This window comes from Thamnophis elegans, chromosome 6 (assembly GCF_009769535.1).
Source record: "Thamnophis elegans isolate rThaEle1 chromosome 6, rThaEle1.pri, whole genome shotgun sequence".
Classification (NCBI taxonomy): Eukaryota; Metazoa; Chordata; class Lepidosauria; order Squamata; family Colubridae; genus Thamnophis; species Thamnophis elegans.
In genome coordinates, this window is record NC_045546.1 from 54,376,821 (window position 1) to 54,448,909 (window position 72,089).

General features: G+C 38.6%; 3 protein-coding genes across 3 annotated transcripts in view; all 3 read right to left on the reverse strand.

Annotated features, from left to right (window-relative positions):
- Positions 1-8,161: 8,161 nt before the first annotated feature.
- LOC116510720 (lebercilin-like protein) lies at positions 8,162-16,028 on the reverse strand. Its single transcript, XM_032220370.1, has 5 exons — positions 15,611-16,028; positions 13,391-13,896; positions 10,176-10,313; positions 9,534-9,627; positions 8,162-8,397 (listed from the first exon to the last, which is right to left on the reverse strand). Exons 1-5 carry the CDS (start codon positions 16,026-16,028, stop codon positions 8,162-8,164), a joined length of 1,392 nt encoding a protein of 463 aa, XP_032076261.1.
- A 25,102-nt stretch (positions 16,029-41,130) lies between these two features.
- LOC116510721 (lebercilin-like protein) lies at positions 41,131-55,025 on the reverse strand. The gene is made up of 7 exons (XM_032220372.1): positions 54,593-55,025; positions 53,230-53,747; positions 46,930-47,067; positions 45,969-46,062; positions 44,896-44,993; positions 42,422-42,545; positions 41,131-41,735 (listed from the first exon to the last, which is right to left on the reverse strand). The coding sequence occupies exons 1-7, from the start codon at positions 55,023-55,025 to the stop codon at positions 41,131-41,133; spliced, it is 2,010 nt and encodes a 669-aa protein (XP_032076263.1).
- A 13,262-nt stretch (positions 55,026-68,287) lies between these two features.
- Positions 68,288-72,089, reverse strand: part of LOC116510722 (lebercilin-like protein) — a 13,164-nt gene continuing 9,362 nt past the window's right edge. Inside the window, exon 5 of the mRNA XM_032220373.1 lies at positions 68,288-68,535. Coding sequence (XP_032076264.1) covers positions 68,288-68,535 — 248 coding nt within the window. The remainder of the gene's footprint in view (positions 68,536-72,089) is intronic.

Sequence of the window (72,089 nt, forward strand, 5' to 3'; positions counted from 1 at the left end):
ACTTTTAACTTTCCCCATTTTAAGTCCCTGCTGTTCTCCTTGTCGCCCACATATACCATAAGTTCCAGCTAAGATAATGTTCCGTTTCTCCTTTGTCCCTCAGCCAACCCGTCATTCTGTCCATTTGTGCACATTCATAGATCTTTTTAATTATAGCATCTTCCGACGGTATGGTAGTGGATTTCCAAAATTGTGCATAAGTTATTCTTGCGGCCACAATTATATGTAGGCTCAAATGCCATATTGAACTGCTTATGTTTTCTGGTTTAATGCTTAGTAGAAGGTTCTCGGGTCTCCATTCCATGTTTGCCCCGGTAACCTCTTTTAGCCATTTTTTAATCCTTTTCCAATAGAGAGAAATATTATATTTTGAGCAAGGAAATATCTATCCTATCAGGCAAGCCAAAAAAACCACAACTATGTAAAGATATGCATGCCTATGTTAGTGACGGTTAATATAATGAAATTTGTTCTGTGGTAAATTTCTGAAAGATATAAATTTATACAGGATAGAAAGAATAGTAAAATATAGGAACAGCTTTAATTGGACAATCTATGATCAAAAATAGTTTTTTATGGTTTTCAGAATTTTTAATCTGGCAAGGTGATAAATTACGAGAAGACAGGATTTTTGATTGAATACATTATCAATTTTCAGCAACCACAGAGATAGATTTTCTTCATGATTATCTGTTTGTAATCTGCTCCTTCAGGTCCTCCAAACTCTTCACTCCTGCAACCGAATCTATCCACGTTTCTGCTGGTCGCACTCTTCTTTTCCCTTCCACATTTCCTTGCACTAGAACCTTCTCCAGAGAGCTTGGACTTTGCATAATGTGTCCCAAGTGGGGTAATTTGAGTCTGATCATTGGTGCCTTGAGTGAGAACTGTGAGTTGATTTGTTTGGTGATTTGCTTTCTTGGCTGACTGGTGTTTCCGCTTTTAAACCTGCATTTTTGACCTTCAGGCGTCAAACAAAAAATCAGAACAGGCTGAATAGTACAGTTTTAAATTGCAGTAGCACTTTTCCAAACAGGGCATTTTAAACAAGGAACAGAAAAGTCTCCCATTTCCATCCAGTTTTTAAGAAAAACACAACCCTGTGGACAAAAACAAGTATAAAAACTAAAGGGTTTTTATGTGAATGATGTTACAGAAAAGAAAAGAAAAGACAGATTCTACAAATTGCAAGAGATATTCGACTGCACTATTTCTGGAAGGATACAGGATGATGAAATGAAATGTCACAATAAAATTTAGTTAAATGTAGTTAAACTTTGAGTACTATGTATAACATAAAGTTCAGTTTAGATAAATGGTACAAGAAACATGCCAAATTCTGTATTTCTTTTGAAAAATAGACATTATTCACAATAACACAGATGGACTCTGTTTAAAGTTCATTTTTTGTATTTGTGTTACATAACTCTTCTAGCTCTATGTTGGTTTTCAGTTCCTAATAGATCACAGAAAAAAAACATCCAAGTTAGAAAAACATAAATAAATAAGAGCTTTGTTTTATTTACTTATTAGATTTCTCCCCACAGAACAGGTCAATCTAAACTGACAAGCAGGGAAAGTCCCTCGCAACAGATGCTTTCACAAACCAATCATCTGTTGGTTTATTTGTTCTAGAAATCCCCAGAGCCAATGAACTGGGGTGGGGGAGAAGGAAGAGGTAATTGTTGAACTTAGAGAACTTACTCAGAGATGTATCTGCCTTGAAAATAGCCACCTTGAACTGTAAAGCACGATCAAATGAACTTGCAACAATAACTGTAGAAACTACTGTAAAATTTCTCCTCAATCTAACACCTGCTATCTAATAAATCTAACCATTATGTAAACTTTCAATGGCTTCTGAAAATGCATAGTTTTTTACATTTATATGATGTTCTATGTCTTTGTATTACTCTTGTTAATTTGTCACAGCTTCTTTTACCTCTTTATCTTCCTTATTTTCTTTTTTTTTTCAACTGCAGCATCTTTCAAATTGTTTTCTTTTGGCTTAACATGATGCATAAGAAGAAATGATGGTTCTCTCTTTAATTTATGAAACCCTTCTTTCAATAAGTCCAACCCTTCCCTTTCTCTCTTGTTTTTCTATTTTTTCTGTCTTTCTATTTTTTTATACATGTTATTTTTTCCTACCTTTGGGCAGACCTGTTCATTTTGTAATCCTGCAAAAAATGTTATTTCAACAGTAACTATAGGAATATACATTTTTAGTTCAGTTCTTTAGTCTAGTTCAGTGGTGGGTTTCAAAAATTGTTCGAACCTACTCTGTGGGTGTGGCCTCCTTTGTGGGAGTGGCTTGCCACCCATGTGAGCGGATATGAAGATACCGACGACACTTGTAAGAAACACCTTAAATTACCTCACACACTGGCATGCATAAGAATATGATGTAAACTTGTTTTTTCAAAGGCATCTTTGGTTTGCGTTAAAACAACTTCAACACACGCAATGTTCTGATTGCACCACAAATGCAGTAGTCATCCTTGCCTTTCACAGAGGCACTGAGTTTTATAAATAGGAGCATGATAGTGTAGAATAATCATATCCAAGGAACAGTGGTGGGTTTCAAAAAATTTTTGGAACCTCTTCTGTAGGTGTGGCCTGCTTTCCGGGTCCACTGGTGGAATCTCTTCTAACCGGTTCGGTAGATTTGACGAACCGGTTCTACCGAATAGGTGCGAACTGGTAGGAACCCACCTCTGATCTAATTTATAAATTATTTAAACTGTCATGTTCAGTTTAGATAAATGGTCCAAGAAACATGCCAAATTTCCTTTGAAAAATAGACATTATTCACAGTAACAAAGAGTAGTTATAAAATAAAGCATTATACCACTATGTTTGAAAGGTATGTTTGGTGATTTTTATGGTTCAATTTTTTTAGTCATTTTTGTTTTTTTCCCCATGAATGTCCTTTTTGAAATGTTGTACACTGCTGGTTTTTAAGGCAGATGAACTTTTGTTTAAAGTTCAATTTGTGTATTTGTGTTACATAACTCTTTTAGCTCTAGGTTAGTTTTCAGTTCCTAAAAGATCACAGAAAAAACATATAAGTGCATGTTGCCATTTATGTATGTGAGTGTCCTTAAATCTCCACTAATAGCCTCCCTTCCACCTCAATTACAGACTTCTCTTTTTTCATTTTACTCTAATTATCTAAATTCTCCAAATATTGCATTAACATAGACTTAAATTATAATCCAAGTTAGAAAAACATAAATAAATAAGGGCTTTGTTTTATTTATTTATTAGATTTATATCTCACGTTTTCTCCAGGACTTCCATATTTCCTCCAATATTTCTTTACAATAGAAACTCCATATTATTTGATTGATAGTCACTAAAGCAATGTTGCCTAAGACATTGCAGATGTAAAATGGACTTGAACCTAGAACTCCTTGTTCTAGTCAGCTTTTTAATAAATATCAGAGAACCTACGACCCATTTGGTCATTGTTTCAGAGATATCATCTTAGCACATTCCTCAATGCCTTCAACAATAACAGAGCTCCTAATGTACTGTCTTCCCTAGAAATGTTCTTAAAAACTCAGGAAGATATTCAGAGATGTATCTGCCTTGAAAATAGTCATGTTGAACTGTCTATCATGGTGAAACACAGACAACTGATACTGAGTTGATTTCTGGCAAAAAAAATGGCCATAAGAATGCATTGACTTCCTTAACAACCACAGTCTTTGGTTAATGATCTTTTTAATCTTAATATTAATGATCGTTTGCTTTACAACTGAGGTGTTCATTTAACAAACACCACAAAAAAGTTTGTAATATAAAGTTGGTCATGTGGTATTATATATTCCATGGGACAAGGCAATGATGAACAACTCCTGTATTTCATTCAAAAATACAGAGGTGCACAAAGGATGAGAACCACACACACCTTATTAAGTCAAACCTATATGTTGAATGCATACGAGAGAGGTGGGACTAGAAAAAAATGAGTGTGGCTTTAAATTTGGAGGACGAAACAGCCATAATGTGATCTTCATCTTGTATGGCTCTAGTGGGATTTGCAACTATATTACATACATTTGACAAATAGATATATAAACAAATATGACTGATATTAGCACATTTTGCTTCAACATACAAAATACCCTTAAGGAAATGATTCCCCTCCTCCTCCAGTTGAGCACCCTTTTCTCCCCTCACAACCGGTCAATCTAAAGTGCCAAGCAGGTGAAATTGCTCACAACAGATACTCCCACAAACCTATCGTCCCTTGGTTCCCCAGAGCCAATGAACTGGGGTAGAGGAAGGAGGAGGGGCCAGCTGAACTTAACAGAAGTGGAGATCTCCTGGCAATTCTCTCTGCTTGCCAAGATGCTGTAGGGTCGCTAACACTTTGCTTTTTTATGTACATTGGACACTGCGAACACACTGGTTCTCTCTAGTGCCATTGTCAAAATGGTGATTAAAGTGTTTGTGGAAACGTCCTCAGGGTTGATGGTGGTAAGTTATGCACCATAACTTATGCTTCTCCATAGAAGAGTCTTCCAAAGCTACTTACTCGCTGTTCAAGAAAGGAGTGTGATGCTGCTCCAATTATCTCTCTTTCCTTCCTTCCCTCCCTCCCTCCCTTCTTCCCTCTCTTCCCTCCCAACTTTGAAATTCTCTAATCCTCTTTAATCCATTTCTGTACAAAATTAATGTCCTGAGTATTAAAGAAATATTTTATTTCTAGCTTGTCAATTCTTATATTGCAAATTAGTCAATTCATCACGTAGCAAAAATATGAAATATTTATTTCATAAAGATAGAAAATGCAAGGCATGTTAGTGTTTTATTTTCGCCAACCTTGGTGAGGAATGGTTAAGGTATGCCAGTTACATGTTTGGAAGAGAATAACAGTCTCGATTCATTACATTAGTGGAGAAAACACTTTCACTTAATAGAAATATGCAGGGGATATATTAGGGGTTCCTTTCAACAGCTATATATCTATTGCCTCCAACGTGGTTGTCCCAGTGGGCCTGGGGAACCCAGAGCAGGATGGAGCCCATTAAATGGTTTGTATATGTGTTGTCGCTCGGGTGAGGGGTTATCATTTTAATGCTTTATTATGTTGTTGTTAGTTGTGAAGTTTTGTCTGACGCATCACGTTGACACATGGACAACGTTCCTCCAGGCCTTCCTCTACCATCACTTGGAGTCCATTTAAGTTGACTGCTTCAGTGACGCCATCCAGCCACCTCATTCTCTGTCGTCCCCTTCTTCTTTTGCTCTCAATTGTTCCCAGCATTAGGCTCTTCTCCTGTGAGTCCTTCCTTCTCATTAGGTGGGCAATGCATTTGAGTTTCATCTTCAGGATCTGGCCTTCTAAAGAGTAGTCAGGTTTAATGTCCTCTAGGACTGACCGGTTTGATTGCCTTGCAATCCAAGCTCCAAGGGAGTCCCAGGAGTCTTTCCTGCATCATAGTTCAAAGGTCTCAATTCTTTGGCGCTCAGCCTTCCTCATGGTTCAACTTTGACAGCCATACATTGCAACTGGGAAAACCAGAGAATAGACTATATGCGATTTTGTTGGCAGGTTGATGTCTTTGCTTTTTAGTATGCTGTCTATATTTGCCATAGCTTTCCTCCCCTTCTTGGCTATAGTCCTCAGCTGCAGTGATCTTGGAGCCCAGGAAAATAAAATCTGTCACTGCCTCATTTTCTTGCCCATCTGTTTGTCAGGAATTGAGAGGGTCAGATGCCATGATATTAGTTTTCTTAATGTTGAATTTCAAGCCAACTTTTGCACCCTCCTCCTTCACCTGCATCAAGGGGCTCTTTAGTTCCTCTTTACTTTCTGTCATTAGTGAGGTATCATCTGCATATCTGAGGTTGTTGATATTTCTCCCAGCAATCTTAATTCCAACTTGTGATTCATCTAGTCTAACATTTCTCATGATGTGCTCTGCATATAAGTTAAATAGGCAGGGCAACAATATACAGCCTTGCCAAACTCCTTTCTCAATTTTGAATCAATCAGTGGCTCCGTGTCCAGTTCTTACTGTTGCTTATTGACCCGCATATAGGTTTCTCAAGAGACAAATAAGATGGTCTGGTACTTCCATCTCTTCAAGAACTTGCCACAGTTTCTTGTGAGCCATACAATCAATGGCTTTAGAACATTCAATGAAGCAGAAGTAGATGTTTTTCTGGAAGTCTCTAGCTTTCTCCATGATCCAGCATATGTTGGCAATTTGATCTGTAGTTCCTCTGCCTTTTCAAAATCCTGCCTGTACTTCTGGTAGTTCTTGGTCCACATACTGCTGGAGCCTAGCTTGTAGGATTTTGAGCATAAGTTTGTTAGCATGTGAAATGAGTGCAATGGTGTGGTAGTTTGAACATTCTTTGGCATTGCCTTTCTTGGGAATTGCAATGTAAACTGACCTTTTCCAATCCTGTGGCCACTGTTGAGTTTTCCAAATTTACTGGCAAATTGAGTGCAGCACTTTTACTGCATCGTCTTTTAAGATTTTGAATAGCTCAGCTGGAATACTGTCATCTCCACTAGCTTTGTTGTTGCTTTGTTGCTCCTAAGGCCCATTTGATTTCACATTCCAGGATGTCTGGCTTGAGGTCAGTAACCACATCATTGTTCTTGTATAGTTCTTCTGTGTAATTTTGCCACCTTCTTAATCTTTTCTGCCTCTGTTAGGTCCCTGCCATTTTGGTCCTTTATCACGCCCATCTTTGCATGAAACGTTTCTTTCATATCTCCAATTTTCTTGAAGAGATCTCTGGTCCTCCTTATCCTTTTTGTTTTCTTCTGTTTCTTTGCACTGCTCATTTAAGAAGCCATTCTTATCTCTTCTAGCTATTCTTTGGAATGCTGTATTCAATTAGGGGTATCCTTCTCTTTCTCCCTTGCCTTTTGCTTCTTCTTTCCTCAGATATTTGCAAAGCTTCCTCAGACAGCCATTTTGCTTTCTTGCATTTCTTTTTCTTTGGGATGATTTTAGTTGCTACCTCTTGTACAATGTTGCTAACCTCCGTCCATAGTCCTTCAGGCACTTTGTATATCAGATCTAATTTCTTAAATCAATTTGTCACCTCTACTTGCCCTCAACAATCTGGATCCTCATTTTACTGACCTCGGAATGATGGAAGTCTGAGTCAACCTTGAGGGCCTTCAGGATTGAACTCCTGGCTGTGGGCAGAGTCAGTCTGCATAATACTGCATTCTAACCACTGTGCCCCCCAGGGTACATTTATCCAAACAAGCTCTTGAAGATTCAGCTTTACTTGATAATCTTATTTCAATTGTATCAATTCGTTTGTGTAACCATTGTCCAAAAACATAACTAAAATTTAAAATTTAAGAGTCTATAACATTAATTCCACAAGGTCTAGTAAATATAACTATATTCCTGACAAGTTAAAAGATGACAGTCTTTGGCTCTCTCATATGGTGAAACATGTCAGGATATAAGCTGCAAAGAAATATTCTCCTTTCTTCGTTTCAAATAGGAGAGAAAGAGGCTTCAAGGAAATCTTATTTAGAGGTAGAAATTGATAAGCATAAGTCATAAAACATCCTTTTCAACATTCCTTTTATATTTATGTTTGATAAAAATGTTCAAAAAGTTCACAAAATAGAGTTTTTTGTGATGCTTATTTCAATAGTAATTACAGAAACTACTATCTCCTAGTTCTAATAGTAATATTTACTATCTAACATCACTTAGTTCTAATACTAATATCTACTATCTAATATTGCTTAGTTGTAATACTATCTATTGTCTACGATCTAATATATCCTACTTCTAATACTAATATCTAATATATCCTACTTCTAATACTAATATTTACTATCACTTAGTTCTAATACTAATAGCTACTATCTAATATCGCTTAGTTGTAATACTATTTAATATCTACGATCTAATATATCCTACTTCTAATATTAATATCAAATATATCCTACTTCTAATAGTAATATTTACTATCTAACATCACTTATTTCTAATGCAATATCTACTATCTAATATCGCTTAGTTGTAATACTATCTAATATCTACGATCTAATATATTCTATTTCTAATACTAATACTATCTAATATATCCAATTCTACCTGATATCTATTAGTTCTATGAGGTTGACTGGAATCACATAATGCCAGCCATCATTTGGTATTTAAGATGCAGTTTGGACCAAACTGTTTTTCCAAAAGAAGCCTTTTTTTTCAGATGGTATCTTGCGATTGTTTTCTTCACTGGGTGTTGAAGAGGTGTCCTTTTGTCTTTCCTTTGGAAATCTGGCAAATGATGGCTCATAATTGGTGACAGAATCTCCCATAATGTCGGCTATTTCACCCTGTTGCCTGTTCCTTGGTCTTCTATTGCATGTCATCTTTGGGTTGAGTAAGGAACCTGTTGAAGGATAAGCTTGATGTAAATTTTCTCACATATTTCTCCTATATAGTCTCACATATTCCTCACTTAACCAACAGTTGCTTTCCATTCAGACTTCTGATGCTCTTCCCAAATCATTCATGACCCAGTTCCAGAGTTCTGATGCCATTCCCTCCCCCTGCCCTGTCACATGACTCTCTTTGTGGCGAATTGCTGCATTTTGTTGCTTGTAACTAGCCTTTTGAGCCAGTTTCTGGCAAAAATGGACATAAAAATTCATTGTTTTGCTTAACAACCACAATGTTTCCTTAATATGCTTTATATTTAATAATAACTTACTTTACATTTAAGACATTCATTTAACAAACACCATAAAAAAAGTTTTAAAATCAGGTTGGTAACATGGATGCCTTGATTTACTACCATAATAACTGAAAATTCTGAGCTCCATTACAGTCATAGTTTGAGGACTCTGTATATTGGATAGCAGCAGCATGATAGCAAGATGTTAGATAAACCCTTCAGTGGGAAATGCAAGGGGATTCTTTCATACTGCATGGGACAAGGCAATGATAAACCATTCCTGTATTTCATTCAAAAGTTCAGAGTTGCATGAAGGGGTGAGAAATACACTCTCCTCGCTAATTCAACATATATGTTGAATGTATATGAGGGAGGGGTGTGGGGGAAAATGTGTGTGGCTTTAAATTTGGAGGAAGAAACAGCAATAATGTGGTCTTGGGGTATATGTAACATGAGGGAATAAAGCTATTTCAATTCCACAGCCAATCTTATATTCCAAATTAAAAGGCTGTAGAAGTCATCAAAATATGTCAGATTCTACCTCGGTTTGATTGAATATGATCTAAATAGCACACAGATATGCTAACATCCTGTAACAAAGGACTTTTGAATTTAGTGGGCTTTCTTAGTACCCATAAAACTTGTCTCCCCTTATCTCTCACATCTAGAGAGAATGATGAGAATAATCCTGTTTAATCAGCACTGATGACTATTAAATAATGAGATCACAAAATGCAGTATTGCCATTTTAAAAGAAAAAATAGAGCAAGGATTTGAAATTTTTTTTGAGAAGGAAAAGAATTATCATATTTCTTATTTCACAATAAAGCATGAAACAAACTCGGTGCTACCTTTTGGAGAAGAACATGAATCGGCTTTCTCTGGATGACCTTTACGAATCCGGTGTGCATAAATATTTCTGATGCCTAGTTCTCGGTCTCTTTCCTAAAGAAATGCATTATTAAATTTATGTTGATAATATAGTTTATTGTATTAATGTCATTTCTTTAGAGATCATACATTTCACTGCATAACTCCCCCGAGTATTTCATTTTATTTATCTGTATTTTAAATATTTGCTTAGGCATAGTTTGTTCAAATACTTTCTTTTCTATAGATTCTGAAGGATAAATATCCTTTCCCGCCCCCCTGGAACAGTGAAGGTTTTGACCAGTGTCCCCCCCGCCCCCGCCTCAATTTTCTATCACTAGAGGCCTTGATTTTCTATCACTAAAGGCCTTGATTTTCTAGAGGCCTTGATTAACATATTTTGATGTTGGGGGACACACTTTTCAAGTATCTGTTTCTAGAAATGGTAAAGTGCAAATGGCCTAACATCAAATTAATATATTTCTGCAATCTACAGTTTAGATAGTTACAGGCTGAAAGAAAGACTCCCAGAACAAAATAGGCTTACTGCAAATGAGCATTTAGTAAATAGCATCTTGGATGCCTTCCATGGTAAGAGGAATGTAATTTAAGCTTCTAAATACCTTAAGTTTTTGCTTCAGCGACTCCATTTCTACTTGCAAATTTGCAATGATTGACTGAGCTTCAACAGTCTTTTTTTTCTCAACCGCTAATTGATGTCTAAAGGAAGCAGTGTTCAACAAAAGCTGCTTTTCCAAATCCTAAACACATCAGAAATAAACCATCAATAAGATTATTCAATATTTACAATCATACAATATTGAATTAGAAATTAGAGGAAGGCAACTGAAATTTTATCAAGTGTTTCCAAAAAGATGAAAATCCTCAATCTCAGTTATAATACTCACAATTTTTGAAATGGCAACTGACCCACGTTGTGGAAGAAAAATATCCAAAATAATGTGTATAACCAAAAATAAGATCATATGATAATCACAATTTGTTATACAGATTAAGGAGAAAAGAAATAGATAGGTAGATTTTGTTCATTTCAGTTATAATAAAGTCATGATATGCTTCATTTTTCCCTTGGTATGATGCCAAGTAAGGTAGGTTAAGTCAATATACAGTTTTAAATGTGCTGGCTAGACTCATGTCATCAGAGATGGACTTTTTCATCTGATTAGTTAAAACAAGAGTCATTCTTTCCAAAATGTGTATGGTTTGCTAATTGCACTGTGGCAGATAAGACAGCACTCTAGAGAGTTAACATTATTGCCCAGAGGATCGTTGGTTGCCTCTCCCCTCCTTGGAAGAGCTTTTTAGCTCCTGCTGCCTTAAGAAAGTTCAAAACATTCTTAAAGATCCATCTCATCCTGGGCATCTCTTTTTTTTTTTAATTATTACCATCTAGCAGACGGTACAGGATAATAAAAACAAGGACAAATAGACTGAAAAACAGCTTCTATCCTGGAGCAGTAACTATATTGAATTTCACTGTATTGTGTAATATTGATGTAGTATCAGGGATTTCAATTCAATTGTATAGAATGTGAAGGATGTGTGTTTTTATTTTTTATAGTTTTCTTATCTATGACATACATTGAAGATGGGATTTAATTTGGTCGTATGAGGTGCAATGACAATAAAGTAAACTAAAAAAAATAAATCTCAATTTTTTTATACAACTGAGCCGAATATGCAAAAATGAAAGGAAGTGTGAAAAGCAAGAGGTTTTGCACAACATCCATTAGAAACCTCCAGGTAGTGTTTTTCCACCTTCCTCTCTGATCGTGTGGTAAAAATAAGATCCATTACTTAGCTAGCTTGCCCATATCAATTTTAATACACAATTCCGCCTCTCTAACTATCATCTTCTCCTGGTTTTCCTACATTCCTCTTCCAATAATGTCTTTTTTATATCTAGAGATTTTAACTGCATTGATTGATATGAAAAAATGTCGCTAAAACTTTCCTTATTGCATAGTTGTTCAGCTTCTCTTTTTGTTTCAGGACTAATGCAAGATTCGTAAAAAGCCGGCATTATACAAAAAGGTCCTACTCTATCTGTTTTCCTAGAGCTGGGATGAAGGAAGAAGTCATTGGTAAAAAGTCATACAGTTCCCAGCTAGACAAGCTAGACTGCATCAGTGAAGTAAACCTAGGCTGGTAACCGCCAATCACAATTATGTTTTATTGGTAAAGGGTGCGAAACATTATTCTACCAATGATGTATAAAATTATTATCTGTTCTAGTAAATAACAAACTCCCAGAGAACTGAAGTGTGATCTCTGGGTAACAATGTAAGGATCTAAATATGAATGGATTTCCTTGTAAAACAGAACTTTGGGGAAGCTATTCTTGTTTCTAAATTTTGTAAGTGCAAGATTGATGTTCCTGCTTGAGCAGGTTTTCTCTTAAGGTCAATAACAAGTGAATCTTGGTGACTTGAGGATGGGGCCTGTAGAAAATGGTCCCTATTGCACGCTGAAGCAAGTCAGCTTAAAACATTTATTTTAAAGATTTTACGATTTTATTTTATTCTATGACCCTCTAGAGAGTTAGGACAATTAGGCACAAACACTTGGCCGTGCATACTTCAACCCAGCCTTCTGCCTCAGCCTATTTATAGCCAGCTTTCTTCCTCCACTGCCTCTCCCTGCCATTTTCCACAACCAACAGGCCAATGGCCCTCCCCACTCACCCTACGTCTCTCTGCCCATTTGCCCAAACATCATTTGACCTGGGCCTTTGGCTGCATGGGACAAATAGCCCCCAGGCAATCACATGTCAGGCAGAAATAATGGTACAGGGGCAGCGTGCGATGTAAGATTTTTTTTTTTTAATGTACTGCGGCTGTTCCACAGGTTTTGGGTGCTCTCACCAGGACCAGAGGGAGGGTGAGTAGCAGCTGCTGGAGCCACTGGGTGGTAGTCAGGTGTGAGTGCATTCGGGGACCAGGGGACTTCACAAAGATAGCTCAGCTCGCAGCTCAGTCAGTTCCAACAAAAGAAGAAAGGAAGAGCAAGGCTGGCGCAGCTTCTGGCATTGTGGAGGAGGGGCTAGGAGGTTGCACAGATGAGTGGCAGGGTTGGCACTGCTTTGAGTGTTGTGGGGGCAAGACTGACATGGCTTCTGCCATTGCAGGGGGGCTGGAAGAAGCATGGCAGAGAACAGGTGGCCCATGGGTTGGGAGATCACTGCCATTGCCATTCTGGCCCACAATTGCAGGGGGGGGCGGGGTGGTTGTGCACACGAAAAGCAAGTCCAGTGCACTTGGGGGGGGGGGCAGCTGAACTCTCTGTTAGGTGTCATGCCAGTATGGCAATGGTGGGGCTCCCACAAGCCACATGCCACCTCCGTTCGCCTGTCATGCTCCCACACATCCCTGCAATGGCAGAAGCCATGCTGACCTTGCCATCCACTTGTGCAACTGCGCCCCCCCCCCCCCCCCCACATACATACAATGCCAGAAGCTGTGCTGGCCTTGTCATCCTCCTCTCTCTTGTTGGAGCTGACTGAGTTGTGAGCGAAGCTGTCTTTGTGAAGCCCCCTTGAGGTGCCCCTTGCTCTGGTCCTGGTGCTGCCAACGCACTCTTGCCTGTCTTCCCCCCCCCCCCCAGTGGCCACGGCACCTGCTACTCACCCTCCCTCCGGTCCTGGTGACATATCTGCAATGGCCAAGGGATTGCCTGGGGAGGAGAAAAGCTGGCTGTAAATGGGCTGAGGCAGGTGGCTGGGGGCAAAGGAGGGGCGGCCAAGGGTTCGTGCCGAAATGACCCATTCTGCTCACAGAGCGCCACTATGTAGTTCTAAGCAATGTATGTTGCACATTACCTGGGTTTTCTTATCACTAGCTTCCAATTTTTGGGTAAGTGATGTTAATTTATGCTGAAGTTCTCCTCTCTCTTCAAGTTTTTTGTCTTCACAAAGTTTCTGCAATGCCTGCAAGGCGTCCTTTGTTTTTAAGAGTTGTACTTCAACGTCTCTCAGCTTCTTGGAAGCCCTGCGCTCTTCTTCCTGAGATTTCCTGAGATGTGCTCTCAGACTCTGCACTTCATTCGACTGCGTGGCCAAAAGATCAGGCAGGTTAATCTCTGCATTTTCATACTTACTGATGGTTTTTAAATGTTGAGACTGAAGACGCTTCAACATTTTGTTTTCCAAAGTAAAAGTCTCCAATTTATTCTGCAGAACAGCCACTTCATTTTTCAGTTCTTTAATTTTATGATCCCTTGCTGACAATAGACGGCAAGCCATGTTATTTTTCTCCTGATTATTGATATGGTCAGTAATAAATGGGGTCTTCTGCTTAGGTTTCCTTTTAGGCAACATTTTACCTCCTGCATTAAACAAATATGAAGGTGCCATATAAGATTGAGCAAAATAAGAATCACCTAATTTTACATAAGCCTCACAGCTAAATGCTCAAATCTATCACTGCATAGATTCACTTCCTTTTATGTAATATCTTTAGTCAATCTCTGATACAACTATTTGTTGATTGACTTGTTCTGAAAAATCATAACCTAATCAGTGGTGGGATTGAAATAATTTAACAACCGGTTCTTCCTAGTGATGGGCTAGGTGGACGTGGGTGGATGGGTGGAGTCATGTGACTGAGTGGGCCAACTTTACATCAATTGTGTGGTTGGTGCCTGTATGGGCCAGGTGGGGTTGGGGAGGGAATCCAGGAGTCTCTGGTGGGTGGGGTGGAAGGGAAGAAAGGAAGATCCTGTGTGTGTGTGTGTGTGTGTGTGTGTGTGTGCATGAGAGAGAGGGGGGGGGAGAGAACACACTGCCAAGTCGCAGAATTGGCAGAAGCAGCACATTTCAGTTCCTCAGAAACTGCATTTTTTGCACACAGCAGGATTCTGAGGAGCTTCATCCTCTTCTGCACAGAGAGCTTATTACTGGTAATGAGGGCTTATGGAGTGCGGCGGAATGTACACCAGTTTCTTTTTCATAGCAACCAGCTTAATAGCACTGAAGGTGGGAGAAGGGAGGGAGAAAGCCTCTTGATTCTTATGCATGTCTTTTCACTTTTCACTAAGTTTAAAGATGTGTTTATCTGTATGTGTTTGTGGGTGGTGGGGAGCAAAGCTCTTCCTGAGAAGAGATATGGCGATCATTATGTATTTTCAGGGCAGCAAGAAGATTCGGGATCGAGCCGATTAGAGGACACTTGAGATGCTAAAATGGCCTCAGGAGAGGACAACCAAGGCAAAGAGTGCCATGGAGGGGAGGGATGAGGGGCAAGGGACGGGGCCAGCCACTGGTGGATCAGCTGATTCCCCGAACTGGGTCCAAAGTTAACAACAGGTTTGGCTGAACCGGAAGGAACTAGCTGAATCCCACCTCTGCTTAAGCTCTCATAATATTAGCTTTCATAAGACATAGTTTCTATGCTCACATAATATGCTAAGACAGTATTTAGATAACTTTAAAATGCATTGACTCTAACTCCTAGAATTCCTCAGCCAGTCTTGCCTAAAGCACGATTGCTAAGCCAGTACCCTAATCACTATACAAAACTGACAATCAGATCGATAGATATACACATACAAACACACAAACATACACACCATATCTAAATAATAATAAAATAGTGAAAGTAAAAAAGAATGAAAGAATGACCGCTCAAATTTGCCAAATCATTTTTTACATACACGACCATAATTCCTGTCTCTTAGCTTATTTATTGAAATCCTGCTACACTGACATCTGTATGATCATGATAACTGGTAAACTATACCCATCAACACAATCCCCTCTCCTTACATCGAGGGAGAAATTACTGACTGAGGGTGTTGAAAGCAGTACATCGATATATTAATGAACTACATACAGTTTAAATGTTTTTAACAACATTCATATGACTTCCAAAAATATAGTGTTTATTTTCTACAGTACAGAAGTGTCAGGGTAGCTCAGCAAAAGTGCAGTTATGGCACGGCTGCTTGATTTTCAGCAAAGGCTTGGCTGCCATTAGTTCGGTTGCAATCTGCCAACTACAATGAATGCAGCAGTGTTCAAGGTGACCAATGACCTTCTTACCTTTTGGATGGACATCATTTCCCTTTTTCTTCTCTGGTAAGATCCGCTTTTTAGTTTCTAGTTGGTGGAGCAAAGGGATGGTGAAGCTGCCACACTCTTCGCTTGTGGAGGTCTCAGAGGAGTCTGAGTGAAAATCTTTGTAACAGTACTTCTGAGAAGTTCCACAGTTGTTCTCCTCTGAACAAATGCTGTCCTTTCTGCCATTGACAGCTCTTCTTGAAGTGTTATCATGAAAGTCACTGGAATAGTTAAACAGAGAACTTCCAGACTGGATGAAACATAAGCTACAGCTACTGTCTTGACTGTTGTTGGTTCTCTTGGTAAGCCTACCTGAAGAATTGCTTCTTCTACATTGTCCACAGCTCTTATCCTCTTGGATAGAATGATGAAGAACACCAGAAGCTGATCCAGAAGCCATTATTTCACCAACGACAGGGAAGATGGTCAATTTTACTTTAAATTTCCCAAAGGAAAAAGCACTGTAGTCAGACAAAGAAACAATGCATGATGTAAACATTTCCTTAAGGCTTGATCTTCTAGGTTTAAAAATTGTTTGTTCTGATTCTGTGCCAAAAAAAACCACCACAATTTTGATCCCTTTCCTTATATTATTTTCTTGAAGAACTAATGGATTTATTAATTAATATGCTTTTTTTCTTAGCATTCTCATTAGTAGAATGCAATGACTACAGAGCCCTGAGTTCTTTCAAGGAACTAAAAAGACTAAAATAATAAAATTACATTTGTCAGAATACCTGGACTGACATTCAAATAATAGAATAACAGAGTTGAAGGGACCTTTGAGATCTTCTAGTACAGTGATGGAAAACCTTTTCCTTACAGCCTGCCAAAATTGCACGCCCCCGTGTCCACTCAATCTCCCTGCCCACCTGTGCATGCACATGTGATACCCCCCCCTGGACTCCCCAGGCTTTCCGGAAGCTTTGGGTGGGCTAAAACAGCTTCCTCTGGCACCCTGGAGGTCCTATGGAATCCAGAAACAGATCATTTCTGAACTTCTGGTGGCCTGTTGTGGCCGTTTTTCACCCTCCACAGCCACCAGAGCCTTTCCTGAAGCCTGGGGAGGGCAAAAATGGCCTCCCCTGGCCCTACAGAAGGGCGAAAAATAATGGGTGCACCGGAGCTGACAGCTAGCACAAGTTATTCCTTGCTAGTTCAGACATCTTCCAACATTTAAGACAAAATTAAAAAGAGTCTGCATTTTTTTGAGGAGAGGAAATCAAAAAGAAGAAAAGATTAGTCCCCATTGCTGAAATAAATTCACATGCAGATAAAAAAATATGACCTAGGAAATTACAAGAGAGACAAACTACAAAGCAGTTGGAAAGAAGTTTCTGAGCCCAACATACATTTAAATATATATTTAAAAGTAAATGAAAAGGGAAAGAAGAGAAAAAGAAGTATCACTTCTTTTAAAAGAAAAAAGGAATGAATAAACAAATGAAAGAAAGAAAAAATCTAATTGAGGTAGAGGATGTGCACTTAGTGCTCAGTTATCATTGATGAGAAATTAACTATAAACACAGTACATTACATTATTTTAACAATATGGAAAAAGTTCTGAGTCTCTGAGCAAATGCCAAAATCGTTGGTGTACATTATTTAAAAACACAGATAACACATACACAGAAAATAGAAAAAAGAAAATTCCATAAAAATAGTTTCTAATTATTCCTTTGTTGTACAATATTTATAAACATTAACATTTTGAGGAGTTTCTATCTTCAGGTTTTTTAATTAAATATTTGTGGCATAGCAAAAGCTATTAGAATCAAACAGTTTCAGTGAGCTGTGAAATTATGTCCACGGATAATGCTTCAGTGCTACGAATGCCTACTTTGTTGACTGGCAGTGGGACATAACAGAAGTTGGCAACACAATTCGACTTGGAAGGGGAAAGTAGCTGCTTCATTTTCCGTGTGCTTTGGAGGAGCTCGGCTACCAGGCCTTTATCTTCCATGTGTATTCTCCTCCCCTTAACTGTTCCTATTTTTGCTTACCCACAACCTGAACCAGGCACTCCTTGACTTCCCAGAGAACAGAAGTCAAAGAGCCCTCGAAGCGCCCAGGATTTAAACTTCCTCCACACGATGCCCAGGCAGAGGCTTCTACCCGAAGTCCGTTTATTCACGTTATTCGGTTCTTAGGCTTCGTTAGCAAAGAAGTGGCTGTTTAGATCTTTGCGACTATGGCAACTAGAGAACTTCTTCTCCTAGCATCATGGGACTTGTAGGGCACAGTTGAATGGAAGGAAAAGGTAAGATGGCAGATGTTATGAAGGCATTTTCATAATTCCATCATCTCCAGTTTCCTTCACGCTCCTCACTCCAGTCGATCCATAAATTATGTTTTTCTACTGAGTAAAGTACTATGAAAGAGGAAAAGCTCTTTTTTCCTGATTTAATAAAAAAACGAACAGAAGTAAACCCACACTTTTTGGAACATTTTAGAAATATTATATTTTGAGCAAGGAAATATCTATCCTATCAGGCAAGCCAAAAAAACCCCACAACTATGTAAAGATATGCATGCCTATGTTAGGGACGGTTAATATAATGAAATTTGTTCTGTGGTAAATTTCTGAAAGATATAAATTTATACAGGATAGAAAAAATAGTAAATATATATGTGAAAGGAACACCTTTAATTGGGCAATCTATGTTAAAAAAATAGAGTTTCTCGTGTTTTTCAGAACTTTTAATCTGGCAAGGTGATAAGAAAACAGGATTTTTGATTGAATACATTATCAATTTTCCGCAACCACATAGATAGATTTTCCTCATGATTGTCTGTTCGTCATCTGCTCCTTCAGGTCCTCCAAACTATTCACTCCTGCAACCGAATCTATCCACGTTTCTGCTGGTCGCCCTCTTCTTTTCCCTTCCACATTTCCTTGCACTAGAACCTTCTCCAGAGAGCTTGGTCTTTGCATAATGTGTCCCGGTAACCTCTTTTAGCCATTTTTTAATCCTTTTCCAATAGAGAGAAATATTATATTTTGAGCAAGGAAATATCTATCCTATCAGGCAAGCCAAAAAAACCACAACTATGTAAAGATATGCATGCCTATGTTAGTGACGGTTAATATAATGAAATTTGTTCTGTGGTAAATTTCTGAAAGATATAAATTTATACAGGATAGAAAGAATAGTAAAATATAGGAACAGCTTTAATTGGACAATCTATGATCAAAAATAGTTTTTTATGGTTTTCAGAATTTTTAATCTGGCAAGGTGATAAATTACGAGAAGACAGGATTTTTGATTGAATACATTATCAATTTTCAGCAACCACAGAGATAGATTTTCTTCATGATTATCTGTTTGTAATCTGCTCCTTCAGGTCCTCCAAACTCTTCACTCCTGCAACCGAATCTATCCACGTTTCTGCTGGTCGCACTCTTCTTTTCCCTTCCACATTTCCTTGCACTAGAACCTTCTCCAGAGAGCTTGGACTTTGCATAATGTGTCCCAAGTGGGGAAATTTGAGTCTGATCATTGGTGCCTTGAGTGAGAACTGTGAGTTGATTTGTTTGATGATTGACCCATTTGTTTTCTTGGCTGACCATGGATTTCTCAGGAGTTTTCTCCAATACCAAAAGTATCATTCTCTTAGGAAGATGCTGGCTAGTGTATCAGCTCTTAAACCTGTGTTTAATGACAGACTTCAAACAAAAAGTCAGAGAAGGCTGATATACTGTAGTTTTAAATGGCACTAAGATTTTTCCAAATTGGGCATTTTAGGCAAGCAATAGGAATATTTCCCGTTTCCATCCAATTTTTAAGAAAAGCACAACCCCAGTGGACAAAGACAGAAACTAAAAAAAACTACAGGATTTTTATGTGAATGACCATTACCTGATAAATGCTACTAGGAATAGGTGAAGACAAAGTTGCTTCTTTGTCTAGTTGTCGCCTCGAACCATATGTTGTGTGGATGATGATGGTGATGATCCTGATAAAGAAGTCTGGAAAGTGGATATGGCATTTCCTTTACCATTAAGCAGAATTTAATGACTGCAAAAGGCAGCTTTTCTTGGAACAGCTTACATCCTATGACGATATCTTTAACACTACCAAACACCAACACATCTGGGTGGCTGTGCAATGAATCATAATGTTATAGTTGCAATTGGAGGAAGGTGACATTTCATCAGAATTAAAATGTAGACAATAATTATTAGAAAGCAATTTTATTTGTCTATAGAACCCAAGAAAAATAAGATGACTCCTTTTGGTTTTACTATATTCTTTCTTGTTCCCTCCCTTTGCACCTAGGCCTCCAAATTATCCCGATTTCAACTCAGATTGATGAGAACTGTAACAGGAGTCTGACCTGCATGGTAGGAGAGGTCAGGAATAGGAATGTATGGCCTGTCTCCATAGGTGCAGCTGTGATAGCATCCTTGTGGTCACAGGATCACAATCCAGGGGCCTGGTGACTCGCTTGTGCTTATGATGTTTCTGCATGCTGTGGTCCTCTGATAGCCATTTGTGACCTTCAGTGCTGACTTCTGACAAACAGAGACATTGGGGAAGCCAGCAGAAGGCTGCAAAGGGAAACCATGTAATTTCATGCTTAATAACAGTGTGGGATTCACTTAGTGACAACGACTGGAACTGCCATTACTAAGCAGCACACTCATGTAATGTCGTGCTTTAAAATCCTCTTGCTTAGCAATGGAAAGTCTGGTGCCAATTGCTGTTATTAGCCAAGGACTATTTCTATGGCATGAGTTTAACATTTGGATTCCAAGTCCCAGCTATCATCTGCCACCTCGTTCAAGACTTTTACCAACTGACATACTAACAGTTTTTTAAAATTCCTTTGTAATGCTTCCTGAACATTCTGCTGGCCACACTACCCATAGAGCCATATAGTAAATTCATCAACTGCTCATCTATAATATCTTTTTTTTTAAAGGAGAACGACACTGTGGTTTAGTTTCCCACACTGGCAAAACAAGAATAAACAACAAGAGCATTGGTTAGGGACAGAAAAGGGGTGAGCCAGGACCATATTGACAAAGTCATTAGGAATCACAAGATTGGTAGGTGAGGAGAGGTAGAAACATGCTTAAAGAAAATTTACTGGAATGCCCTCATATCAGGAGAGCCATAAATGATACTACCATATGTGGTGGACACATCCAAAAGCCAAAAAATGCTGGACAAAAATACATACTTGGTGGAAAAAATGATAAAACATCATATAAATATGAAACCAGAAATATTTTTATTGGCCATTCTGCCGGAAACATATGACAAAGGGACTATATACTTGATTTCACATGTATTAACTACAGCTAGAATTGTATATGTTCAACAATGGAAGTGTGATGAGATCCTGATAAATGAGAGTGTAATTAAGAAAATATTAGAATGTGCAGAAATGTTTAAACTAACACTTACTATTAAGGACAAAGAAGAAATTGAATACTTTTTGACATGAGACTTATTTTACCAATGGTTAGACAATAAATACAGAAGTTAGAAATGCAGGACATAAAAAGGATACATGCTAAAATGATAATTTGATAAAATAGACAAACAAATATATTATTGTTATTATAGTATCAATGTTATTTTGATGAATGTTATTGTAAACATTTTGATTACAATTGTCTAAAAACAACTGTACCCAGACAACACACTGTTTGATTGAAATGGAATGTTTATATGTTATTCAAATAAAGTAAATAAAACATGAGGGGGGAGGAGAGCTATAATTGTTATTTTTATTTCATCCAGTCATATACAATTCTCAGACATTGCCTGGACAATCCCTGCAGTTTTCTGGGTAAGGATATTCCAAAATGGTTTGCCATTGCCTCCTTCTTAGGACTGAGAGAAATGACTGGTTCAAGGTCACCCACTAGCTTCATATCCAAAGCAAAACTAGAACCTTCAGTCTGTGGTTTCCTTATGGATGCCTTAACCAGTATATCAAACTGGCTCTCGGTTATTTAATTAGATATCATCAAATTAGGCTTAACTTTTGTTGACAGAATGATGGAGAATGCTTGCTCTCCCAACTTTAATGACTAATGTTATTTCTCCAAGAATTCCTGTAATGTCTGTGATGTTATCCTCTATATTTCTTTTCTTCTACCATTTCAACTGTGTCAAGCGAGGCAAGATTAGTTATCCTTTCTTTGGTCCCAGAGTGGTTGATTACTAGAACCATGGACTAGGGCAGGGGTGTCAAACTCCCCCTTTGCTAAACTGGGTGTGGCCAGAATGTGACGCATCCGGCCCGTGGGCCACAGGTTTGACACCCGTGGCCTAGGGGAAGGACGAAGGACCAGCTGAACTTAGATAATTTATTCAGAGTTGTATCTGCTATGTTAAATTGTATAGTATGATATAATGAACTTAAAATAATATGTAGAAATTACTTTCAAATATCTCCTAGTTGTAAAACTATCTAATATCCACTATCTAATAAATCTAACCCTGCAGCAAATTTTCAATGGCCTCTAAAAATACATACTGTTTTTAACATGTAGGTGGTGTTCTATGTCTTTGTATTGTTATTAATTTGTCACAAACAGTTTCTTTTGCCTCTTCATCTTCTTCATTTTCCTGTTTTTCAACTGCAACATATTCCAAATTGTTTTCTTTTGGCTGAAGATGATGTGTGGGAAGTAATTATGCTTCTGTCTTTAATTTATCAAACTCTTCTTTTAATAAGTCCAGCCCTTTGCTTTTCTCTCCCTTTCTTCTGTCTTTCTATATTTTCATATTGGATATTTTTTCTACCTTTGGGCAAATCTCTTCACTTTGTAATCCTGCAAAAAAAAAAAAAAAGTCAACAGTAGGTATTTAGGAATATCCATTATTTGTTAGACAAATCAACAGTAACAAAAAAAGATTATCTAGTGTTACAAATTATTCGAACGTGGACCTTCAGTTTAAATAAACTGTCCAAGAAACTTGCCAAGTTCTGAATTTCTTCTGAGGAATAGACATTATTCAATTACATGGAGAAGTTATGATTACTATGTTTGAACCCTTAAGCAAAAGGTATGTTTGGTGATTTTTATGGTTCAATATTTCTAATTATTTATGGTTTTTACACATGAATAGCCTGTTTGAAATGATGTGCTCTGGTCATTTTTCAGGAAGATGAACTCCTGTTTCCTGTTCAATTTTGTTATCCACATTACAGAACTCTTCTGCATTTATGTTGGTTTTCAATTCCTAAAACGTCACAGGAAAAAAGCATATATCTTCCGGGAACGCTGTGTCAGGAACGGTGGGGAAATAGCGGAGCTCTGACAGGCTCTGCGAAAAACCCAATAAGATGCCAGCTGCTAAGGATTCTTGGGTCCGAACCTGTTCTGGAGGAACAGGGGGAAAAGAAGAAATGTCTGGTAGACTGAGAGGAACCGGCAGACCTTCCTCGAAGGTCTGAAGACAAAGTTCTTCTATCTGACAGCTGAAGTGACAGTGGCTATGTTATGGCCACTTTAAAGAAGGGGCCATTGGATGAAGCTATCTGAGCAGGAGAGGTATTGAACAAAGTGTTGGACCTGGGTGAAAGAGTGATCAACCCAAGATAAAAAAAAAACCTTTAAATTTGGACTTAAAAGAGAGCCGGAACGGAAACTAGCAGCTAACACAGTTCTAGGCTGCATAAACAGAGGGATAGAATCAAGATCACGTGAAGTGTTAATACCCCTTTATAATGCCTTGGTAAGGCCACACTTGGAATACTGCATTCAGTTTTGGTCGCCATGATTTTAAAAAGACATGGAGACTCTAGAAAGAGTGCAGAGAAGAACAACAAAGATGATTAGGGGACTGGAGGCTAAAATATATGAAGAACAGTTGCAGGAACTGGGTAAGTCTAGTTTAATGAAAAGAAGGACTAGGGGATACATGATAGCAGTGTTCCAATATCTCAGGGGTTGCCACAAAGAAGAGGGAGTCATACTATTCTACAAAGCACCTGAGTGTAGAACAAGAAGCAATGGGTAGAAACTAATCAAGGAAAGAAGCAACTTAGAATTGAGGAAAAATTTCCTGACAGTTAGAACAATTAATCAGTGGAACAACTTGCCTCCAGAAGTTGTGAATGCTCCAACACTGGAAGACCTTAAGAAGATGTTGGATAACCATTTGTTTGAAGTGGTGTAGGGTTTCCCGCCTAGGCAGGGGGTTGGACTAGAAGACCTCCAAGGTCCCTTCCAACTCTGCTATTCATTCTATTCTATTCTATTCTATTCTATTGGCAGATGGGGGATTTTATGAAGAAAAAAAGGGCAGAGACAAAAACAAAAAGCCCTAGATTTCCCCCCCCCCCCCCCAAATCTGGAATCGGAAACACTAAAAATAATAAAAGCATTCGGGGGAAATTTTCTTTCTTTCTTTTGCTACCTTTTCATTTTTTACTGAATAAACACAGATTTTGACAGCTAGAATACATTGCTTGCAGTGGAGAGGGTAACACCTAGTGGTAAAAAGAGGATACTACAAGACCTAATAGAAATTGATGGGAGAAAATACATCTGCAATTTGGCCTTGACTGCAACGGATGAAGATACTTTGAAGCTGTGAGAAAAAACAAAAAGGAGTATCTTTGCAACAGTGTTGTGGATTGGACTTACTGGCTGGGCAGAAAAGAAAAAGAAAACAAAAGTGGAACTGTATTTCAAAAACTGGAAACAAGAAGAAAAAAAAGAAAAGAAAGAACTTTAAGACTAAGTAAATATGATACATATGTGATACAATAGAAAAAAGACTTAAATAATTTGTCAAATAAAATAAATAAGCAATATGGAACCTTGGATGTATAATGAATTATTGGATATGTTATAGAATGCATGTGAAATGCAAATTGGGGGGAAATAGTGGAATCTCAGAGGGAACACTTAGAACAAGAAGAAGGAGAAAAGGAGAAAGAAAAGGGGTTGAATGAAAAACAGGAAGGTATTACAGAAATAGAAAAAGAGACTGAAAAAGAAAAATACTTTGATGACTATATTGAAATTTACAGTTATATACCCAAAGGAGAAAAGGGGAAAGTGGCCCCAGAAAGGGAAAGTTAAATGGTAGAGGTGGGAATATTGGAGAAAGTTGGAAGGAAGAGGTACTAGAACAATATAATTAAAAAGGAGAAAAAGAGTTTGAAAGGAAAAAATATTAAAAATTTTAAGATCAAGAAAAAGAAAACGTCAAGGAAATGGATGGAGAGAAAAGACCATAAGAGAAATGAAGTTCCTGAGATACTAAGAGAACATGGTTAAAAGGAGGAAAGTAAGAGAAGGATTTGTTAATTAAAATTAAGCGGGAGATTATGGAATGAAGATAAGATGACTGAAATGGAAAATGGAAAAAAGATGTAAAATATACTATGTATAATTTGAAGATGTAAAGTGGGGAAGACCTGGACAACACTTTGTTTATAAAGAAGTTTTAAGTATATAAAAAAAAGAAAAAGAAAAAAGCATATATCTATGAGTGCATGCTACCTTTTCAATATGTAAGTGATAAAATGTCATTAAATCTTCAATATTAGCTTCCCTCCCACATCAACTGCAAACTTATCCATAGGCATCATCCTTTCGTTTTACTCGGTCTAAAAAAGTATTTATTGAAACTCTCCCAATAATGTATTAACATAGATTTAAATTATTATCCAAGTTAGGAAAACATATATATAAATAAGGGCTTTTGCAGCCTTGCCCCAGTGAGAAATTTAATGATGTTTTGAGCATTCAGTTTGTTTCTTATAGAGACTGTCAGCTAACTCTTTTGAAGTTTCCTACTAGTAAGCTGCCTACGGCTGAATTAATGATTTTAAGACGCATCCAAGCTTGTCGCAGAAATTGGACTGATTTGATTAATATTGTTCTTTCTATTCCAACATCTGATTTTAAATTTTATTTTCAGAATAACTTATCTCTTCAGCGTGCTTTAACTGATTACGTGGGCTATATTACATATCATTTGTCTCAAGATCCTCAGCTTGTGTGTTTAATGACTTCTTTTCATGTTCCTCCATTGCTTTCGTTTTCTCTGCTTTCACAAGCATGTCAGAGACAATTAGTTCACTTAATTGGCTCGTGACACTCTGCGACTTCTTGCCAAGTTTTGCAGATATCGGCCTGACAGCACTCAATGCCAGATATGGTCTGTGACCGTAAATCCTCCCTTGAAAGACTTTGCTGTATGTAAATCAGCAGAATTCACAATAAATAATAAAAGGGGTTTTTGTTGGGACCAGGAGTTTGCTTGATGCTCTTGGGAAGCCTAGGTCAGAACAAAACCTATTGCCTCTTGGTTAATCTTTTCTGGATATACCCGATATACCTGAGAGCCAATGAACTGGGGCAGGGGAAGGAGGAGGGGCCAGCTGAACTTAGCAGAAGTAGAGATACCCTGGCAATTCTCTCTGCTTGCCAAGCTGCTGCAGAGTCTGCTTTTTATGCACATTGAACGCTGTGCCCACGCTGGTTCTCTCTAGTGCCAATGTCAAAAAGGTGATTAAAGTGTTTGTGGCAACATTCTCAGAGTTGACAGCAGTAAGTATATGCACGTGATTTATGCTTCTCCATAGAATAGTCTTCCAAAGCTACTTACTTGCTATTCAAGAAAAGAGTGTGATGCTGCTCCAATTATCTCTCTCTCTCCTTCCCCTCTTCCCTCTCTTCCCCCCCCCAACTTTGAAATTCTCTAAGCCTTGTTAGTTCATTTCTGCAACCAAAATTAATGCTCTGAGTATTAGATAAATATTTTCTTTTTAGCTTGTCAATTCTTGTATTGCAAATTAGTCAATTCATCACGTAAAAAAATACAAAATATTTATTTCATAAAGATTGAAAATGCACGGCATGTTAGTGTTTTATTTTCATCAACCTTGTAAGGACTGGTTAAAGTATGCCAGTTTGGAAGAGAATGTCTTGATTCATTACATTAGTGGAGAAAACACTTTTGCTTAATAGAAATATGCAGTAGATATTTTAGGGGTTCCTTTCTACAGTATTTATCTATTACCTCCAATGTGGTTCTGTCAGTGGGCCTGGGGAATCCAGAGAAGGATGGAGCCCATTAAATGGTTTGTATGAATGTGTGTTGTTGCCAGTGATGTGCAGTCACTAGAGGCAGGGGAGGTGGGGCTTCACCAGTCTCCTGAGGAAAAGGAAACAATTTTTAAAATAATTAAAAAGGCCAAGGTAGTTGCTCCCAGACTCCAAGTCACAGTGACTCGGAGTCTGCTTAGTGTAAGGTGACCAGATTTTCAGATTGGAAAAGAGGGACACCCTTGACCGGGGGGGGGGGGGGGGGAGGGGGGGGGCTTGATTAAAAAAATTTTTTTTGTCAAAAGGTCACCCCAGGACACTGAAACCAGCATAAATACGAATCTGTTGCCAAACAAAATTTTGATCACGTGACCATGAGGATGCTGCAACGGTTGCTAAGTGTGAAAAATGGTCGCAACGGTCGCTAAGTGTGAAAAATGGTCGCAACGGTCGCTAAGTGTGAAAAATGGTCATCAGTCACTTTTTTCAATGCCATTGTAACTTTGGTCACTAAATGTTTTCCCCCTCCTCGAGACTCCTCACTTCTTCCTTCATTCCTCTTGCTGATCTACCTTCACCTTATCTGTCTTCTGCTCTTTCCCTCTCTTCCTTCCTTCCTCCCTCCTTCCATCCTCTTCTTTCCTCACTCACTCCCTTCCTCCTTTTTTCTCTTCCTTCCTCCTTCCATTCTTTATACGATATAAAATTCAATGAGGGTGAAACACACCAAATCTGGCAAAGCTGCCTTGCACCAACCTGGCCTGCCCATAGAATAGCAGCCACTTTGAGACACATAAACCTGGTCTGAACATATTGCATCACAAAGATTTGCAAAGATCACATTTGCAAAAAGGAACATTTCTTGTAGTAAATACATTTTATAAACAATTTAAAAGTAAAAATCCCCCCAAAATAATAAAAAAGGTATTCTATAAATAAAAGAAATCCTTAAAAACCATTGTTAAGTATTACACCAGCAATAATTTATACTGTCACCATTTCAAACTATCATCAGAAATACGAATCTGTTGCCAAACATCAACATTTTGATCGCATAACCATGAGGATGCCACAACGGTCGCTAAGTGTGAAAATGGTCACTAAGTGTGAAAAATGGTCATCAGTCACTTTTTTCAATGCCATTGTAACTTTGGTCACTAAATGTTTTCCCCCTCCTCGAGACTCCTCACTTCTTCCTTCATTCCTCTTGCTTATCTACCTTCACCTTATCTGTCTTCTGCTCTTTCCCTCTCTTCCTTCCTTCCTCCCTCCTTCCATCCTCTTCTTTCCTCACTCACTCCCTTCCTCCTTTTTTCTCTTCCTTCCTCCTTCCATTCTTTATACGATATAAAATTCAATGAGGGTGAAACACACCAAATCTGGCAAAGCTGCCTTGCACCAACCTGGCCTGCCCATAGAATAGCAGCCACTTTGAGACACATAAACCTGGTCTGAACATATTGCATCACAAAGATTTGCAAAGATCACATTTGCAAAAAGGAACATTTCTTGTAGTAAATACATTTTATAAACAATTTAAAAGTAAAAATCCCCCCAAAATAATAAAAAAGGTATTCTATAAATAAAAGAAATCCTTAAAAACCATTGTTAAGTATTACACCAGCAATAATTTATACTGTCACCATTTCAAACTATCATCAGAAATACGAATCTGTTGCCAAACATCAACATTTTGATCGCGTAACCATGAGGATGCCACAACGGTCGCTAAGTGTGAAAATGGTCGCTAAGTGTGAAAAATGGTCATCAGTCACTTTTTTCAATGCCATTGTAATTTTGGTCACTAAACAGCCATGTTCCTGACTTAACAACCACCATGGTTCACTTAACGTGGCAATAAAAGGTCGCAAAATGAGGCAAAAATCATTTAACAAACGTCTCCCTTAGCAACAGAAATTGGGGGATCAATCCTGGTCGTAAGTCGAGGATTACCGGTAGCCAATTGCAAAAGGCAACTTTACTTGGAACAGGTGAGATTGTGCCCGGATCCCTTTCATGCCAACATCCCATCCTGTCCATGGGGAGAACTCCACAGGCGGACAAAAGCCCCAATCCCCTCTCAACCTCCAGCTGACTCTGCCATCCGCCATAACCACACATGCCCCTCAAAGGCAAAACTCAGGGGGCTGAATTCTACAGGGGGAGGAGTAAAGGGGGGATTTGAGGGGCAGCCCAAAGCACCATCTGTCTAAATTTGCATCAGGCAGGCAGTAACATTTTCATAGACCATGATCAGAGGAGCAGCTGATCCTATGGAGAGACTCCTCCTGCATTCAGTCCCAGGCCTACAAGTGGAAGTACCCTTCCTTCCTTCCTCCTTTCACCTTCCTTCCCTCCTTCCCTCCCTCCCTCCCTCCCTCTTTCTTCCTTCTAGCCTTCCTTCCTTTCCATTCTTTCTCCTTCCTTCCTTCCTCTTGCCTATCTGCCTTCTGTCTTTCTGCTCTTTAGATCTCTCTTCCTCCTTCCTTCCTCTTTCCATCCTTTCACCAAAAATCAGGATGTTTTATTAGCATCAGCATCATTCTGCTGAAAATGCCAGATTCTGTGGTACTTCTGGATGAGATTTAGAAAATTACAGAGACATGAGGAACCATTATATAATTTCACTTGGCAAAACTCTGATTAAAATAATAGCAACAAAATGTAAGGTTTTTTAATTTTAAAACTCTAGCAAAACATAGATTTATTTCCAGTTTAGTTAATTAATGCCATTATAAACAGGAATGCAATTGATTAAATAAAAATGACTTTTTCTTTTATTAAGAATACTTATTCTACACTAAACTAGAAAATATTTCATAGGCCCTTCAACAAGTTTGTTACAAATTTTCAGGATTGCATGCATTCTTGAAACTGATACCATGTAATGTTAAAAAGCAGATAGCTAACTAAGTACACTAAAAACCATGTTTAATTATTTGCTACTTGAGGCCAATAGCAATGATGAAGAAATTTCTGTCATCCTCAGTGACAATATTTTTAGGGCCAAAAAATAAAACTCTGTATATTGGATCTGTTGAATGGAGAAAGGCCTGCCCCCCCTCCCCCAAATGAGACACCTTCCATGATAATAGGAGAGGAGAGCCTGGAGACAGCAATCACAAGGCAGAACGTAGCTAAGAGAACGGAAACTTGCCTCTTGGAAGGAATGACCCGGTTTGGCTCCCACTTTCAACAATCGAACAGAGAAGCGAAGAGGCAGGACAGACGAAGCGGGAGCCAAGCCGGGCTAGAGTGTTGGGCTGAAGGAAGGAGGGATACACACACTCGTGTTCTCCCCCTTCCTCTCTCTCTCTCTCTCTCTCAAATGGCAAATCCGAGCCTGGTCCCATGCCTTCTCCCAACCCCCGCTCTGTTCTCTTAGCTCTCCTCTCCTATTATCGTGGAAGGCGTCTCATTGGGGAGGGGGAAGCAAGCCTTTTTCCATTTCAAGGAGCTGCCGCTCCTCCCCCCCACCTCTTAGAAGTAAAGCCAGCTGCCCGCCAAGCTCTCCGCGGAGACTCACCCAGAGTTTTCACCGCGATTTGCCTGGTGAGGGGAGGCGGCAGGTTGATGCAGACCAAATCCACAGTATAATAAATACAAGTATAATAAATACTTGTATTTATTATACTTGTATTTACTTCCTCCTCCTTCTCCTCGCTGCGATCTGGTTGCTTCCCTTCACATCTTTGGAACGGCTTGGCTCCTTTTTTTTTTTTTTTTTAGGGCGCCCCTCCGTTGGGAGGAGGTGGAGGATAGGCTCCAACTCTGCCCAGAGAAGGAGCCCGAGCGCTCCGGGGAAACGCGACAAGCAAGCCAGCACTTCAAAGTCATGTTTCGCTGAATGACGGGCAAGTTCTAAACTGCCGGCATGACTTTGAAAGGGCTGGATTGCCTTCCGCGCGGGCCGACGTGGAAGGCAAGCGGCAAGCCAGCCCTTCAAACTTATGCCGGCACTTTAGCGTGCCCCTCAGCGCCATTCAGCGAAATATGTTTCGCTGAATGGCGGGCAAGTTCTAAACTGCCGGCATGACTTTGAAAGGGCTGGATTGCCTTCCGCGCGGGCCGAAGTGGAAGGGAAGCGGCAAGCCAGCCCTTCAAACTTATGCCGGCACTTTAGCGTGCCCCTCAGCGCCATTCAGCGAAATATGTTTCGCTGAATGGCGGGCAAGTTCTAAACTGCCGGCATGACTTTGAAAGGGCTGGATTGCCTTCCGCGCGGGCCGAAGTGGAAGGGAAGCGGCAAGCCAGCCCTTCAAACTTATGCCGGCACTTTAGCGTGCCCCTCAGCGCCATTCAGCGAAACATCTTTCGCTGAATGGCGGGCAAGTTCTAAACTGCCGGCATGACTTTGAAAGGGCTGGATTGCCTTCCGCGCGGGCCGAAGTGGAAGGCAAGCGGCAAGCCAGCCCTTCAAACTCATGCTGGCACTTTAGCGTGCCCCTCAGCGCCATTCAGCGAAACATCTTTCGCTGAATGGCGGGCAAGTTCTAAACTGCCGGCATGACTTTGAAAGGGCTGGATTGCCTTCCGCGCGGGCCGACGTGGAAGGCAAGCGGCAAGCCAGCCCTTCAAACTCATGCTGGCACTTTAGCGTGCCCCTCAGCGCCATTCAGCGAAACATCTTTCGCTGAATGGCGGGCAAGTTCTAAACTGCCGGCATGACTTTGAAAGGGCTGGATTGCCTTCCGCGCGGGCCGAAGTGGAAGGCAAGCGGCAAGCCAGCCCTTCAAACTTATGCCGGCACTTTAGCGTGCCCCTCAGCGCCATTCAGCGAAATATGTTTCGCTGAATGGCGGGCAAGTTCTAAACTGCCGGCATGACTTTGAAAGGGCTGGATTGCCTTCCGCGCGGGCCGAAGTGGAAGGCAAGCGGCAAGCCAGCCCTTCAAACTTATGCCGGCACTTTAGCGTGCCCCTCAGCGCCATTCAGCGAAATATGTTTCGCTGAATGGCGGGCAAGTTCTAAACTGCCGGCATGACTTTGAAAGGGCTGGATTGCCTTCCGCGCAGGCCGAAGTGGAAGGCAAGCGGCAAGCCAGCCCTTCAAACTCATGCTGGCACTTTAGCGTGCCCCTCAGCTGCCATTCAGCGAAATATGTTTCGCTGAATGGCGGGCAAGTTCTAAACTGCTGGCATGACTTTGAAAGGGCTGGATTGCCTTCCGCGCGGGCCGAAGTGGAAGGCAAGCGGCAAGCCAGCCCTTCAAACTCATGCTGGCACTTTAGCGTGCCCCTCAGCTGCCATTCAGCGAAATATGTTTCGCTGAATGGCGGGCAAGTTCTAAACTGCCGGCATGACTTTGAAAGGGCTGGATTGCCTTCCGCGCGGGCCGAAGTGGAAGGCAAGCGGCAAGCCAACACTTCAAAGTCGTGCCGGCAGGCAGGGCTGGAGCGAGCGTGCTCCGTCCCGGTGGGTGCATGAGCGGAGCACTTTTCCAGCGCTCCTGTGCCTGGAGAGCTCCCTCTGCATATGAGCCCGGGATCCGCCATTTGCGCTCCCTTCCTCTGCCTCGCCACCCGCCTTCCCTATCTAGGGACTCCTCCAGCAGAAATAGCAGAGTCGCGTCGAGCGCCGCTCTGCCTTTCTCTGTGCTCTTCCCGCCCGGACGCCCAGAGCCTCCCAGCCCGCCCGGCCCGGGGTGAGTCAGCTGCAGTGCAGCGGGTGGCGATCCCGCCACCCCCCCCTCACTCGCCCCGCCCGTCACTTACTCTGAGTTCGGAGAAGAAGCGGCGGCCCCAGGTGGCACTTTTCGCAGAGGTTTTCCCACAGCTTGTCCGGAAGTGGAGCTGGAAAGGCGAGCTCGCTCCCCGCTCACTCGCTACGCTACCCCGCCCATGCGAGCGGCAACGGATGGGCGGGGGACTCATGCGGCATGCTAAGCGGACTCCAGCCAATCAGTGAGCTGGCTGGGATGGAAAACTTTAAGCATGCCGCGTTTTCCATCCCAGCCAGCTCACTGATTGGCTGGAGTCCAGGCCAATCCAATCTGTGAGCGGCAGGCTGGGCTGGCTTAAATTTGTAGGTAGGAGGTAGGATAGAGAACAGAACGATGAGCCAGCCCAGCAAGCTAGCAGCTGATGGGCGGGAGCCGCCAGCGCCAAAAAAAGCGTGCTTTTTAAAAAGGCGGGCGGGACGCGGGAAAATGCGTTGGAAGGCGGGTGTGTCCCGCCAAAAGCGGGACGTCTGGTCACCTTAGCTTAGTGCTAACTGGAGGAGGAGGCTAGAGAACTATGGGCCTCCTTTGCATAAGGAATTTTTCACCTTTTAAGAGTTAACCAAGGGTTAAAAAGCGAAAAATTCCTTATGCAAATGAGACACGTGATTCTCCTTCCTCCTCCTGCAGATGGCACTTTGTTTAGAGGCTATTTTAAAACATTTAAGCACGAGTCATCCACGTGGTGACTATCCTAGCCTGCCTGGCCCTGGCTAGACCAAATCTTGCATTTTTGACACAGCTGGAAGGTATGTGGGTCAGAGGGAGGGGGCAGGGGGGAGGAATTCAATTTATTTGTAATGTAAGTAATTGTAATTTGTTTTTATTATGTGTATGTCTATGTGTGTGTATGTGTGTTTTTTTTTACCCACCTCTGCTGGTGTGCGGACTGGCACATCTATTTTCATTTTTCATTTTTCATTTTATTTTTATTTTTTTAAAGCCATGCTGCCTCGGCGCTCCATAGAGCGAAACATGTCCTGGTTTGTGGCCGTGCCACAATCCAGGACATGTTTCTCTGAATGGCAGCTGAGCCGGCCGGCACTCTAAAGTGCCGGCATGCCTTCCGGGCCGGCCATTCAGCGCTCGCACCCAGCGCTCGCACGCCCACCGGACAGTGCCGGGGAGGAGAGGAACTGCACGGGTCCCACCGCTGACGGTACGGGCTGAAGGTTGGCCGGCTGGGGGTGGGGGTGGCTGCTGGCAAGGCCTCCAGCCTTGCCATCCTGTGCGGGGAAGGCGAAGGTTCGCTCTGGAGCTGTGGAAGACTGTTGCACCGTGAGGCCTCCGCCCCGGGGATCCCCCTCTCCCCCCATTCGGATCACCCCCGAACCCAAATGAGCCTGGGCGGGTTGCGTTGCATTGCATTGCATCGCTTACATTGCACGGCATAGCATCGAGTTGCGCGTTTTGCTCGCCTTTCCAGCGCAGGGGTGCAGGCCAGGGAAGACAGGGTTTGGGGGCGCGGAGGAGGAAGGGGCAATCTCCCCCTCCGTCCATCTGTCCCTCTGCAGAGCTCCTCCCGGGGGAGGGGGAGGCGGCGAGTCCGCTGATCCCCGTTTGCAAGACCGGCCCTCCGCCTTCTTGTCCCGTTGGGAAGGGTAGGTGGGAGACAAGAAGGGGGCAGGCTGGCCTTGCCGCTTGCATTTCCCCTATTCCCCCCCTCCCAATATAGGTGCAGAGAAAGAGCCAGGCTTCAGAAAGGAAAGGATATTTTTAATAATTTTCTTTGTCTGAATATGATTTCCCATTGAGGAAAAGGGGAGTTTTAATTCCCCACCAGTAAAAAAAAAACGTTTAAACTTTGAAGGGCCCCTGTGTGACATCTGCCTCTGTGTGTGTGTGTGTGTGTGTGTGTGTGTGTGTGTGACATCAGTGCCTCACCAGCCATAAACCTCACCGCATGTCACAGGTTGTTGCTGGTGTGAGGGGTTATTATTTTAATATATTATTATTTTATTATATAAGTCTTATTTTTATTATTATTTCTTTTATATGGTTTTTATATCCATGTAAGCTGCCTTGAGTCACCATTTGTGAGTAGACAGCAATATAAATTTTCTAATTTTTTAAATTTTTTTAAAAAGATTTTTATTAACAAACATGTAAAATACACATACACACAAATTAGACGTATACCACATTTATACAATACAATACGAACAGCAACTTCCTGTTCTTTATAATTGCAATCATCAATCGATACTGCTCACCTTATATTATTTCCCCTTCTATTGTATTTCATTTGGATTTCACCATTCTTAACCCTCTTATTTTACTCATAACTATTATTTTTGAGTTTTGTTGTATTCCTTCATTGATTTTTGTTTCTTTCCTCCATCCACCTATACCACTTATCCCATATCTGGTAGAATTCTGATTCTTCCTTTCCCTGGATTTCTTTAGTTAGTTTATCCATTTCGGCACAGTCCATAACCTTTCTTATTATTTCATCTTCGCTTGGGATTAATTTGTTTTTCCATTTATGGGCAAAGGCAATCCTTGCCGCCGTAATTATATGTAGTATTAAATGCTGGATTTCTTTTTTGTATTTCACAGACATTCCTAATAAAAAAACTTCAGGTTTCCATTCTATTTTAACCCCTGTTATTGCCTCCAGCCAATTTTTGATCCTTTTCCAAAAAATTTTAGCCTCCTCACAGGTCCACCATAAATGGTAATATGTTCCGTGTATTGATTCGCATTGGCAGCATTTTGGGGAGGTATTTGTTAAGATTTTAGCTAACCTTGTTGGTGCCAGGTGCCCTCTGTAAAACATTTTGTACTGGTTTTCCTTGTATGCAACTGATAGTGTCATTTTAAAATTTATTCCGCCAAATTTTTCCCGTTTGTCTAATTCAATATTATAGCCAAAGTTCTGTGCCCATTTTATCATTTGTTCTTTCACAATTTCCTCTTCCCTTTTATATTTCAGGAGGAATTTATATATTCTTCCTATCATCTTTCTATCTGGGCTTTGAATAATTTTATCCAATTTGTGTCATTCTGTTTCGATGTCATGTAATTTAGTATCTTTATTGTATTTAGTTTTAATTTGGAGGTGAGTTAGCCAGTCAACTTTCATGTTCTGATCTGCCAATTCTTCAATTGTTTTTAAATTTCCCTGTCTATCAATTAAGTCTCCGTATCTTAGGATTTTGTTCAAATCTGTAAAATTTGGGTCGGTCGTCCTTTCTGTCGGTGATAGCCAATTTGGGATTTTCATATAGTGGATTTTTTTGATTTTGAGCCATTTTTGCAATAATGCTCTTCTGATAAAATGATTTTGAAAGTATTTGTGCGTTTTATTTTTATCATCCCATAGGAATGTATGCCAGCCTGCCTGCAGGTCATGGCCTTCTAAGGTCAACATTCTTTTATTCTTTAGCTCTGTCCAGTCCTTCACCAATGTTATTGTTACTGCTGATGCATATAAATCCCAATTTGGTAATGCTAAGCCTCCCCTCTCCTTGCTGTCATGCATTGACTTTAGTTTAATCCTCGGTTTTCATCCCTGCCACATGAACCTAGCGGTTATTTTATTTAATTCTTGAAAGAATTTTTTACCTGGATTAATAGGGGCGGCTTGCAACAGGAATAGGATTCTTGGTAAGATATTCATTTTAATTGTTGCTATACATCCCATGAGTGATAAATGAATATTTTTCCAATTTTCTAAATCTTTCTTTATTTGTATCACTAATTTATTATGATTATCGTCTTTAATTGTGGAACATTTTGCCGACACCCAGATCCCCAAGCATTTCACTTTCTTAGTTATTTGCATTCTGGTTGCTACTTTCAGTTCCTCTTCTTGCTTTTTTGTCATGTTCTTGGTTATCATTTTTGTTTTGTCTTTATTGATCTTTAGTCCTGCCACTTCGCCATATTCTTCTAATTTTTGAATTAATTTCAAGCTGGATCTAATGGGTCCTCTAGAACAAATACTAAGTCATCCGCTAGGTTAAATGGTCACAGCAAACAGTCCATCATGATATTTCACAACTACAGACCTTTATTTTCCTGGCAGCTCTGTGCATGCGCACTTTGGGAACAGGCTCCAGCTATTCTTCTGCCCCACTGATATCTGACCCTGAAGGTAGCTGATAACTGTTGGACGGCCATGGCCCCATCTCTGCCTCCGACACAGAGCACCCATCAGAGCCTTCCCTAGACTCCAGGACTGGCCCATGTTCCTCACCAACCTCCTCACTGTGTCTGCCACCAGCTCCGCTGGCCACTGGCAGGCCACAACACACCATGACATGCCTAAACAAATTGGTTGCAGTCACACGTAACTGATTTCACTGCTTGTTGGATTTCATGAAGACAGCCTGAAGATGGTTCCAGAGAAGAACGCTTGGCAAGACTAGATTAAAGAAGTATTTTTTAAACAAAGTTTTTTATTTTTATTATATAATTAAGAATTCTTTTCTGAACAAAGTGTTGTCCAGATCCCCCCTTTCACATTTCCACATGTACATAATTCATTTTACATTACATTTCCATTTTTAATTTTTGTATTATTACTTTTCTTCTCTTATTTTCCAACTTTTAATTTTTTTTATATACATAAACAATATAATTTCTTCCCTTTAAAAATAAACCAAATTTACCATTCTCTTTTCATCTATTTTCTACAAGTAACATGTCTTCAATTTCATTTTTTTACATAGTAAACATTTAACATAATTACGTGACACACTTAAAAGTATTAATATAGTTTATACACATCTTAATTAGATTCATACTATTGGCATGTTTAAAATATTCCATTTCATTATACTAATTTCATTTCATTCTACTAATCTCCAATTCCTAGATTTTCTTTTCTCTTTTTCTTCTTTTTATATGTCTTATATCTTCTGATTTTTTTCTGTCGCTTTTCGATATTTTGTTTGAATGACTCTCCCACAAGTTTTCCTTTTCCACCTCCTATTGTTTCTCTCTTTATTTTGGCTAATTTCTTTTTTGGATACCATTTTCCTTTTTTCCTCTCTACTCTTTCTGTGCCTCTATAAATCTCAATAACATTGTCCCACTGGATTTTGCTTCCACTTCTTTTTCTACCTTGTTAGTTTCTTGTTCATTTACATTTCTTGTCTGTTCCTCTCCTATCTCCTGCTTCAACAATTTTTCTGGTTCCTTTTCTGGCTCTTTATTATCCTTTAATGTTGCTCATGCATTTTTTAACATTCCCAACAATTCCTCAAACATCCCACCCTCCATGAACAGGTTTAACACACTTTTAGTACTTTTATATTTTACCACGATTGATTCAGTCCCTCTTCTTATTTCCACTCTTTAAAATCAGATCCCAAAATAGTCCAGTCTACTTCAAAGATCCTTTATTTTCTTCCTCAGTCCTAGATGAAATGAAGTCAAAGGACCACAACCTTCTTTATCACCTTTGTTTTAAAATGTTATTATGCTTCTTCTCTCCAGTAGATGGCCTTTACTGTCCCTGTATGCAATCAAACCAATAATTTGTCGAAAACTACCAAAAATCGAACCACAAGCTCAAAGTCTAATTGCAAATTGTCCAAATGTTTCCCTTTGTTGTTTTGAATTTCTCCGGTTCCAATTTTATTGGTCAAATTCTCCTTGGGCTTGGTATTTACTCACTGAGTATTTTCTCCTTTCTTTCCTGCCTCTATGTTCCAAGTGCCTTTTAGCTGCAAATTTAGCTCCGGAAAATTTTGTAAGCACCGAAATTAAGATCTTTTGTTCTTACATTGGCCAGTCTTTCTCTGGTCCCAACACTCCGTTAGTTACTCTGCTCCTGCACCATTTTTATTCCGGTTGCCCCAGCTCCAGAATGGTCATTTGAAGATGGCCAACACCCCCACCATCGATCTATGGAGAGCGTGGTTTCCAACATGCTGGGGAGCTTGCCTTGCTCCCCGCAGTCACCCGAAACACCTCTCCTTGTTCCCCATCCCTTCAGGATGATTCCAAGGGATCCACAAGGGACCTCTCGATGGCAGTTTGCTGGCTGGATTTTCGCATAGCTCCACAGAGCTCACCATTTCCCCAGCCGTTCTCGCCATGACACTTCCAGGTTCCTCTACATTAAAGAAGTTTTGATGGTGTTTTTTCTAGCCTGTGGTCCACTAGGTAACAGCAGTAGCCTGTGAGAAAGTTGTTTATATTCCCTGTTGCATTTCTCTTTCATTTTATTACTATGCATGTCCATGTAATGAAATAGATGATGTGCTCAATTTGGGGAAGGTTTAAATGTGTAAATATTGGCTGTTTTCAGTTAACATCATAAATAAGAATTTGTACATAATTGTAACTTCTGTACAATATCAGGCCCATACAAGTTCCCTTTCTAGCTTTGGGTGCTCCACTCTGATCTGTTTGGCTACATTTCCCTATTAAATTAGGCCTTCTGAAACAATCAACAATGGTTTCAAACTTTGCTTACCAAATAATGATGCAATCACAATTCCCCCCGCTGTCTTTTATTACTGTCGTTTATAGTTTGCTTATGTCCAAAATCATTTTAGGATAACATCAATATGTTTAACCACCAGAAATATAGATAAAAGAGAAAATGATGTCATGTTGCCCTGAGCCTTTTGCTCTTAGTATTCTTTCAAGAGGACAGTTGTTACATAATGGAAGTTAACAACTCTTCGTCTCAATAGGCAACTTTCACTTAGAGTGAGCTGAGCAGCTACATACATTTTCATAAAGAAATAAGACCGTAGGGAAATGCAAAATCAATGCCATTGTGACTGGGATCTGCTATGTAAATAATTTAAATTTTGTTACCTGTCTGGATGGCTCTGCAGCACTCAGTTTATCTATTTACTTATTTGCAAAGGAACACATAAAAGTCTGTGCTGCAGAGGCTCACAATTCCCCCCCCCCAAACTTTCATTTTTTCCACTCTGTCCTTTATTTGTTTAATATCTCCAGTTAAGTGTTGTATCTGTACATACAACAAGTGTTGTATCTCCATGTTGTATCATGGAGTTCCTTTGAAAATGTATCAAGTTTTAGCAATAGCACTTATATGCTGCTTCATAGTGCTTTTCAACTTTCTCTAAGCGGTTTACAAAGTCAGCATGTTTTAGCAATAGCACTTGGATTTTTCAGAGTATAAGATACACTTTTCTCCTATAAAAGAGGTTGAAAATTTGGGTGCAACTTATACACCGAATGTAGCTCTGCCCACATGCCACCCCCGCATCCTTTGGCCTCTGGATCCCAGCAATTTGTCTCCTTTCAACAAACAGCCTGTTTCAGTTTCACCTTCAGCAGAGTCTGATTAGCAAAAGCAGCTGATTGTTGGTTGTATTGGCCTCCCGACAACCAGCTGTTTAAGGCTGCAGGGATTGCCATTGCCTATTGCCACCGCCGATCTTTCCATGTTGAGCCTCCGCATCCCATTTTTGGCCACTTCATGTGCTATTTTTGGCCTCCATGCACCCCATTTTCTGCTCATTCTGATCCCCACCACCTGAAACGGGCAGAAAATGGAGCCCACAGAGGCAACACTAGACAATGGCAATCCCTGCATCCTGAAACAGCTGATGGTCGGGAGGACGAATCAACCGACAATCAACTGCTTGTGTTAATCAGACTGTGCTGAAAGTGAAACTGAAAGAGGCTGTTTGCTGTTTGCTGCAAGGAGACAAATTGCTGGGAGGCAGAGGCAGATTTTTTTCTTCTTTTCCTTCCCAAAAGCTAGGTGCATTTTATACTTGGAGTGTCTTCTATTCCAAAAAATACAGAATATACTGCTTCATGGTGCTTTACAATCCTCTATAAGCAGTTTACAGGGTCACCATCTTGCCTCCAATGATCTGGGTCCTCATTTTACTGACCATGGAAGGATGGTAGGCTAAATAAACCATGAGCCCTGCCAAGATTGAACTTCTGGCTATCAGCAGAGTTAGCCTGCGATCCTGCATTTAACTACTGCACCGCCAGGGCTCAGTAGTTAGAATGCAGTTCACGCTTTGTTTTCATTGCCTGAATTACTTCATGTATTTTTGCTTTATATTCATCCCAAAAAGCTCTTGAAAATTCAGCTACCCCTGAAAATCTTCTTTCAGATCTATCAGTTGTTCCGAAACAGAACTAACATTAAAAAATTAAAAGTTTATAACATTAATTCCAATTAGTCTAGTAAATATAATTATGTTGCTGTTACAGCAATGTTAAAACATTACAGTCTAGCTCCCTCATGTGGTCAAACAGCCCCAGTGAATATAAGCTGCAACAAAATATTCTCAAGGAAATTTTATTTAGAGGTAGAAATTGATAAGCATGAGTCATAAAATATCTCTTTCAAACTTCCTTTAATATTTATGGTTATAAAAATGTTCAAAAAGTTCACAAAACATAGCCTTTTGTGATGCTTATTACAAAATTATAGAAACTACTAATATATTCTAGTTCTAATACTATCTAATATCTACTAATATATCCAAGTTCTAATACTAATATCTAAAATTGCCTAGTTCTAATACTATCCACTATCTACAATCTACTAAGTCCTAGTTCTAATACTATCTAATATTTAGTGTCTCATACAGTATATCCTAATTCTAATACCAATATCTATTATCTAATATCGCTTAGTTCTAATACTATCTAATAGCTACTATCTAATATCTTCTAGTTCTAACAATAACATCTGCTATCTAATATCTCCTAGTTCTGATACTATCCATTGTCTAATATCTACTAGTTCTATGGGCTTGACTGGAATCACACAATGCAAGACATGATTTGTGCATCAAGCCTCCTCATAGGGTTTTTTTACTCGACAAAGGTTTTTTTTTTCATTACCCGCCATGCTTAAATTAGAGTTTGGATCACTGCTACTTAAGATGCGGTTTGGACCAAACAGTTTTTCCAAAAGAAGCCTTTTCTTTTCCGGCAATATCTTGGGACAGTTTTCTTCAGTGGGAGTTGAAGGGGTGTCTTTTTGTTTTTCTTTGGGAAATTTGGCAAATGAGGGCTCATAATTGTTGACTGAATCTCCTATAAAGTCAGCTATTTCACTCTGTTGCCTGTTCCATGGTCTTCTACTGCATGTTATCTTTGGACCCGTTGAAGGATATCCCTGATGTAAATTTTGAATGGCCTCTGAAAATACATACTGTTTTTTAGAGGTAGATGGTGTTCTATGCCTTTCTATTCCTGGAGTTAATATGTCACAAACAGCTTCTTTTGCCTCTTTATCTTCTTTGTTTTCCTGTTTTTCCACTGGTTCAGTCTTCAATTCCTTAGCCTCTGCTTTAAGTAGATCTAGCCCTTGCCTTTCTCTCCTGTTCTTGTATCTTTCTATATTTTCATACTGGATATTTTTTTCTACCCAGATATCTTCACTTTGTAATCCTGCAAAAAATGTCATTTCAACAGAAACTATTTAGAAACATTATTATTTGTTAAAGAAAACAACAGTGGCAAAAGTACATTGCAAGTAGTCCTTGACGTACGACCACAATTGAGCCCAAAATTTATGTTATTAAGTGAAACATTTGTTAAGTGAATTTTGCCCCATTTTGTGATTTTTCTCATCACTGTTGTTAAGTGAATAATAACACGGTTGTTAAGTGAATCTGTCTTCCACATTGACTTCGCTTGTCAGAAGGTTGCATAAAAGGATCATAGGACCCCAGGATCCTGTAATGGTCATAAATATGACCCAATTGACAAGCATATGAATTTTTATGATGTCACCATGGAGATGCTGCACTGGTCATAAGTATGAAAAATAGTCGCAAGTTACTTTTTTCAGTGCCGTTGTGACTTTGAACAGTCACTAAATGAACTGTTGTAAGTCGAGGACTACCTGTATTCTATCTAGTGTTACAAACTATTTAAACTTGCACCTTCAGTTAAAAAAAACAGTCCAAGAAACATGCCACATTCTGTATTTCTTCTGAAGAACAAACATTATTCACAGTAGCACATAGCAGTTATAAAGTAAAGCTTTATACCACTATGTTTTGAGTCCTTCAGCAAAAGGTATGTCTTGTGATGTTTGCAGTTCAATATTTATAGTCATTTATGGTTGTTACCCATGAACGTCCTGTTTGAAATGCTGTCCACTGGTAATTTTTCAGAGAGATGAATTCCTGTTTCTGGAGCAAGTGTTTTAGCCATGGTAACTAATTCTTTCACCTCCATGTTGGTTTTCAATTCCTAAAAGGTCACAGGAAAAAGCATATATCTGTAAGTGGATGTTATCCTTTACATGTATAAGTGATAAAGTGTCGTTAAATCTCCATTAATAGCCTCCCTCCCATTTCGTTTTTCTCTGTCTAATAAAGTAACTATCTAAAGTCTCCCAATATTGTATTAACATAGTTTTAAATTATAATCCAAGAGAGGAAAACAGAAATAAATAAATAACTTTATTTTATTTATTTGTTAGATTTATATCTCACTTTTTCTTCAAGACTTCCATATTTCCTCCAATATTTGTTTACAATAGAAACTCCATATTATTTGACTGATAGTCACTAAAGCAAAGTTGCCTATGGTATTGCAAGTGAAAGAGGACTGGAACCTAGAATTCCCTTGAGGTATTCAGCATTTTAGTTAATACCAGAGAATCCACGACCTGTTTGGTTCTTCTTTCAGATGTATCACCTTACCACATTCCTCAATGTCTTCAACAATAACAAAGCTTCTAATGTACTGTCTTCACTAGAAAAGTAATTAACAATTCAGGAAGATATTCAGAGACGTATCTGTTGAACTATATAGCCTGGTCAAACATCATCAGCTGACCCCAGGAAATATTTTGTGACATTTTGTCTTACAATAATTCTATATCATTAAATTTGCCCAATTTCAATTCCACAGAAGCCATAGGTTCCGGATTTTGGACTATAAGACCATTTCAGGTACCTTGGTTCAAAAATTGATTGCCCAAGGATGCACTCTTTTGCCCACTGAAAACTTACACAAACAGGAGAACTTTAATAGGATATAGATATCACTCTGATTACCTTCATAAACAGAGTCCACAAGACCTTGTCCAAAAGAAGCACAAAGTTATAAAGAAAGGAAAAGAGGAACCATTCCTGGGAAGACGTGGTAATGGGAAGTATTTTAGAATACTGGAATTATTGGCTTAAAAATTTGTTCTGCTTGTACAATTGAACTATTATTAAAATTACAATTGAAAGATTAAAATAAGATTGATTAGGTGGCAACACTGAAATTTAAGCTGAGAATGCCACCTGCTGACAAAACGAAAATATACAAGTCTGGGAATACTTACATGAAGGATTGTGAAAATATTTAATGGGTTATATCTACTACCACATAACTACTGGAGACTCAAATATGAGAACAAGGAAGTTATTTAATTAAAGTGACCCCTGAATGTTATCTTAGGAGATTGAATCTGTAAATGGGACGTAAAGTGGCACCTGTTAACTCCTGGGGGTATTTAAAAGGAACTGATGGAATACCTATGTGATATAAAGAACTGTGATTAGTGTACTTCTTGAAGGGCAACTTTAGGTCTGAATAAATAGTTCTTGGACTACTGGACAAAAGTTGGATTTTTAGAAAGAAAATAAGATGCTTAACAAGGAAGAAAGGAATGGAACTTTGAAGGAGATGGCGTTGATTTTCCAAAGCACAAAGGATATCATGGAGAAAGGATGAAAGATTACAGAAAAAATGGAAAATACTATATGAGGGATGATAAATAAGGATCAAGATGCTCAGAAAAGGGAGGAACTAAAAGAAGAAATGGAGGAAAAGATTGAACCGAAGAACCAGCAAACAAAAGATGAAGATAAGGAAGAGATAATAATAACAAAAGTATCAGTGACTGATGGATTAAACCAGCAGGAAAAATATCTTAAGAGAGTTGAAAAGAGAATTGGAGATACAGGAAGATATCTTTGAAAGGGAGAGAGAGGTTTGGGCAGATATTGTGGAAGCTAGGCAGTGCAAAACGGTAGTGATGGGAGAAACATTTGCACTGAATAGTCAAGGAGTTAACTGCAGATAGAGATAAAGATCCAAGAAAGGAATATGGGAGGAAAGTTAAAAAAAAAAAAAAGCATAGCAACCAAAGTTGGAAGTGGGCAAGAGACAATGGATGGGAAGGAAAGGAGTTTTCTTTGTTGTTGTTGTTCTGATTTGCTTTCTCCTCCCTTTCTTTCCCTTCTTGTCTTAGAATGGTGGCATGATTAGAATTTAAGTAGGATAGAAAGAAAACATGTTTTAATAAAAGGGTGACATGATTAAAAGTTAGGCTAGAGATAGGATCAAGAAAAAGGGTGAATATCAGTATATACTTCAATAATCAAATAATGATAGACTATAAAAATATAAATGTGCATTATTATTAGAAATATATAAATTGGTTGAATGTAATAACTTTGATTAATTTTACTAGGCTTATTTGCATCAGGATATATGACACCCAAGTCCCACACTGTTCACACATTAATATGTATATGTAAAACAAAATTAAAAAAATTAAGGAAAAAAAGAATGATAAAAGTATTGTTCAGGTGTGCCATACCTCGTGGAAAGTCATTGGACTCACATCAGGCTCAGGCTTCCGAAGAGACGTGGCTTTTAGGCTGATATTTACTTGAATTGCTTTGTTGACTTTAACAACTATGAAAAGCCAATAAATAAATAAACAAACATGACACATTCATGACTGACATTACTGAAAGGCAAGTAGTATTTTACTTACCATACTTGTTTAAGAGATTTAGTACTGATGCTGGTCAGGGGGATGGCTTTATTTACGAACATCATAACTTACAATGGAAATTCTGAGCTGCATTACAGTCATAATTTGAGGACTGTCTATAATGGATAGCAGCAGCATGATGGGAAGATATTAGATAATCCCTTCAGTGGCAAATGCAAGGGGATTATTTCCTACTGCACGGGACCAGGCAAAGATAAACCACTCCTGTATTTCCTTCAAAAATACAGAGGTACACAAAGGGATGAGACCTACACTCTCCTTATTAATTCAGCCTATATGATGAACGTATATGAGGGAGGTGGGATTGGGGAAAAATGAGTATGCCTTTAAATTTGGAGGGAGAAACAGCAATAATGTGATCGTGCGCATGTAGCTCTAGTCAGATGGGCAGCTACGCTATATAAATTAGACAAAAATGTAAATAAATTTGCTTCTTATTAACACTTTTTGCTTCAAAATACATGATTTAACAGCATGGCATGAGGGAATAAAGCAATTTCAGTTCCACAGCCAGGCTTACATCCCAAATTAAAAGGCTCCAGAATTCATGAAAATGTAAGTCAGACTATGCCTAGGTATGATTGAACTGCGATCTAAATAGCACACAGATACGCTAACATCCTGTAGCAAAGGACTTTGCGCTTTCTAAGTAAAGACCCATAAAACTCTTCTCCCATTATCTCTCCCCCTAGAGAGAATGAGAATAATCCTGTTTAATCAGCACTGATGACTATTAAGTAATGAGCTCACAAAATGCAATATTGCCCTTTTAAAAGAGAAAATAGAGCAAGGATTTGATTTTTTTTTTGAGAAGGCAAAGAATTATCATATTTCTTATTTCACATTACAGTATGAAACAAACTCCGTGCTACCTTTTGGAGAAGAACATGAATCGGCTTTCTCTGGATGACCTTTTGGCATCCGGTGCGCATAAATATTTCTGATGCCTACTTCTCGGTCTCTTTCCTAAAGAAATGCATTATTAAATTTATGTTGCTAATATAGTTTATTGCATTAATGTCATTTCTTTAGAGATCATACATTTCACTGCATAACTCCCCCGAGTATTTCATTTTATTTATCTGATTTTAAATATTTGCTCAGGCATAATTTGGCAAATACTTCATTTTCTAAAGATTCTGAAGGATACATATCCCTTTTTTCTGGAACTGTAAAGTTTGAGCCGAGGTGGCGCAGTGGTTAAATGCAGCACTGCAGGCTACTGCTAGATCAGCAGTTCAGCGGTTCAAATCTCACCGGCTCAGGGTTGACTCAGCCTTCCATCCTTCCGAGGTGGGTAAAATGAGGACCCGGATTGTTGGGGGCAATATGCTGACTCTCTGTAAACCGCTTAGAGAGGGCTGAAAGCCCTATGAAGCGGTATATAAGTCTACTGCTATTGCTATTGCTATATTGTGATCAAGGTTTTTATTTTATTTTTACAATTTATAACTGATTAAATTTGACCTTAGAGGTCTTTCCAAAATGTTTTGACAGAAAATAGTTGTGACATTAACTAAGTATATAGTATTAAATATGTACTATAATTACAATGTAAATATTAACTGGTTTTCAATTTTGTATCAATACAAGCCTTGATTAACATGTTTTCATTTTGGGACACACTTTTCAAATAGTATCTGTTTCTAGAAATGGTAATGTGCATATGGCCTAACATCAAATTAATATATTTCTGCAATCTACAGTTTAGATAGTTAGAGGCGGAAAGAAAGAACCATAGAACAAGATAGGCTTACCTCAAATGAGCATTTAGTGAATAGCATCTTGGATGCCTTCCGTGATAAGAGAAATGTAATTTAAGCTTCTAAATACCTTAAGTTTTTGCTTCAGCGACTGGATTTCTACTCGTAAATTTGCTGTGATTGACTGAGCTTCAATTATCTTTTTTTTCTCAACTGTTAACTGGTGACGAAAAGAAGCAGTGTTCAACGAGAGCTGCTTTTCCAAATCCTAAACACATTAGAAATAAACCATCAATAAGATTATTAAATTTTTACAAACATACAATATTGAATTAGAAATTAGAGGAAGGCAACTGAAAGTTTAGTAAATGTTTCCAAAAAGATGAAAATCCTCAATCTCAGTTATAATACTCCCAATTTTTGAAATGGGAATCAGCCTATTTTGAAAGAAAATCTGAGAAAAGAATCTGTGTTATCAAAAATAATGTCATATGATGCTCAAAATCTGTTATGCAAATTAAGGAGAGAAAAATAGATAGAGGTCCAATTATGAGCTACACTATATACTTTTAATTTCTATTAATTGGTGGAAGAAATAACCCTCCCCAATCCTTAAATCAAGATCACTATATTTAAGAAATATAAATAAAAGAACATTAGATATTATTAATCATAACAGTAAAGCATTCGTGCAATCTAACACTGGTGACGAGGATGGGATTGGAAGACAGCTAGGCACAAAAAGAGCTGACATTATAATCAAGCAGTACAATGCAATTGGAGCATCTCGAGCATCAAGTGGCCATTTTAAGCAGCCAGTTCAAATTTCCCTTGATTGAACAAAATGATGATGCATGCCCCTCCAGCTCCTTTTGACCCAGCTACTGAGCACTGGAATTTCTACATGATGCGGTTTGAGTGCTTCATGGAAGCAAGCTATCTTCTTGGGCTCTCCGACAACCGAAAAAGAGCCATGTTCCTGAGGTACTGTGGGCCAGAGGTCTTCGACACCACCAAAGCTCTATCCGAGCCAACGCCAGTTCAGAATGTCATCTGGTCAGTGTTACAAAATATGTTGAAAACGCACTATACTCCCAAATCTTCTAAATTTGTGCTGCAGCACTAATTTAATCTCCGAAGCCATAGAGAGGGGGAGAGCATAAATCAATATGGTGTGGCACGGCATATTGTGAATTCCATGACTTAAATGAGTTGCTGTTGGACAGAATTATTTGCAGGGTTCTTAACATCAGAAGGCTGCTGGCTAAAACAAACCGCACATTGCAAATTGCATTAGATGAGGCAAGGGCTATAGAGTCCGCAACCAAATCCACTGAGATGCTGCAGAAGCACAGCAGCCCCAAAGGCACGTGCAGAACTGTAGAAGTCCATTGTGAGTCTATTGAGCGAGAACTCTCTCACAGCAAGGATGAGGTCTGCCAAATGGGCATGGAAAAGAAAAAAAACAGCACAAGATTTTGAAAGCCGGTTCCCACCTTGCTCCAGCTGTGGGGGAAACCGTCCAAGATCCACTTGCCATTTCCGAGACGCAATCTGTCCATGCCGTGACCGCAGAGGACACCTTGCCCGAGTCTGCAGAAGCAAGTTTCCAGTCACACCACAGCAGAAACCCTCTGCAAACCAGGAGGCACGACCAAGATCACCCAGATCTTGTGGAAGCCCCGGCAGAAGCAAGAAAGAACAGAAGCCACCGATGCATTCCATACAAAAATCTCGCAAGCCAGCATATAAAACCGAGAAACAGGAAGCTGCGAGTCACCATTCTTGTTGAGGTGTTGCCTTGCAGCATGGAGATAGACACTGGGTCACCCTGATCATCATCTCCTGGGCCACAATGAAGAAGGCCATCCCGAATATCAAGAAACACAAACTAAAGTACCAAGAATTGTGCCTCAGTGACTACCAGGGGAATCGCATCCCCATCTTGGGCCAGGGCATATTCCATGTCCAATACAAGAACTTTAATGGCCTGCTCCCAGTGACAGTTGTAAGTGGCTTCCTTCCAAACCTGCTCGGCTTGGATTGGTTCGAATCCCCGGGCATGGGGGTAAACAGTATCAATGCCGTGAGAGATGACAGTGACAAAGACCTGCTGTGAGAGTTCAAGGATGTCTGCAGCGGTGGTCTTGGCAAGTATGTGGGGATCCCTGTAGCGTTTAATCTTGACCCCAACATTGCCCTCATTCAGTTTTAATGGGTCACCAGCTAAGGTCTCCCTTAGATTGGCTCCACCCAAATTATTCTGTTGAGCCACCTAGTGATTCGACCAGCAAACTAAGAACATTTAGCATAGGGGATCAAGTTTACAACCACCACTACGCTTGGGGGGGGGGCACTTTGGATTCCTGCCACAATTGCAGAAATTACCGGACCTTGCTCTTCAAAATTGGAGGTTGAGGACGGGAGAATTTGGAGGCGGCACATTGACCAACTCCGAGGCCGCCTGCTGAATTCCAACTGTAGGCGACCAAAGGTAACTCCTGCACAAGTTAGCCAAAGCCCTACCTAAAAGGAGCAAACATTCACTCCTTCCACAGACTTCTCAAGGCCAAAGGTACCGGAGTACTTATCTGAAAAGGTTGCAGGCCCCCAAACTGGCTCTAGGAACTCCAGCCACGCTTCGAGGAAAGTTCCAGGAGCTTCCACCAAGCGAAGCAAGAGAGGCAATAGGTCTGACCGACTTGACCGAAATCCCAGCACCAACTGAATTGCGCAGGTCAGAGAGAGTCTCTAAAAGACCCGCCTACCTGCACGACTACATCACCAGCCAGATCAGCCCAACTAAGAGGGGAGGGGTGTTACATACTGACAGCCAATATGGTAAGCTCCACCATGGTTCTCCAGTCTAGCAGGAAAATACTTGAAGCCGATTGGCTGAGCCATTTGACAGCTCCCCATAAAAGGGCTAGCTGTCAAATGGAGCAGTGCTGGATTGTACATAGTTACCTTAATAAAGAGCTGTTGCTAGTTACTAAGCCTGAGTCTGTCTCATCCATTCACCCGAACTAACATCAAGGATAAAATTTTGTTCATTTAAATTCTAAGAAAGGCATAATATGCTTTAGGTTTTGCCATGGTATGATGCTAAGTAAGGTAGGTTTAGCCAATATATAGTTTTCTTTAAAAAAACAACAACATTTTTTATTTGTTTTTGAACAAGGACAAACATAAAAATAAAAATAAAAAACCCATCTTCCATTACAAATTGTAGAAAATGTGTCAGTTGGTTACAGTATTTCCATACATCTCTTCCATATCAAATCACATATTTTAAATTCACCTATATTCATGTATATCACAATTATCATATCTCAACCTTAATTTGACTATAATTGTTTTTACATCCTTTTATTTATAATATTCAAAATCTAGAATAGGATTATATGATAACATTCCATTAAATCATCCTAAAATCATTCAATCACAATACATCTTTATAACATATTCTAGATAAAACTTTTAAACCTCCTCTCATAATCTCCATATGTTGTTTATATAAAATTTCATATCAAACTAATATATCTATATGTATTATTATCATTATTAATCATTATTTAACTATAGCTATTGTCACTTCATTTTATACATACTACTAATAAACTAAATTTAGTTTAATTTTTATTATACATTTTTATTGTATCAACCTGTATCTTTCCAGTAATAGTACAGTTTTATATCTCTTGCCATTTGTAGCATTAATGTTCTAGTTACTTTCTTAATAAATCTTGTATAAACTTCTCTTGGCAACATGTTATTCCTTTTGTATCTCAGTTGGAGGGGGGTGGAAGAAAGAGGTGTATGGAGAGTGGAAGAGGTATATTGGGTTTCTATTTTGGGGGGTATTGTTGACAAGAAGAATTGCTGTGATTATTGTTTAAAGTTGTATGGCCCCGGCTATGCACAGTATATATGTGACTGTATGAAAATGAAAATGGAAAATAAAACATTTTAACCAATAAATAAATCTTGTATAAACTTCTCTTAGCAACATGTTATTCCTTTCATATCTCATAAAAGCTTGAAACCCAACATCTGTTCTTTCCATTAGCTTATCTTTGGTTATTCCTAGTGCTTCTGTCAAGATTTCTCTCCTTATCTCCATCAATTTTTCTCTCTTTTCTCTCTTTTCTTCTTCTGTGCTTTGAAGTCTGGGATAGAGTTCCAATCCATCTATCTCCCCTTTCCATATTCCGCTTTTGCCATTACCAACCATGCTCACTTTGTTGTCAGTATCCACAGTTTTCTTATCTCTTTGCTCATTTTTTCTTCCATCTTTTGAACTCTGTCCTCTCACTTTCTTCATTTGGTAAACATCCTCAGTTTCTCCATCAGATTTTTATGTTTGTATTCCATATTCTCCAATCTCTTTTCAATTCTCTCTGTCACAACTAATAGATTTTGAATTTCAAACATAATTATTTGCAATGTTACAGTTTCTTTTTCTTGCTGAGCCATTCTTTCAATTTTGCAGACACTACCACTATAGGGTTCAAGGCTATTTTAATAAACTTCAAACAAGTTCATTTATTATCTTTCAAGTCAAAATGTTGTCTTCCCTCCAATAGCTAGTGATAGAACTTCCAAAAGGCACCTATATAAACAACTTGTGCTCTTCCTACTATCACTGTCAGTAAACAAACTGAAAGAACTTTGAATCTCAAGTGATCAAAGAGAAAGAAGAAAAAACAATGTATCCAGCGTCCAGCCTCTAAGTGGCAGTGAAACTGCTTTTTCTTCTGTTGTTACAACCCTCTTTATAACCCTTCTTGCTCTCTTCTTTATATTCGAAGCTTAAGAAAGAAAAAGAACCCTTAAATGGAGATAAAAAAACTATCCAATCAATCAAATCAAGCATTATAAAAAAGGAGAATTTTAATCCATAGGTATAAGCAAAAGTGAAAAAAGAAGAAGAAAGAATTAATCCATTCAGTTTAAAAAATAGGGAGCCCTTGCAAAAGTTCCATCTGTGAAATAAATTAGAAACTGGATAACACACTAACTTCAATGCAGATCAATCTCACCACCTACAGTCTTCTGTCTTCAATCTTAACTTAACAAATTTTTTTCTTGGGTAGTCTCTTCCTCTAATAATAAAATTTCCTCAATAATTCGACACACTTTATCTTTCCGCTTTCTTCCCGTTCTGGAGCTGTCCAAACTTCAGCAGCTTCATTAGCTGTGTTTCTGTCCCCGGAAAAAAGGGATATTCCTGGATCTTTCATGGACTTTGCAGTGTCCATGAGATCAGCAGGAGAGGCCCTTCTCAATCACCATCTCTGTGGGACAGTTTAGGTCCAAATGGACTGTCCAGTGGCAGAAATTTGACAGTGATCTAGGAGCACCAAGATCGCATGTCGTGTCGTCATGATGTCAGCACCCTCCTCCCAATATATGGTTTTCAATGTGGTAGCTAGGTTCATCAGCCATAGAATATTTCAACTGACTAGTTAAAGCAAGAGTCATTTTCCCAAAACCTCAATTTTCTATAAAACTGAGTCTAATATGAAAAATAAAAGAAAGTGTGAAGAGAAACAAGTTTGGCTCAACATCCATTCAAAACACCCAGGTAGTACTTTACAACATTCATCACTGATCGTATGGTGAAAATAAGATTCATAAGAAATTACCTTAGCTACGATGCCCGTATCAATTTTAATACACAATTACACATGTCTAATTATAAACTTCCCCTTGTTTTCCTACAGTTCTTTTTTTTCCAATAATGTTTTTTTATATATCTAGATATTTTGATTGATTGATACAGAAATCTATCATTAAAATCTTCCTCATTGCATAGTTGTGTAGCTTCTGTTTGTGTGTTGGGACTGATAAGAGGTTTGTAAAAAGCTGGCATTATACAGAAAGTTCTGACTGTTTCTATTTTCCTAGAGCTGAGCTGAAGGAAGAAGTCATTGGTAAAAAGTCATACAGTTCCCAGCTGGACAAGCTAGAGACTGTCAGGAAATTAAAGCTGGTCTGGTCACCGTCTATCATGATTAGGTTTTATTGGTAAAGGCTGGGAAAAAGTATTCTACCAATGATGTTTGAAATTATTATCTCTTCCAGCAAATAACAATCCCAAAGAACTGAAGTGTGAAATAAATTCAGCACATCTATGTCTCTAATTGCTGGATAACAATGTAAGAATGAATATGAATGTATTTCCTAATAAAACTGAACTTTGAGGAAGCTGTTCTTGTTTCTAAATTTTGTATGTGTAAAATTGATGTTCCCACTTGAGTAGGTTTTCTGTTAATTTCACTATCAAATGAATCTTGGTGACTTAAGGTTGGTGCCTGTAGAAAATGATCCAAACTGGATGCTGAAGCAAGTCAGCTTAAAGCATTTCTCCATAGGGGTCTCACAGAGCCCTGCTATGTAGTTCTAAGCAATATATGTTGCATGTTACCTGGGTTTTCTTTTCACTGGCTTCCAATTTTTGGGTAAATGCTGTTAATTTTTGGTGAAGTTCTTCTCTCTCTTCAAGTTTCTTGGACTCAAAAAGTTTCTGCAATACCCGCAAGGCATCTGTTGTTTTTAAGAGCTCTGCATGAACATCTCTCAGCTTCTTGGAAGCCCTGCGCTCTTCTTCCTGAGATAGCTTGAGATGTGCTCTCAGAGTCCGCGCTTCAGTAGACTGTGTGGCCAAAAGATCAGGCAGGTTAATCTCGGCATGTTCGTATTTCTTGATTGCTTTTAAATGCCTAGACTGAAGACGCTTCAAGATATTATTTTCCGTAGTAAAGGTCTTCAATTTATTCTGCAGAAGAGCAGCTTCACTTTTCAGTTGTTTAATTTTATGGTCTCTTGCTGACAATAGTCGGCAAGCCATCTTATTTTTCCTCCCTGCATCGATGGTATGGTCAGTAATAAATGTGTTCTTCTGCTGAGGTTTATTTTTAGGCAACATTTTGCCTCCTACATGAAAAAAAAAAAGATCGCATATAAGATTGAGCAAAGTAAGATTCACATAATTTTACATAAGCCTCAGAGCTAAATGCTCAAATATGTATTCACAGCATAGATTCCCTTCCTTTTAGCTGGGCCTAAAGTTAACAACAGGTTCGGCTGAACCAGGCAGAACCGGCTGAATCCCACCTCTGTCTAAGCTCTCATAATATTAGCTTTCATAAAACATAGCTTCTATACGCAAATAATATGCTGTGACAGTATTTAGATAACCCTAAAAGGGCATTGACTTCAACTTCTAGAATTCCTCAGCCAGACATGCCTAAAGCAGGATTGCTAGGTCAGTACCCTAACCACTATACAAAACTGCCTAGACAGATGGAGGGATAGATATACCTATGCATACACATACATATACACCATATCCATATAATGATGAAATAGTGTATTTGGCTCAAAAAGAATGAAAGAAATACCATTCAGATTTGCTATACTTCCTGTCTCCTATTTATTGAAATCATGCTACACTGACATCTGTATGATCATAATTGGTGGACTACACCCATCAACATAAACCCCCTTATATAGAGGGAGATATTACTGACTGAGGGTGTTGAAACCAGTACATTGATATATTAATGAATATATACGTAGAGTTTAAATGTTTTTAACAACATTCATATGACTTCCAAAAATATAGTGTTTATTTTCTACAGTACAGAAGTGTCAGAGTAGCTCAGCAAAAGTGCAGTTATGGCACGACTGCTTGATTTTCAGCAAAGGCTTAGCTGCCATTAGTTCGGTTGCAATCTGCCAACTACAATTAATGCAGCAGTGTTCAAGGTGACCAATGACCTTCTTACCTTTTGGATGGACATCATTTCTCTTTTTCTTCTCTGGTAATATCCGCTCTTTAGTTTTTTGTTTCTTGGGCAATGGGATGATGTAGCTGCCACTCCCTTCACTTATGGGGTTTTCAGCGGAATCTGAGTGAAAATCTTTGCAATAGTACTTCTGAGAAGTTCCACAGTTCTCCTCTGAACAAATGCTGTCCTTGCTGCCATTGACAGCTCTTCTTGAAGTGTTATCATGAAAGTCACTGGAATAGTTAAACAGAGAACTTCCAGACTGGATGAAACGTAAACTACAGTTACTGTCTTGACTGTTGTTGGTTCTCTTGGTAAGCCTTCCTGAAGAATTGCTTGAGCTTCCACTTCTTCTACATTGTCCACAGGTCTTATCCTCTTGGATAGAATGATGAAGGACTGTATCATCAGAAGCAGATCCAGAAGCCATTATTTCACCAACGACAGGGAAGACGGTCAATTTTACTTTAAATTTCCCAAAGGAAAAAGAACTGCAATCAGACAAAGAAAAATGCTTGATGTAAACATTTACTTAAGGCTTGATCTCCTAGGTTTAAAAATTGTTTGTTCTGTTACTGTACCAAAAATGACCTCCACAATTTTGGCCCCTTGCATTATATTATTCACTTCTTGAAGAACTGATGTGTTCGCACCAGGACAACTAGACACAAGGATACTTTCCCCCATGCCCTCACTCTTCTAAACAAATAATTCCCACAACACTGTCAAACCATTAAGTAACTCTATTAATATTATTCTTTTCATCTTTCCTATTCCCTATCTCCTTTTCTATTTATGACTATAACTTTGTTGTTTGTACCCTTATGATTTATATTGTTTTATTTAGTGTCCTAATATGGTTTATGTTGCTTATTTAGTATCCAATGACTACCACTAAATGTTGTATCTTATGATTTACATATTATTCACTTCTTGAAGAACTGATGTGTTTATTAATTAATATGCTTTTTCTTAGCATTTTCATTAGCAGAATGCAATGGCTACAGAGCCCTGAGTTCTTTCAAGGAGCTGAAAAGACTAAATTAATAAGGTTATATTTCACAGAATACATGGACCGACTTTCAAATAATAGAATAACAGTGTTGGAAGGGACCTTTGAGCTCTTCTAGTCCAAACCTCTGCTGAAGCAGGCATACAACATTATTTCTTTCACTCAGCTACTTATGGAAAAAAATCATACAGAGAAAATATTTCCCTGATAAATCAAGGTCAAAAAAGTAGCAAGTTAAGATAAAAACATTTAAGATAAAAATAAAAAGTATTCAAGAAAGGCAGTTGGAGAGAAGGTTCTCAGCCCAACATATATTTAAATATATATTTAAAAGTAAATGAAAAGAGAAAAAAGAGAAAAAGAAGTATCACTTCTTTTAAAAGAAAAAAGGAATGAATAAACAAATGAAAGGAGAAAGAAAAAAACTAATTGAGGCAGAGGATGTGCAGTTAGTGCTCAGTTATCATTGATGAGAAATTAACTATAAACACAGTACATTACATTATTTTAACAATATGGAAAAAGATCTGAATCTCTGAGCAAATGCCAAAATCGTTGGTGTATGTTATTTAAAAACACAGACAACACATACACACAAAATAGAAAAAAGAAGAAAAATCCATAAAAATAGTTTCTAACCATTCCTTTGTTGTACAATATTTATAAACATTAACATTTTGAGGAGTTTCTATCTTCAGGTTTTTTAGTTATTTAATTAAATATTTGTGGCATAGCAAAAGCTATTAGAATCAAACAGTTTCAGTGAGCTGTGAAATTATGTCCACAGATAATGCTTCGGTGCTACGAATGCCTACTTTGCTGACTGGCAGTGGGACATAACGGAAGTTGGCAACACAATTCAACTTGGAAGGGGAAAGTAGCTGCTTCATTTTCCGTGTCCTTTGGAGGAGCTCGGCTACCAGGCCTTTTTCTTCCATGTGTATTCTCCTCCCCTTAACTGTTCCTATTTTTGCTTACCCACAACCTGAACCAGGCACTCCTTGACTTCCCAGAGAACAGAAGTCGAAGAGCCCTCGAAGCGCCCAGGATTTAAATGTTTATTCATGTTACTCGGTTCTTGGGCTTCGTTAGCAAAGAAGTGGCTGTTTAGATCTTTGCTACTATGGCAACTAGAGAACTTCTTCTCCTAGCATCATGGGACTTGTAGGGCACAGTTGAATGGAAGGAAAAGGTAAGATGGCAGATGTTAGGGAGGCATTTTCATAATTCCATCATCTCCAGGTTCCTTCACACTCCTCACTCTAGTCGTTCCATAAATTATGTTTTTCTACTGAGTAAAGTACTATGAAAGAGGAAAAGCTCCTTTTCCCTGATTTAATTAAAAAACACATAGAAGTAAACCCACAATTTTTGGAGCATTTTAGAAATATTATATTTTGAGCAAGGAAATATCTATCCTATCAGGCAAGCCAAAAAAAAAACCACAACTATGTAAAGATATGCATGCCTATGTTAGTGACGGTTAATATAATGAAATTTGTTCTGTGGTAAATTTCTGAAAGATATAAATTTATACAGGATAGAAAGAATAGTAAAATATAGGAACCCCTTTAATTGGGCAATCTATGATCAAAAATAATTTTTTATGTTTTTCAGAACTTTTAATCTGGCAAGGTGATAAATTACGAGAAGACAGGATTTTTGATTGAATAAATTATCCATTTTCAGCAACCACATAGATAGATTTTCCTCATGATTATCTGTTTGTAATCTGCTCTTTCAGGTCCTCCAAACTCTTCACTCCTGCAACCGAATCTATCCACGTTTCTTTTCCCTTCCACATTTATCCTCTTCTTTTCCCTTCCACATTTCCTTGCACTAGAACCTTCTCCAGAGAGCTTGGTCTTTGTATAATGTGTCCCAAGTGGGGAAATTTGAGTCTGATCATTGGTGCCTTGAGTGAGAACTGTGAGTTGATTTGTTTGGTGATTTGCTTTCTTGGCTGACTATGGTGTTTCCGCTTTTAAACCTGCATTTTTGACCTTCAGACGTCAAAGAAAAAATCAGAAGAGGCTGAAATAGTACAGTTTTAAATTGGAGTAGCATTTTTCCAAACAGGGCATTTTAAACAAGGAACAGAAAAGTCTCCCGTTTCCATCCAGTTTTTAAGAAAAACACAACCCTGTGGACAAAAACAACAAGTATCAAAACTAAAGGGTTTTTATGTGAATGATGTTGGATGACTACCTGCCTGGAAAGTGGATATGGCAATTCCTGTACACAGCAGGATAGCTGAGAAAGAATAGGTGAAAATAACTAAATACAAAGACCAGTAAACAGAATTAGAATGACTATTGCAAAAGAGAGCACAATGTACACCATCAGCACTGACAATCCCCCCTCCCCCTGTCAGTTGCAAAAGGCACCTTTGCTTGGAACAGCTTACATCCTGTGCCGATACCTTTAACACTATCAAAGACATTGAAGAAGGCAGCAGTTTGCAAATGGCAACCATGTAATTTCATGTTTCATGAAAGTGCAGGATTCACTTAATGACGGCAAGTGGAGCTGCCATTACTAAGCAGTACACTCATGTCATGTCGGGCTTAAAATCCTGTAGCTTGGCAATGGAAATTCTGGTGCCAATTGCTGTTATTAATCAGCATTTACATGTAAGGCATAGATATAGCATTCGGATCCCAAGTCCCAGCTATCATCAGCCACCTAGTTCAAGACTTTTACCAAGTGACATAATGACAGCTTTTAAGGATTCTGTTTTAATTCTTTCTGAACATTCTGTTGGCCATACTACCCATAGAGCCATGAAGTAAATCCATCAATTGCTCATATCATTTATGTCATTTAGAGTTTGCTTTTGTTTTAAAGGAGAATGACATGATTGTTTAGTTTCTCACATGGGCAAAGGAAAAATGAACAACCAGAGCAGTGGTTAGGGAACCGGAAATGATGTTACATATTTAGGGGGTTGGACTATATGACCTATAAGGTCCCATCCAACTCTGTTAATCAGTTCATTTTAATCTTAATTTTATGTTATATGTTATGCATAAATCACAAATATAATTTATGAACTTAGAGGGCCTGTAATACAACCATAGTTAGCCTTTTAAAGGCTAACTCATTTTGCTGGAACATGTGTAGTATGAATGAACGTCTAGCGTATGAATGATTTATTATTGGTGATACCAGGTAGAACATTAGTGGGCATAAGGAATATAGTGGATGAGTAGCCTTGTTGGACATAGTTATTTGAATGGCCTTGTTGGGCCTAGTTTAAGGACACATGCTTAAAGAAGATTTACTGGAATGCCCTCCCATCAGGAGAGTCATTATTATTATTATTATTATTATTATTATTATTATTTCATCCAATCACGTCCAATTTTCAGAGATTGCCTGTACAAAACCTGCAGTTTTCATGTCAAGGATTTTCAGAAATGGTTTGCCATTGCTTCCATATTAGGACCAAAAGGAATGACTGGCTCAAGGTCACCGAGTTAGATTCATGCCCAAAGCAGAACTAGAAACTATAGTCTGTGGTTTCCTTATGCATGGTGTTAATCAGTAAACCAACCTGGCTGTCCATTAGTTAATTGGGTGCCAACAAACGGGGTGTGTCTTGTGCTGACAGAATTCTGGGCAATGCTTGCTATCCCAACTTTAATGACTAATGTTATTTCTCCAAGAATTCCTGTGAAGTCTGTGATCTTATCCTCTATATTCCTTTTCTTCTGCCACTTCTGCCATGTAAAGAAAGAATAGTCATCCTTTCTTTGGTCCCAGAGAGATTGATTGCTTGTACCATGGACTCTGAAAAGGATTAATCATCTGTAGAATTTGAAGGTATCTATTTTCCTTTCAAGCCATGTAGGAGTTAAGGAGAATTTGGAACTGGACTGCAGACCTTGAAAAACATATTGTCTTTTTATTTTAAAAAAATATTTAAGGCAATGTAGAACTCATCGTTCAGGATTGTACAACTTGGAGAATTTCATTCTGACCTGAAAACTAAGGAGCCCTAACCAAATTAAGAAAACACTGTCGGGAGGGCGGGGCATGATGTAGCTATGACACGACATGCAATCTTGGGGTTCCAGGATTGCTGCCGATATCTCTGTTACTTGATGATCCTTTTTGGATCTAAACCGTTCTGAAGGAACGGTGACAGTGAAGGGCTCTTTTTGCCGGCTACAAGAGAAGCAGCCAATATGGCTGCAGAGGGTTGGGACAAGCCCCTGAAATGGAAGCAGTACAGGAGAGAGACAGTGTGCCAAAATGGTGAGAAAAATCTTTATTATTATTAGAGAAAACCCAAAAGACTCCGAGTTAAAATAAAATTGAAGACAGAAGGAAATAAGCAGCGAACTTACCCTGGTTTAAAACTATCGTGTTATCTTTTCCACATTAAATTTGTTTGTTTTCTATGGACAGTCTTTTTACAAATGCCTCTTACTTTTAAACTGGACTGGTCTCCCCCCCTTCTTCTTCTATACATTTCTCATTTTTTGTGGTTGTGGATTAAAAGCCTCTTTCCTCCAAAAGCTCAGCCGGATCGCAATCTTTACAATTTGTTTTTTTCTTTCCAGTGAAAAACTCTCTCTGGAGTTCTGAGCTTAGAAAAGAAAGGCAAAAACAGAGGGAAAAGATGTAACACTGCCATCTAGTGGCTAGAGGCTTGGTAACATCTGATATTACAAAGCTATCGGCTTTGTTTACTAAAATGATTACTGAATTTGTTGGAAACCTAGCAGAAACCTTGGGTGTCTTAGAGGCAGTGTTTATAACTTGGAAAAATGGCACAATATGAAGAAGAAAAGGAACTAACATAGCAAAAAATTATGTTAGAAATTCAGAAACTCTTAATAACTGCAGAGAGAATTGAAAAGTCTTGAATTTATAGATCAAAACACAAAATATCAAAATACAGAAAGTACGGAGGAAAGAGTTGAGAATACTTATAAAACAACGATGAAATTTGAGGACAGAATTCAAGAAATTACAGAGACATATGAAAGTAATAAGAAAATTGTTGACATTGACAGCAAATTGAGTGCGGAGGGAAATGATAAGTGCAAAATACAGAAAGGAGAGATCGATGAACTGGAACTCTATCTCAGATGTCAAAACATAGATGAAGAAAGGGGAGAAAATTTGGCAGAAACAATGAGTGTAATTCAGCAGAAGCACCAGTGATAACAAAAGTCAAGCAAATGAAAGGAACAGATGGAGGGTTTCGAATCCTTATAAGATATGCAATGAACAACAAGTGGTCAAGAGAAGTCCACATAAGACTTATCAAGAAAACACTTAGAATACAGATTCTACAAATGGCAAGAGATATTGGACTGCACTATTTCTGGAAGGATACAGGATGATGAAATGAAATATCACAATAAAATTTAGTTAAATGTAGTTAAACTTTGAGTACTATGTATAACATAACGTTCAGTTTAGATAAATGGTCAAGAAACATGCCAAATTCTGTATTTCTTTTGAAAAATAGACATTATTCACAGTAAACACAGAGCAATTATAAAATAAGCATTATACTACTATGTTTGAAAGATATGTTTGGTGATTTTTATGGTTCAATTTTTTTAGTCATTTCTGTTTTTTCCCCATGAATGTCCTTTTTGAAATGTTGTACACTGCTGGTTTTTAAGGCAGATGAACTTTTGTTTAAAGTTCAATTTTTGTATTTGTGTTACATAACTCTTTTAGCTCTAGGTTAGTTTTCAGTTCCTAAAAGATCACAGAAAAAACCAGGGACGTGCAGTCACTAGAGGCAAGGGAGCCTCACCAGTCTCCTCAGAGAAAGGAAAGGATTTTAAATAATTTTCTTAAAATAATTAAAGCCAGGGTAGTTGCTACCAGATTTCAAGTCACAGTGCCTTGGTGTCTGCTCTCAGTATTAACTAGGAGGAGGCCAGAGAACTAGGGGCCTCTTTTGCATAAGGAATTTTTCGCCTTTTAAGAGTTAAGCAAGGGTTAACGAGCAAAGAATTCCTTATGCAAATGAGGCATGTATTCTCTCGCCTCCTGTAGAGGGCATTTTTAGAGGCTTTTTAGAGTTCTCTGGGAGCAACTAGCTCAGTCTGACAGAGCTCTGGCTTTTCAAGAGGGGAGGGCAGGGCAGGGCAGGGCAGGGAGAAGCAGAGTTGAAATCGTCTCTGAAACAGCTGGAAAAAGCTGTTTGTGTGGGGAGGGGGGAGGAATTCCAAAAGTTTGATCAGAAGGCAGCAGGGGAAGGGGGGGTATGGCAGAGGAGCTGCTTTCAAGCCTTTGGAAAATATATCCAATCCAACTTCTGTGTTTGTGTTTGAGAGTGAGTGAATGAGAGAGGGATCGAAGTTCTCTGTGTGCATGTGTCCTGTTTGAGAGAGGGGGGGAGGGAGAGAGGGAGGAAGGAGGGGGAGGGAAAAGAAAAAGAATGGGAAAACTTATTTTGCAAGGGGGAAAAATGCTGTCGCTTTAAATCGGAACTGAGCATGCCTGGCTGTGGAATTCTGGGAGTTGAAGTCCACAAGTCTAAAAAGTCCCTCACCAGGGCTAAAGCTGACCACACGTCACTGGAAAAAACATATAAGTGCATGTTGCCATTTATGTATGTGAGTGTCCTTAAATCTCCACTAATAGCCTCCCTTCCACCTCAATTACAGACTTTTCCTTTTTCATTTTACTCTAATTATCTAAATTCTCCAAATATTGTATTAACAGACTTAAATTATAATCCAAGTTAGAAAAACATAAATAAATAAGGGCTTTGTTTTATTTATTTATTAGATTTATATCTCACGTTTTCTCCAGGATTTCCATATTTCCTCCAATATTTCTTTACAATAGAAACTCCATATTATTTGATTGATAGTCACTAAAGCAATGTTGCCTAAGACATTGCAGATGTAAAATGGACTTGAACCTAGAACTCCTTGTCCTAGTCAGCTTTTTAATAAATATCAGAGAACCCACGACCCATTTGGTCATTGTTTCAGAGATATCATCTTAGCACATTCCTCAATGCCTTCAACAATAACAGAGCTCCTAATGTACTGTCTTCCCTAGAAATGTTCTTAAAAACTCAGAGAGATATTCAGAGATGTATCTGCCTTGAAAATAGTCATGTTGAACTGTCTATCATGGTGAAACACAGACAACTGATACTTTGAGTTGATTTCTGGCAAAAAAAATGGCCATAAGAATGCATTGACTTCCTTAACAACCACAGTCTTTGGTTAATGATCTTTTTAATCTTAATATTAATGATTGTTTGCTTTACAACTGAGGGGTTCATTTAACAAACACCACAAAAAAGTTTGTAATATAAAGTTGGTCATGTGGTATTATATATTCCATGGGACAAGGCAATGATGAACCACTCCTGTATTTCATTCAAAAATACAGAGGTGCACAAAAGGGTGAGAACCAGGCACTCCTTATTAAGTCAAACCTATATGTTGAATGCATACGAGGGAGGTGGGACTAGAAAAAAATGAGTGTGGCTTTAAATTTGGAGGACAAAACAGCCATAATGTGATCGTCATCTTGTATGGCTCTTGTGGGATTTGCAACTATATTATATACATTTGACAAATAGATATATAAACAAATATGACTGATATTAGCACATTTTGCTTCAACATACAAAATACCCTTAAGGAAATGATTCCCCTCCTCCTCCAGTTGAGCACCCTTTTCTCTCCTCACAACCGGTCAATCTAAAGTGCCAAGCAGGTGAAATCGCTCACAACAGATACTCCCACAAACCTATCGTCCCTTGGTTCCCCAGAGCCAATGAACTGGGGTAGAGGAAGGAGGAGGGGCCAGCTGAACTTAGCAGAAGTGGAGATCTCCTGGCAATTCTCTCTGCTTGCCAAGATGCTGTAGGGTCGCTAACACTTTGCTTTTTTACGTACATTGGACACTGCGAACACACTGGTTCTCTCTAGTGCCATTGTCAAAATGGTTATTAAAGTGTTTGTGGAAACGTCCTCAGGGTTGATGGCGGTAAGTTATGCACCATAACTTATGCTTCTCCATAGAAGAGTCTTCCAAAGCTACTTACTTGCTGTTCAAGAAAGGAGTGTGATGCTGCTCCAATTATCTCTCTTTCCTTCCTTCCCTCCCTCCCTCCTCCTCCAACTTTGAAATTCTCTAATCCTCTTTAATCCATTTCTGTACAAAATTAATGTCCTGAGTATTAAAGAAATATTTTATTTCTAGCTTGGCAATTCTTATATTGCAAATTAGTCAATTCATCACGTAACAAAAATATGAAATATTTATTTCATAAAGATAGAAAATGCAAGGCATGTTAGTGTTTTATTTTCACCAACCTTGGTGAGGAATGGTTAAAGTATGCCAGTTACATGTTTGGAAGAGAATAACAGTCTCGATTCATTACATTAGTGGAGAAAACACTTTCACTTAATATAAATATGCAGGGGATATATTAGGGGTTCCTTTCAACAGCTATATATCTATTGCCTCCAACGTGGTTGTACCAGTGGGCCTGGGGAACACAGAGCAGGATGGAGCCCATTAAATGGTTTGTATATGTATTGTCGCTCGGGTGAGGGTTATCATTTTTAATGCTTTATTATGTTGTTGTTAGTTGTGAAGTTTTGTCTGACGCATCACGACTCCATGGACAACGTTCCTCCAGGCCTTCCTCTACCATCACTTGGAGTCCATTTAAGTTCACGTGGACTGCTTCAGTGACTCCATCCAGCCACCTCATTCTCTGTCGTCCCCTTCTTCTTTTGCTCTCAATTGTTCCCAGCATTAGGCTCTTCTCCTGTGAGTCCTTCCTTCTCATTAGGTGGTCAATGCATTTGAGTTTCATCTTCAGGATCTGGCCTTCTAAAGAGTAGTCAGGTTTAATGTCCTCTAGGACTGACCGGTTTGATTGCCTTGCAATCCAAGCTCCAAGGGAGTCCCAGGAGTCTTTCCTGCATCATAGTTCAAAGGTCTCAATTCTTTGGCGCTCAGCCTTCCTCATGGTTCAACTTTGACAGCCATACATTGCAACTGGGAAAACCAGAGAATAGACTATATGCGCTTTTGTTGGCAGGTTGATGTCTCTGCTTTTTAGTATGCTGTCTATATTTGCCATAGCTTTCCTCCCCAGGAGCAAGTAAGTGTCTTTTAATTTCTTGGCTATAGTCCTCAGCTGCAGTGATCTTGGAGCCCAGGAAAATAAAATCTGTCACTGCCTCATTTTCTTGCCCATCTGTTTGTCAGGAATTGAGAGGGTCAGATGCCATGATATTAGTTTTCTTAATGTTGAATTTCAAGCCAACTTTTGCACCCTCCTCCTTCACCTACATCAAGGGGCTCTTTAGTTCCTCTTTACTTTCTGTCATTAGTGAGGTATCATCTGCATATCTGAGGTTGTTGATATTTCTCCCAGCAATCTTAATTCCAACTTGTGATTCATCTAGTCTAACATTTCTCATGATGTGCTCTGCATATAAGTTAAATAGGCAGGGCAACAATATACAGCCTTGCCAAACTCCCTTTCTCAATTTTGAATCAATCAGTGGCTCCGTGTCCAGTTCTTACTGTTGCTTATTGACCCGCATATAGGTTTCTCAAGAGACAAATAAGATGGTCTGGTACTTCCATCTCTTCAAGAACTTGCCACAGTTTCTTGTGAGCCATACAATCAATGGCTTTAGAACAGTCAATGAAGCAGAAGTAGATGTTTTCTGGAAGATCTAGCTTTCTCCATGATCCAGCATATGTTGGCAATTTGATCTGTAGTTCCTCTGCCTTTTCAAAATCCTGCCTGTACTTCTGGTAGTTCTTGGTCCACATACTGCTGGAGCCTAGCTTGTAGGATTTTGAGCATAAGTTTGTTAGCATGTGAAATGAGTGCAATGGTGTGGTAGTTTGAACATTCTTTGGCATTGCCTTTCTTGGGAATTGCAATGTAAACTGACCTTTTCCAATCCTGTGGCCACTGTTGAGTTTTCCAAATTTACTGGCAAATTGAGTGCAGCACTTTTACTGCATCGTCTTTTAAGATTTTGAATAGCTCAGCTGGAATACTGTCACCTCCACTAGCTTTGTTGTTGCTTTTTTTGTTCGTAAGGCCCATTTGACTTCACATTCCAGGATGTCTGGCTTGAGGTCAGTAACCACATCATTGTTCTTGTATAGTTCTTCTGTGTAATTTTGCCACCTTTTTAATCTTTTCTGCCTCTGTTAGGTCCCTGCCATTATGGTCCTTTATCATGCCCATCTTTGCATGAAACGTTTCCTTCATATCTCCAATTTTCTTGAAGAGATCTCTGGTCCTCCTTATCCTTATTGTTTTCTTCTGTTTTTTTGCACTGCTCATTTAAGAAGCCATTCTTATCTCTTCTAGCTATTCTTTGGAATGCTGCATTCAATTAGGGGTATCCTTCTCTCTCTCCCTTGCCCTTTGCTTCCCTTCTTTCCTCTGATATTTGCAAAGCTTCCTCAGACAGCCATTTTGCTTTCTTGCATTTCTTTTTCTTTGGGATGGTTTTAGCTGCTACCTCTTGTACAATGTTGCAAACCTCCGTCCATAGTATTTCAGGCACTTTATATATCAGATCTAATTTCTTAAATCAATTTGTCACCTCTACTGTATATTCATCAGGGATATGATTTAGTTCATACCTGAGTGTCCTAGTGCTTTCCCCTACTTTCTTCAATTTAAGCCAAAATTTTGCAAGAGAGAAGCTCATGATCTGAGCCACAGTCAGCTCCTGGTCTTTTTACTGACTGTATAGAGCTTCTCCATCTTTGGCTGCAGATCACATTGTCAATCTTATTCCTGTGTTGACCACCTGGTCAATGTCAATATGTAGCATCGTCTCTTGGCTTGTTCGAAAAGAATGTTTGCTATGACCATCATATTCTCTTCACAAAATTCTACCAGCCTGTGCCCTGCTTCATTTTGTATTCTATGACCAAACTTGCCTGTTATTCCGGTTATCTTTTGGCTTCCTATTTTAGCATTCCAATCCCCTATGATGATAAGGATATCATTTTTTGGTGTTAATTCTAGAAGGTGTTGTAGGGCTTCATAGAACCGGTCAATTTCATCCTCTTCAGCACCAGTGTTTGGGGCATAGACTTGGACTACTGTGATGTTGCCTTGAATTCAAGCTGAAATCATTCTGTCATTTTGGAGATTATATCCCAGTACATTTCCCTATTAAATTAGACCATCTGAATCAATCAAACAATGGTGTCATATTCTAATGAGAAAATAATGATGCATCACAATTCCCACCTCTGTCTTTTATCACTATTACTTATAGTTTGCTTGTTTCCAAGAAAGTTTTAGGATAACATCACTATGTCTGAAAAACCAACAATATTGATAAAAGAGAAGATGATGGCATGTTGCCCTGAGGAATGAGTATGGACAGTAATGGTCAAGGAGACGGCTATTTTATTCACCAGCTTCCTTTTGCTCTTAGTATTCTTTCAACAGGAGAGTTACTACCTATCTGGATGGCTCTGTACCACTCAGTTTATCTATTTCTTAATTTTATAGGGGAATGTATAAAACTCTGGGCTCCAGATGCTCACAATTTTTATTTTCTAAACTTTCATTTGTTCCTCTCTATCCTTTATCTGTTTAATATAGCCAGTTAAGTGTTCATGGAGTTCCTTTGAAAATGTATCAAGTTTTAGCAATAGCACTTATATGCCACTTCCTAGTGCTTTTCAACTCTCTCTAAGCGGTTTACAGAGTCAGCATGTTGCCCTCAACAATCTGGATCCTCGTTTTACTGACCTCGGAATGACGGAAGTCTGAGTCAACCTTAAGCACCTTCAGGATTGAACTCCTGGCTGTGGGCAGAGTCAGCCTGCATAATACTGCATTCTAACCACTGTGCCCCCCAGGGCTTAATGGTTAGAATGCAGTTCAAACTTTGTTCTCATTACTTCATGTGATTTTCTGTACATTTATCCAAACAAGCTCTTGAAGATTCAGCTTTACTTGATAATCTTATTTCAATTGTATCAATTCGTTTGTGTAACCATTGTCCAAAAACATAACTAAAATTTAAAAATTAAGAGTCTATAACATTAATTCCACAAGATCTTGTAAATATAACTATATTGCTGACAAGTTAAAAGATGACAGTCTTTGGCTCTCTCATGTGGTGAAACAACATATCAGGATATAAGCTGCAAGAAATATTCTCCTTTCTTCGTTTCAAGTAGAAGAGAAAGAGACTTCAAGGAAATCTTATTTAGAGGTAGAAATTGATAAACGTAAGTCCTAAAACATCCTTTTCAAAATTCCTTTTATATTTATGTTTAATAAAAATGTTCAAAAAGTTCACAAAATAGAGTTTTTGTGATGCTTATTTCAATAGCAACTACAGAAACTACTATCTCCTAGTTCTAATAGTACTATCTAACATCGCTTAGTTCTAATACCAATATCTACTATCCAATATCGCTTGGTTATAATATTGAATATCTACGATCTAATATATCCTACTTCTAATACTAATATTTACTAACATCACTTATTTCTAATACTAATATCTACTATCTAATATCACTTAGTTGTAACATTATCTAATATCTATCATCTAATATGTTCTATTTCTAATACTAATATCTACTATACTATCTAATATATCTAATACTACCTGATATCTATTAGTTCTATAAGGTTGACTGGAATCACATAATGCCAACCATCATTTGGTATTTAAGATGCAGTTTGGACCAAACAGTTTTTCCAAAAGAAGCCTTTTTTTTCCAGGTGGTATCTTGCTATTGTTTTCTTCACTGGGTGTTGAAGAGGTGTCCTTTTGTCTTTTCTTTGGAAATCTGGCAAATGATGGCTCATAACTGGCGACAGAATCTCCCATAATGTCGGCTATTTCACCCTGTTGCCTGTTCCTTGGTCTTCTACTGCATGTCATCTTTGGGTTGAGTAAGGAACCTGTTGAAGGATAAGCTTGATATAAATTTTCTCACATATTTCTCCTATACAGTCTCACATATTCCTCACTTAATCAACAGTTGCTTTCCATTCAGACTTCTGATGCTCCTCCCAAAGCATTCATGACCCAGTTCCAGAGTTCTGATGCCGTTCCCTCCCCCTGCCTTGTCACATGACTCTCTTTGTGGCGAATTGCTGTGTTTTGTTGCCTGTAACTAGCCTTTTGAGCCAGTTTCTTGCAAAAATGGACATAAAAATTCATTGTTTTGCTTAACAACCACAATGTTTCCTTAATATTTTTTTATATTTAATAATCACTTACTTTACATTTAAGACATTCATTTAACAAACACCATAAAAAAGTTTTAAAATCAGGTTGGTAACATGGATGCCTTGATTTACTACCATAATAATTGAAAATTCTGAAGGAGGAGTCAATGTTGCAATGAGATGGAAGTGTGGTCTTGATGCTCTGAGACCACAGCCAATACTTTTGCCACTGGGTGGTCCAATCTGATCTAAACCGGCCCGAAGAGATGGTGAACAAGAAGAATACATCTTGCTGACCTCAGGGATATCGCAAAATCCCTGAAAGAAGCAGGATAAATTCTTCAATCCGGCGACCAAAAATCCAGCCAAGGCTGACAAAGTCGAGGCAGCTCCAAAATGGAAGTATACGGAAAGGGAAAGTGTTTCCATCTGGTGAGGAACTTTTACTCTTTTAAAAAGAGACTGCCTATAAAAACTTAAAATTAATCTAAATTGGAGATAAGAAGAATCAAGCGGCAGGATTAAATTTGAAATGGTTTTGGACAGTGGTTATCTTACTTTTTAAATGCTATTTTCAGGGATGGGATTTATGCAAGCCTTTTGAAACGGATGGATTAAGTTTTCTTCTATTTTTTCTTTTATTGTTCTCTGTAACCTATGGACTATAGTTTTCCTCTTTCATTGCTGTGGGTATTTTTCTAATTCATTTAAAGGTTGGACTCTTTTTTCTAACTTGAAATACAAAAAATATACAAAAGGAAAATAGATTTTCAACAGTATTACCGCTGCTTGGAGGCTGGAGGGATTTGTGTATTGAAAATGGAACACTTTTTTTCTCTATAGATTGTTTGGCCTTGGCAATACAAGGTTTTACTGCTTGGCTACAGAGAGTGATAAAAAGGGAAGCACACAGATGTTCCTTTGAAGTATATTTCTAATCAGAGAAAAGAGAAAACAACGTTCTTTGTGAATCTATGCTTTAATTTTATTAACCTTCCAAGGTAGAGCAGCTGTGTTTGTTAGAATGGCACAATTTCAAAACAAAATAGAAGTCTGAAGTTTGCAAAAGATACTTTCAGAAATACAGAAATTATCAAATACATATGAAAGAATAGAGAAAAAACTGGAATACTTAGAGCACATAATAATAAAATTGAGGATGTCTATCAAATGCAAAACGGGGTGGTTGAAACTCAAAAAATCGAAGTGGAAAATGAATATAAAGAGATTAAACCTGCTGATATTTATGGTGATTGACTTGTTTCTGAAAATAGAAAGAATGGAATACTGAAAGAGGAATTAAATGGACAGGAAATCTATTCCAGAGGGCAAGATACAGAAGAAGAAAAAACTAAAAAAATCTATGGATTTAAAGAAAGAAATTCTACTAGCAAAAGCATTGATAACACTGCTGACAATCAAAGATAAGCTGAATAAGGAAACAGAAAGAGGGCTCCAAGGTTATATGAGAGATCTTACAAGCAAGAAGTTGCTAAGAGAAGTCTATACCAAGTTGATCAAGAAGATGATTAGAGGTTTGGCACCATAAATGGCAGAAGATATGAGACTGTTTTGTTATTGGAAAGCTACAGGTTGATAGATGGAAGAATATAAGTTAAAACTAGTTAAACTTAGTGAAATTTATTGATAGCTATAGCTTAAATAAATAACTGATAATGTTACTAATGTATACAATGTGTAGTGTTATGATGAGTATAACTGGATATGAATATTGAATGGCACTCATATAAGGAAGATTAGCAATCCCGTTGGATTATACATAAAGGATAATAATAATAATAATAATAATAATAATAATAATAATAATAATAATTGAAATTCAACGACTATGGCACAAACCAGCAGTGGTAATTCCAGTGGTAATTGGCACACTGGGTGCTATTCCAAAAGCACTGGAATTACATTTAAAACAGTTAAAAATTGACAAAATCACCATCAGTCAAATGCAAAAAGCCGCACTGCTTGGCTCTGCATGCATATTACGAAAATACGTTACGACGTCCTAGGCCCCTGGGTGGGGCCCGACTAGTAACCAATGCCAAATCCGGCGAAACAACTGGCCACTGTGATACAATTGTATAATAATAATAATAATAATAATAATAATAATAATAATAATAGAATTTAAAAGAATTAAAGGACAAGATCATGGACCATTTTCTGTCTAATGAGGAAAGGCAATGTTTACCATCATTAAAAACTGTGCCTAAGAAAATTTTGGCCCCTATTATGAAAATGGTTAATGCAGTGCTTAGATTGGATACAAGAAACATCAATGAAGCTGTAGAGATTGTAAAACAGCAGATAACAGCAACAGCTAGAAAAATTGAAAGATATGAGGCACGAATCATCCAATATAAACAAAATCAGCAATTTCGATCAGACCAGAGGTGTTTTTATCAAAGTCTTAATGTGAATCGTGACACCAAAAGTGAAAAACCAGAAAAGCAGGCCACAGTTGAATTCTGGAAGGAATTGTGGGAAAATGCAAAGGACTACAATAAGGAAGCAAAGAGGATACATGACTTTGAGAAAAGCATTGGCAACAAACAAATGCAAGTACTAGAAATAACAACTGAGATGGTAAAAAATCGAGTAAAAAAAGTAAAGAATTGGACATCACCTGGAAATGACCAATTATATAGTTTCTGGCTCAAATATCTGACCAGTTTACATGCAATATTGGCCAGGCAACTGAATGAAATTTTACAAAATGGTCAAATTGATGAGTGGTTGACAACTGGAAAAACATACTTGATTCAGAAGGATGCAACTAAAGGAACAATACCTGAAAACTACAGACCAATAACATGCTTGCCAACAACCTTCAAATTACTCACAGGCATTATTGCAGATAACATTATGGATTATTTGGAAACTAACAACATCTTGCCAGTAGAGCAAAAAGGCAACAAAAGAAGGAGCAGGGGCACAAAAGATGAGCTCCTAATTGATAAAATGATATTAGAAAATTGTAAAAACAGAAAAATGAACTTGAATATGGTCTGGATTGATTATAAAAAGGCATTTGACTCACTGCCACATAGTTGGATCATAAAATCCTTAGAAACAACTGGCATTAGCAAAAATATTACATCCTTTACTGAAAAGGCGATGAAACAATGGAGAACTGAGTTGGCAGTAGGGAATGAGATCTACGGAATGGTTAATATCAAGCGTGGAATTTTGCAGGGTGATTCACTTTCACCTCTTCTCTTCATCAATGATCCCACTATCAGTAATCTTAAAAAAAATGAAATTAG

Coding starts and splice junctions, on each gene's coding strand:
- LOC116510721 (XM_032220372.1), bottom strand. CDS start 55,025: ATGGCTTCTGGATCTGCTTCTGATGATACAGTCCTTCATCATTCTATC. Junction 46,063..46,929: donor CGCTGAAGCAAAAACTTAAG/GTATTTAGAAGC, acceptor GCATTTCTTTAG/GAAAGAGACCGAGAAGTAGG. Junction 44,994..45,968: donor TTCATGTTCTTCTCCAAAAG/GTAGCACGGAGT, acceptor GGCTTTTCATAG/TTGTTAAAGTCAACAAAGCA.
- LOC116510720 (XM_032220370.1), bottom strand. CDS start 16,028: ATGGCTTCTGGATCAGCTTCTGGTGTTCTTCATCATTCTATCCAAGAG. Junction 13,897..15,610: donor AAATGATGTCCATCCAAAAG/GTAAGAAGGTCA, acceptor TGTTTAATGCAG/GAGGTAAAATGTTGCCTAAA. Junction 9,628..10,175: donor CGCTGAAGCAAAAACTTAAG/GTATTTAGAAGC, acceptor GCATTTCTTTAG/GAAAGAGACCGAGAACTAGG.